The 72089-nt window shown below is 38.0% G+C and overlaps 1 protein-coding gene across 1 annotated transcript; it reads right to left on the bottom strand.

Annotated features, from left to right (window-relative positions):
* Positions 1-13213: 13213 nt before the first annotated feature.
* LOC139731010 (uncharacterized) lies at positions 13214-67631 on the bottom strand. Its single transcript, XM_071641886.1, has 9 exons — positions 67540-67631; positions 30533-30819; positions 24275-24653; positions 21554-21652; positions 20571-20654; positions 18339-18503; positions 17015-17533; positions 16494-16689; positions 13214-16120 (listed from the first exon to the last, which is right to left on the bottom strand). Exons 2-9 carry the CDS (start codon positions 30557-30559, stop codon positions 16015-16017), a joined length of 1575 nt encoding a protein of 524 aa, XP_071497987.1. The 5' UTR covers positions 30560-30819; positions 67540-67631; the 3' UTR covers positions 13214-16014.
* Between the last annotated feature and the right edge of the window lie 4458 nt (positions 67632-72089).

Below are 72089 nucleotides of genomic sequence, written 5' to 3'. Positions count from 1 at the left end.
TGTATCTGAAATCACCTTTCTGTTTTTAAAATAGGCAAACATATTTTCAGCTTCGCAACGAAATTAATTCCTTGAACACTTACGAAGTTTCAGTTTCCTCGAGCAAACCTTTTTGACACAACGTCCAACTTACCAGCAGTAGTCTATCATAGACTAGTGTACTTATTTGTTCACAGTCGTGCATAGTCCTGATGACCACTATGTATGGACATGAGTCATTCTTTTTTTTTTTTGCACTTTGCTCCTTTCAGATCTTGGCAGTGGTTCTTTTTGTCATGTTGAGTGGTCATCAGATTAGAAAAGCTTTTGGTTGCCATGGATTCAATCTGTTGGATGTCAGTCCAAGATATGAAACTTTTAGCAGCGTGACCACTTCCATTCCATGGAGTACTGTTGCTGTCTTCCAGAGCACATTATAGGTTATACGTATACTAATCACACGTAAGGCAACCACAGATTTAGGCTTGAGGCTTTCCTGAGCTATTACAAACAATCTCTTCAGTATTCAATACAGTGAATTTAAATGAAATCGTCTCTGGTGAGGATGGTAGGACAGAAATCTGAAGGATGACGAGGTGAACACAATAACATCATGTTTATCGGTGTTCTCTTTCTCGTCATAGTGCTTTGCTAAAATGATCACTCGATGATTTTATGTAAATTTATCGAAGAAATTGGAAAGACACGAGTTCTTCACAGTTTTCTTGACTCACGTTGGTAACATAACAAAAAGCAGAGAAACTATACTATCAACATACTTACATATTCCCGTCATTAATGGATTTGTGTCTTCGCATTTCTTTCTGATAACTCTGAAAGCTATGCATTTCCATCGTACACCCTGCATGCTGTCAAGAAGGTACTAGCTTAGTATCTCATTGATTCTACAATGCATGGTGAAGATTATTATGTAAGCCCACGTTCACCATGTTCGCACGCTTGTGTGCGCATGAATTAGAATTGTGAATCGCTATGCCATGACGTAACACACTTTGAATTTGACGGAAACTGGCATTTTGACACAGAGTTTGGAATACTGACATTAATAATGATGATAGTTATAGCAATTCAAGATTTTGGAGGAGTTGATTAATGCATACCATGCAATATTTCTTATGGCGTGACTTATCAAGGCTGTGCACTTACAAAGAGATACTTTGTTGAAGCAAAAAGTTAATCCCCAGGGTGTGTTTTGGACGTAGTTCAAAGACATCCCATCACATTACATTCCTTTGGATGGCGGGATCACGAAATACAATTCCAAATCATCAATGCTCGGTATGGTGTGGCACAATGAATTAAGTGCCTAATTGTTCTCTGGAATAGATCCAAACTGATGTACAATGTATGCACCCCCTACAGTCAACTCGTGCATCATACTAGTAATTTACGAGAATTGCAATGTAAGGTAATCACCTAACTTCAACTACTAGATTTCTAATAGAGACACATATCTGACGCCGATAATGATATCGCTCGATTTTCCTCACTGCAAATTGGCCTACAATAAGACGATCAACGCACGATCGAGAAGATCTAGAAACGCTCTAGAAATGCCATCTATAAACCTTGTTGATTTCAAGGATGCTATGGGAAGCCGTTTTCTAGTTCATCATGTGATTGGATTGAAGCACGACATCTCCACTTCCATATGTGCTGTTGTGCTGTATAAACTCATTTTTTTCCCCCCGTTTTAATTGCCGGGATACATGTCTACGTATCTATAGGATCCGCATGGATTGACAGAAATTGTTATGAAAAAGATATCGGAAATCGGCATTCACTTACCCCAGAGATTATTATTTTTTCGTCCCTTTAAACTCGCTGAATCGAATGGGCAAAATGGAAAAAATCACCCAAATCCAAGGCCTCCACGGATGAGCTGGTACGAAATAGACCTGTTGTTTGCTACGACTTGATTTAGCTTGTTCTTTGCTTGGAAGAGTGGGCTGTATAGCAGGGGAAGGTTTATGCAGGCGCAACTCGAGCCAAACGCTGTTTAGCCTGGCTGTAATTTTGCTTTGCTGCCACTAATTACATTCGAGAGCAGACATCGAAGCCTGGCGATGCGATACATCGATACTGAAACAAAGGCGATATTTATCTTAAGAGCTCGACACTCTAGATCTATACATACACACACTCTCAACCACACAAACACGCAAACACACAGTCGTACCTTTTACAATCTACAATTAAAAAGAAGTGATTTGTTTCTCCTATATATCTCAATGTGTGTCATATATCATACACACTGAATGACATAATTTTCTTATAACATGCTTCAATGAGTACATACATAAATTGTTCTGAACAATCAAAGCAATGCATGTATAATGTACACCAAGATTATAATCACCAAGTATACGAGACTGTATGCGACAGGCAATCACGTACCCCAATTGATAGCGAATAGAAATAGTTTGCCTTCAAGACTGTTGGTGATATATCTCTAATCATGATATCTAAAACGTCTGTTATTTTTTGCAGTCTTGGTATCCCAAGCTGTCTTGATTACAACAAACTGGGTCAGGAAGCAGCATGATTCCCATGCAACCTTAATTCATTTGCATGCCTTTTATGAGTTTTCATTTTGTTTCGCCCTGTTTTTGGCAAACGCTTTGTTGTTATCCAAGTAAAATGGCGGTCTTACAGAGACAAAGACTGAGGGGTCTTAAAAGTGTTCTTTTTGACCGGAAGTGCATATTCTTTTAGAATGAAAACTCCATGAACCAAACAACACCAAAGTGGGCAGGCTCTCCAGGGGGAATAACCTATGACGTCATCACCACCAGACCAAGCATGAAAAGGAGACGTTTATTGGTCAAAATCAACTCCATCGGGCTGACGCTGAGAAGGTGTCTTTTCTCCTTCCATTCTCACTTTCTCTCTTGGCTGTGATTAGCAGTGAATGGTGACCGTAAATTATCATCGTCGATATATCACGACTGTTAGCATAGCGTGATAGAGATAACTCTACTGGTACGTAATACTAGGATGTAAGGTGATTTGTAATAAAAGGAACTTCAAGTCTATAGAGTGTTGGCGTCATGCTTATTCTCTTCATATTCTATATGGAACAATCTACATTCTTTGTGATGGCGGCAGAAAAAAGAGAGATTTGTTTGTTTGGGACTAAAAGAAAGAGCGTGATACTATGGCGCTCCACCAATTTCACAGTACAATAGACAAAATAACGATCAGAGCAATTCGATAGCCTACATCATTCTCAAGCTATTCAACCGCATCAAAAGGTGGCTGTCTGAAGGACACCACGGTCCATTCTGTATCCCATAAAACCTTAACGATTGAATGCCCATACAAAACGAGCTCTCATAGTAGATAATTTCTTACAAACAAATTGTCATCGAACATAACATAATATTACCTAATACGTTTATATTTCTGCAAGTATCTACTGAAATAACATCAATATATTATTTATACACTCGTTTTTTCATTAAAGCATTCAATAATGTATATGCCTATATCTTATCTATATTTTTATTGGCTAGTTTATATATTCATGCATTGTAAATACTATGTGCTCATTTGTAGTTTCGTTATTAGCCAATCCCACTCAGTCGTCTCTATCATAGTCTATTCTCAGTAGTATCAGAGGTGATGGCATTTAACCTTAAGAAGACGAAATGGATAGTCTTAATCATCAGCAGAGAGAAAGCTATGAGAAATGACAGCTCCACATCAGAGAGTGCTTTACCTCACATTATCACAGCTACATTGATAATAGAGAAGAGTTAAAGCTGTGCCGGTCTACGAATAACTTAACGTGAGCTGTTCTGTGTCTTTTCTCTCTTTTTTTTTATTCCCTGAAAGTGTGAAAAGAATCTTAACTGAAATAAAGTTAAAGACAAAAAGCCAACGACTGGAGATTGTTGATAACAAACTAATAATTTTAGTTTATGTAGGCCTACCTTCAAACCTTCTTCCATACGTCCTTTGCCAGCGCAAGAAACACCATTAAAGAGAGTGTGACTAAAGAGTTTTGTAATAAAATAAACGCACTTATACAGTGTTTGATTGTTTTGTTCATTCCTAAGCAGCAATGTTTCCTTAACCCGTAATTTCCACTAAAATATTTTATAGAACGCTATTGGTCATACATCAATGTCAAGTTGGTCATGAAGATAACTGCGCATGCCCTAAAAAGGGAAATTGGTGCTCCGTTCTTAGATGAGCAAGACCGCAATATATAGGCATAGGTCATTCCAAGAAGTATGAACACTTCCAAAACTCTGGTAAATAATTTCATTTTCATCACAAGTGCTGGCTCCATTGCAAGCTTTTTAAACGGACACATGTGTCTTAGACACTATGTGTTGGTAGATTTAAGGATATGATTGCTAAAGTAATTTCTGAAAGTTTCGGAATGTTTTAGAAAGTTGTTATGGTTTTATATGCACGGGATTCTGCTTAATAAGCTACTTAATAATTTTTATAATTTCCCTAAATTTAACAGTTTTCACAAAGATCATACTGCATGTATTTGATGCAAATCAAAACATCAACAACAGAGTACTACTATTGAATGGATCTTTGTTTAAATTGTTCCCATAATCATGACTATTATCACTCAATCATGACGAAGCTATTAACTTACCTCTTTTTATGTCTGCTGTGATTAACCATGCATAGGCAGGAAGTTTGAATTGTGTTGACCATTGGACGTACGACTTCTTTGCACAAGTCAGAAAGAGCACTGATGGCAGTGTATGGGAAGTACATGTATTAGATTCTCGATAGGAGGCGCCCTTGCGTTTTTCACCACAGCAAAGTCTGTCCGTGTGCTGGTGTGTGTAGGTAATGTAGGGGTCTATGAGTTTGTTTGGAATGTTGATGAGAGGTGTTTGTGAGGGACGTGTAAAAGTCGTAGGCCAGCTACACCTCCCTTGGCTGGGTATGGAGTGTTATGGGCAAGTATCGTTTCACGTCTTCGATTAAAAACTATTTGATTGAAAAAAAAACCCCATGATTATATATAAGTTTGATTTGTTATGATCATTATGATTTATGAAGGTATCTTGTAAGGTGTTTTTTCCTTGATATTTGAGTGTGAGAGAAATGGAATGTTTTCCAGTATATTTTGTTTTGATATCTTGCCTTTTGGTTTATATAATGTAGCCATTTTGTGGGAAGTGAAATTATTATTTTGTGCATTGTGAATGTATGGCAAGGAAAAGGAAATAAATTGAGATCTGTGTTTAGATCAATGTTTCTTCATGGTTAGCATGTTGCTATGTCGCCTTTTATAAGTGCGTTCATCTCTTTATGCATGGCTAGACACTAATTTTTTTTGTTTGGTGGCCCGATGGGGCCACCAAAATCCTAAATATCAAATTTTTGGGGGCCCAAGAGAAAAATTTGGTGTCCCGAAAAAAAAACAATAAAAAACATTAAAAGTCCTGTTTTTTTTAATGAGTCAAATATTTAAGTTTTATGATAGTAAGAATTAGAAGTTGGACATATCTACTCATAAATTAAACTTCAACAAACTCGCAACACTCACTCTCAGGCAACTCATTCAGTCCTTTTCATCCATCCTTTAAACAAATTTAACTGCTAATTCCCGGCGCAAAAAGTTACAAATTTATTGACATACTTTTCAAAAAATTGTGGTGGCCCGAGGCGGGCCATCAAATTTGTCTTTTTTTTTGAAATTTGGTGGCCCGACTTTCATTTTTGGTGGCCCCGGGCCACCGGGCCACCGTAAGTGTCGAGCCCTGCTTTATGAATTCGCATCCACTGGTGCCTGTAGATTTAATTATGTCATCGAAAGAAATAAACCCCATGATGTCCCATTGAAAGTAAATCGGTAATAAATTATGTGAAAATCTGTCCTTACGATCTTATGTCATTATTATTATTATTATCATTATTATTATTGTTATTATTGTTACTATTATCATTATTATCATCATTATCATTATTACTATTATTATTATTATTATTATCATTGTAATTCGGAAAAATGAAAAAGACAATAACACTTACATAACGTACATTCACATGGAAATGGCACAGTTGACGTATGACACATACAGGAAATCAATACATGTCTTACTTATCTGGACCCTACTGAGTTCTTGTTTGTTTGTTTGTCTGGTGCTTTCAAGGTGGGTACTTTGCATTTTCTATCGTATATTGAGCTGAAACTACCGCTCATCTTGCCGTGCGTTACCAGTACTTACCACCTTCGTTGTGCCCTTCGTTGTGCCCTTTGCACAATTACCCCCCACTCAGTGAGTGGCAAGATTTTCTTTATGTATCTCTTTACCTGGGGCCATCTTCCTCGTCAAGCTTAGCTTATGATGATGGTCCCCTGCATTTCATTTTTATCATTTCCTATTGCTTCCTTTCATATATGATATTCGTTCTTGAAAAAAAAAAGAAAATGTATGTAAGATCCAAACGTTACGAATATTAGCTGTGTAAATGACTATGTAAGTATTTTGTTGATTTGTTGATTTGTATTGATTTTGAAATGCAGAAATAAAAACTGAACTGAACTGAACCTCTCTGGTCTGGCCCTCTGGTACGTTTCACCAGGCTTTCTCATTTTAAAGGGAGCGTAAAGTTTGGGTTGAGACCTAACTTCAGGTTTCTAATATTTTTTGGTGAGATAATGAGAAACCTCTCATGAAATATGAAAGAGCATGTAATTCCAAGAGGGATTCAACGTTTATTTGATGAAAATCGGTTTCAGAATGGCTGAGATATCAAAAAAGAGCATTCCCAGTAAAAAGCGGGACCCACCTTTTATTAGGATCGCTTTGTTTTACTTTGATTTTGGATGTCTCAGTGATTCATCTAATAAACATTGAATTCCTGTTAAAATAGTATGCTCTGTATTATTTCATAAGTGGTTTCTTGATATCTCACAAAAAGTTAAAAGCCCAATTCTCATCTCCACCAATACTATGCAATCCCTTTAAGGCGCTAAATCTACATCACTAAGCCATTCCCTTTTCCCATAAAAACAATCAACACATCCGTTACAAATGATTCTGCATCATTCGTAGAGTCATTACGAAACACCTAGACAATTAGATGATATATCCTGCAATGTCATAAACTTTGAGACAACCTGGGCTACAGATATATGCTGCATATTCAACTGTCATTTTATGCGTGTCATCGGAGTAAGATTTGATTGAATACTTATATGAAATGTCATGTTTACAAAATGAGCAGACACTGCAGAAATTTAGGAGTACTTTCCTTTGTCTGTGATTGTGTGTGTGTGGGTTTACGTGTGTCTGTGTCTTTGTGTGTAAAACATATACCCACATCCAAATAGATTGCACAGTTAAAATACTTAGAAATTTGGCCCAGTCCTGTGACGTAATTTCGCTGACGTCATAAAAAAAATAAAAGGAAGAATCCAGACCCACGAGAAGAAGGAAGCAGTGCCACAAACACTCTCTGCCTTGCTGAGTGGCTAATCTGAGATTACGAGCTAGAACCAGATCATCAAACATGAAAAGACATTCTTTAGCACAGCGAAAAGAATGAATTGATAATGAGAAAGTCTTTACCAACGTCTTTTAGGAGAACCTACCATGATAGCTGCAGTTAGTTAAGTCCCTTGATAGGGCCAGTTTTCATATCTCTTTTTGTTTGAGTCTGCGTGTTTATTATAAGGACATTCCCCCTTGCAAGATTTAGTTATCTCTGTCGAGATGTGTCAGTATACCTGTTGTGAATGTACATTTTAGCGAGATCTCGAATAGGAGCAAGCAACGAGTAGACATGCACTACTTTTGCGGTTTGTTATCATGTCCTTGAAACATGTTTCGGATGACGCCGTGGTGCCGATTTATGTTCCTTCCGCTCACCGTTCATAATACTGTGTGTATATCATAAAAGAAAATACAAAACACATACAAAACCCAAACAAATCCCTAACCAAATCAAAGCAAAACAATCCCCAAAGAAAAAAAAATAACAACATGCACACAAAACAAAATGAAATAGCAAAACTAGTGCTTGAATGAGATGCTTATTCACACTTTCAAAAGACTCGTGTTTTCTCATTTTCTGCACCCTGCATGCAGAGCTCTTTCAAGGAAAGCCAGGAAAAATTAAGAAGAGCAGTGCATAACGATGTGTATCTTCCCACCCAAAGGTTGCTGAAAATGCAAAATCAATCATCTGATTACAAAAGACGAAGCACGACAACAACAAAAAAAGAAAAGAAAGAAAGAAAGAAGAAAGAAAGAGAGAAAGAAAGAAAGAAAGAAAGAAAGAAAGAAAGAAAGAAAGAAAGAAAAGAAGAATGCGCTCATTATGTAAAGGAGTTATCGATCGTTGGATTGTGATTTTTCAAAGATAAACCGTGGTCACCTGACATGGTCACCTGATGATCTTAATCAGGTCTTGGGATGATTCAATCTTCTCTTGAATTTTCTTCAAGGGAGAGAAACATACGAGACCCTCTTGAAAGACAGAGATAAAAAATGCAAAATGGAGAATAAAAATCTCTGCCTAGGCGACCTACATGACTTATCACTTATCTCTAGCTAGAACACCACACCACATTCCATGTAGCTAGCCTTGCCTGTTTTTACAGATAATATTGACAATGAATACAAGCGTTGTTTGGTTAATACTCATTTACATTCTCCTTCTCTGCCAGATATCGAACTGAAAGGAAGACTATCTTCCAGTTTGACTCTTCAGACAAAGTGTTGCATTTTTCAAACTCACTTTGAATGTCTATGGAGTTATGCAAAGATAATCATGTAATGGCATGTCGCGTACATGTAATATGGCCTTCCAATTAAACTAACCAGAAATACACTCACTCCAGCTATTACATGTTTGCTCTGCAAGGCAAAGTGGTCAATGGCTAAAAATGAATCTGCCCCTCATTAAAACAGGTTATTCTTATCTTGATGAGAAAATATGGCAAAATTACTTTGAATCTCTCTGAAGCGCGTCTGCCTTCAGATTCAAAGGACCCGGGTCCGATTCCCTGGCATAACTAAGCAACTCCTTGCGTGAAATCATATCACCCCCTCTAGTAAGAGGTAGAACAATGTGTAGCTCGGATAGGCATAAACTGGAGGTCCCGGGAAAAAAAATCTCGCTTCATTCATTCATCGTAAAGAACTGGACCCCATGGAAGACCAGCTAGTGCAACTGAATGTGGGCTATCCAGCCATCTTCTCAGATGGAAAATGAAACAAACAACAAACAAAAACGCAATGTACTCCAGATGTCCCAATAGAATTCTATCTAATCCAAAACTTTTTGAACAGCTTAACAAATAATTAAACATTCGTATGTGTTTGACACTTCGCTTTCAACACCCCAACCACTTTCTAAATTGTTCCGTTCATCATAGCTTTCAAGTTCACCCTTTATGAATACACACACACACACACACACACACACACACACACACACACACACACACACACACACACACACACACATATATATATATATATATATATATATATATATATATATATATATATTTTTGTTTGAAATAAAAAGAACATACACACAAATAATAAAAGCTGGGAACCACTGTACTTTGAGTAAAAAGTTCTGTATTTTGAGGATAATACTCATAGTTGGGGATAACTATAAATAATGACACATCATATTTTTGAATATATAAGATAAATAAAATGAGGGTGTTTCATGCATCTTTTATCGAAAGATTAATATCATTCAGTAGATCACTTTTCTTGTCTTTTCTGGCGGAAGAGGTAATGGGAAAGAGAGAGAGAGAAAGAGGAAGAGATTGACAGATAATCATTGATAAAACAGTAAATATGTTCACAGAAAAGTAAGGATCGTAAGTATCTCACAGTTCTATTAACAAAGGATTTCTATGAAATTATAGCATCGCTACGAGTAGTTCCTCGCAATTGTTCCGGATGGTATATGCCTCTTTGTCGTACCAGCGATAACCAAGAGTTCCCCGGCCAATTTCGTAAAATTGTCATCCGATTTTGTTTCAGGTTCATTCAAACTTGTGTGTTTGACGCGGTGGCGTGACTTTGATCGAATGATTTCATCTTTAATGATTTTAAATTCCTTTTTAAGGAACCCAAATTAATGGTTACAGAGTTCAGACTCGAGTATGAGTATTCGATTTCGTGTTGGGCCTGAATTTCCACATTAGTGCATTCAACAATAAGTGACATGGGCGGGGTAAGCACTCAAACGCACTTTGAATTTCGCCTTCGAGCGACAGTTTTTTTTTTTCACAATCAACCATTCAATTCGCACATGTATAATCAGTATTAGCCATAGTAATTTTTCCCCATTTTATCATTGAATGTGACTTTGAATTTTTATTTTCAAAGTCATCATAATGAAAATTGTTTGTAATGTGAACATCTTTCTTTCGCTCAATACTGTATTCTATGCAAGTTTCAATATGAATCCTGCTTGCCATCGTGATCTTTATGTTTTGTGATCATTATTTTACATCTTTATTTTCACCATTGTTTCGGTAATCTTCGTTTTGCATATTTATTCTATCATCTATGTGTGATCCAAATAATTCTCAAGTTGATATGAGTTGGCATGTTAAGCACCTTCACAATAGAACCTGGGAATGACAATACCATCGGTCACATTTCTCTGCATGATCTCTATGGGTTTCGAAAGCTTTGTTTACCTTACACTGTCTGTCCGTGTCCTCATTGCTAATGAGCCTGTACCTAACAAGGGGCTCCGCCATGATTCCTAGTATGATGTTATTCACATATGAACATCATAGCAATTTGACAAGACTGTGTTGTCTACATCCCCTAGTTAATTGTGATAATGTTTAAGTACAGAGCAAGTAATATAATTTTCAACAAACACAACTGTGCACTTGCTTGTCCGCTACGTGTGAATGTGGATATATTCAGAATGTGCTGGCGAAAATTGGTACGAAGTTCAATAACGATTGAAACGAAAACGTATGAGCATTTAATGAATCAGAATGCGAAAAGGAAATTCGGTTGTAACATAGGTCAGTTTTTACGACCCCTAAACAAAACAAAACAAAACACTATTTTGCATGACGATATTTCAGAGCATATACTAATACATTGTATCAATGAATGGTTCGAATATGAAAATGAATGACAAAACAATGCGTGTGGCCGGTAAAATCTATAAGGAAAAGAGAGGAATTAAATAGGGCTCGTGGTTGCTTGGGTCAAGGGTCAATGTTGCATCGATTTTCTTGTTTGTTTGTTTTGTTTGATTGTTTCTTTTTTTTAAGCTAAATGTCCCCTCCCCATGCAAGTTCCTCGGTCCCTGATAGGACTGGTGTCTGGTTTAGAGAGATATAGGTGAAAATTGGAACATCCATGTTTACGAACCAAATGGGAAGGGTACAACACTGGGAATATTCAAAGTCCAACATCTTTCTAGTTCAAACTAGTACCTTCCCATTCCACTCGCCGTAAGTGGCACAATGCCTGAATTGCATGTAAGGGCTGACGGCATGCAGTGAAAAGAACTGGTGACGTTGCAATATCAGTGCCTCCTGGAATAAATAACAACCAATTTCACTGGAATTACGCCCGCAATCGGCAATTGTCGTTTATCCGCCTATTGTGAATCGAACAACACAGCGGCATTTAGAGGCCAATTCACAGAATTCAGACACATTGCTACCATAAATGGTCTATTCCACAGGCTGGGTAAGGACATGGTAAAATTCACAGGAAGCTGCCTTCGAAGTAAGCTATGATTACAGTAAAAGCTTTCAACTTCCAAGTATCAGGTTTCAGTACAGTACATTGCACATGGCCATACATCGCGTAGCAAGAAAATATTATTCTAGTTTCTCAACTTGATATACACACTACTAGACATTACCTACATGCAGTTTGAGACCGCATGAATATTGTCAGTCTTGTTGGAAAAAGTCGTCCGTACGTCAGATATCGATAACCTGCATGAATGCGTAAGCGTGTAAGAGGATACCTCTCATTTCCTTTGTTTTACGCCATTCCGACCCAAATCTTTGGAACATGACTCTTTTCTGTTGCCATCATTTATTTTTTTTTTCGATCGTCCAATCTCATTCATTTTCATTCCTGCTGTAGAGGTGTTTCGTTAGTTTACGGGCTATGGTCGTTGGATGACAATGAAAGCGTTGCTATCAAACAATCTTCAAAGGGCTCGTTTTTGTGATTGTTGTGTATGATATTAGCCATGTATAAGTAGATGTAGAGATATCAAGAGATATCCAGTGACATACGCACGGCTTTAACATTCATCTTCAAAATTATTGTTCTGTTACCCTCACCATCGTCATCGTAATCATCATCATCATCATCATTATCATCATCATATTTCCATGACCGCCATTATGACACAATACTTACATCACTCTCAGCATCATCATTATCAACATCATCATCATCATCAACATCATCGGTGTAGTCATCATGTTCATCATCATCATAACCATCATCTTCATCGTTGTTGATGTCGCCGGATTTTACAGAAATTCAAAAGAATGATTGCCATCATCACCATTTGATTCATCTTCGTCATCATCATCGTCATCTTAGTCGTTGTTATCATCAGATGAAACGATTTCGGGAGAGTAATTAAATTTGGACAAATGCTTTATCCCATTTACACGTCGTAATTTTATTACAAACCACCATATACAAATCTCTGGAATGACACTGTGCAGTGTCTTACAACATAAAAAGTGACACATAAATCGAAAAAAAAAACAGATAAAGTCCGTAAATACGTGAACGAGAAGACATGCGCGTCATCTGTAGCATGTAAACATAGTAAAAACTGTCAATTTCTCCTGAACTGTAAGGAAATCTGATAGATTTTTCCGAAAACGAAAAAAATCAATGTAGTTGATGGCATCAGCAGTTCATACCACTGGGTACAATCCTTATCAAGATAATTTACGTGTATTTGTGATACCAACAAGGCATATTGAATGCAGACTACTATGGTGTGTTTTCAAAGAAGCTTAGGCCTACATTATCTTCGTTCCAAATAGCATAATGTACACTGAACTATGGCAACCTCACGGGGGGGGGGGGGGGGGGGGGGGAGCTATATACTTTTGCTGAGTAACAAAAGGAAAATTCCCTTTTGGTAAGAACTGCCTTTTACGCACCAAAAGTGCGTGCGAACCGTTCACTGCGTTCTGGTCCGAGGCTGCCACGCATGATTTTCCAGCTAGCATATATTGAAAGGCACGTTGTTACTCATAACATTCGAGGAAATGGGGTCAAAGACGGACAGAAATTGACATGATTGGGCAAATAATATCTTACTATCATACACGGTATCTAGCCCCGCCTGCAGGGTTCTCTTGCAAAAGGTAATCTGTACAATGATCTGTACAACAATAACATACACTTCTAGGAATAAATAAACATCTAACTTAGTGCCAGTACGTATCGCAGCGACAAGATCGGGTCTTTGGACAACCTTTGGAAAATCGTACTTTTGAAGTTTCTTTAAACCCCAGTCTGACATGGAATGTCTGTTGACAAAACCACGCATCTATATTTATCACACGTTGTTGGCTCTTTAATGGAAGGATGCTTCTTAAAAAGACAGAACATGTACAATAGATTCATGACGTGTTCAGTACAAAGAATTCAATAGAGGGGCACACGTATCATCAAGGTACCCCTTGCATGACATTAATGGGTTCACTGAAGTATTTCGTAAGCATTCATGTACTCGACATTAAGTCAATCTCTATCGAGAGAAAGAAGGAATTAGAAAAATAATAATACAGAAATATAATGTCTGCTCTCCATAATATTCGAATTTAAACAACAGAACGCATCAAATACTCGTTCAACCAGAAGAAATCAATAGTACATTAGATAGAGCAGGAGTACGTAGTGCAGTTGACGTGGAAGATTCCAGTGAAGTACTGCGGCTGATTTGTAGTACGTAATATCTTCAATTTTTAATGACAGTTGTACTTCTTACAGAATTCACCTTCGTGAATTTGTTAGTACTGCAAATACAAGCTTAATATGGCACAAAGGGTGATTGACGTATAGATCTAAAAAGAGATTGTTGCATGTCAAGATGAACTTCTTCCTGGTTTGAATGTCACTTATTAAGAAAGACGTCGGACGAGAAGAAGAATGCAAAATCAAATTAAGGAGGAAGGAAGGCACATTGAAGAGTAATAATGAAACAATTATCCAATTTTTACAAAAAATCAGTTGCTGGTTTGACGGTATCACTTGCAGACGAATAGTAAAAAGCAAAATATATAGAAAGGAACATCTTCGTAAAATACCTCAAGTTCGTGCTACTTAAGAGAGTAGATGTAAACAATTCAACTTAACATGGCTCATATTAACGAAGTGCATAATGTTGCATCGAATATAATAATATCGTGTTGGTGCTACACCATACTAATAGAGGGGAAATCGTCTGTCTTCGAACAGAAAACAACTTGCACGTCATACCCGACGGTTCTGTGCTACTTTCTATTAACAAGTATGAGCTCACCCGTAAAATATGAAACTCTGAAGGGGTTAACGTGGCTGCTGTTAGGATGAAATAAGCTTCGAAGCTTACAAATCGCCTTATTCTCTTGACTCTGGGAAAATACCAACCCAGATGCATGAAAATGATAAAACTGAATTGGTGAATGAACGGCGATGAAAAATTGGGAATCACTCGATCATTTCTAGTTCCGTTAAAACACGAACCAAATATTGAACTCGCAAAGTGAAACCACAGTCAATAGTTGTAAATTTATTATCAGTTCAACACAAGACAACATGGGTGCATTGGCAAATATTATTCAAGATACATAAAAGAGTATAATGAGTAATCTAATAGTAGATTTAAACTCTGTGCACTTTTTAGTTGCATTAATGGAGATAAGATAAGTTGAACTAACTGATTTAAGGATGAAAATCTAAAACGATATTGAACATCGTGACACGTTGAGTGTTAACTGTAGTTTGACACACAAGAGTTCTTTCTCATGGCCTCTCGTTAGAACACATATTATCTTTAACAGGACTTTCTTCAGTTAACTGAACAAGACGTTAGTGTATTGCTTAAACCAGTTTGCATATACATTAGCAACCACGGAAGCCGAATCAAAATGGACACGCTTCAAATATAGTCTTATTTATACTTCAGATTCACAGCGTCAAGGTGAATTAATCATATACACATGTTTGTCATTTCTTAGCGTAGGCACTTGAATTCATATGAAATCGATCAGGCGTGGCTGGTTTGGAAAAAAAAAAAACAATGCCATGTCAATACCATGTCAGTACAATACAAAATCCTCATGACTCCCCAATCTTTTTATCAGTAGCCAAAAATCATGAAAAGTCTTACATTTTGATAGAAAAAACAAACAAAATCACAATACTGCAGTGCCTCAATTGTCTGCGAAGCAGTTAGAAGGGATGTATCGCTGTATATTGTACGCCCATGATGGGTGACTTGATGCATGACAAGAACAAAATGCCTGTCTGGTGTGCTCTTCAGTGAAACAAGACAATGTTTGTCACCCATAAGAGTCTGGTCAATTGATATGGCAGCGGAGAGGAGTTTCTTCATTGTTCTTGGTGTTTATTAGCAGAGGGGCTGTGTCTTCAGAAGAGAATATGACATGTTAAACACAACAGAGATTGACTGGCAGCAGCGATCTTTCTTTTCGCCCACGAGAGAGAAAGAGAGAGAGAGAGTGAGAGAGGGTGCGATTGCCAAACCCACCAAACATCTGACTGTGGTCTTACAGTTTACGAGCAGACTTCAGTTAGGTTGACTCTGAACTTTGACAAAAGAGGGCGTGGCGTTTTATTACGCCTTTGTAGTTATTGTCAAACTTAGTTCCTCCAGGGATCGCCACGTGTGTTTGTATTGCACTCGAGCAGCGCGATGAGAGATCAGTCCCGCAACTTCGATACCTGGCTTCTATCGATCCAAGCCAATATCGTCGGTCACGTGATCACACAAGCGAACACGGTGACCTTCCACCCCTTCACTCAGTCTTCACTGTAAACCCGCGGCCTCTCGCCAACCGTCGGCGTTCTTCCCAAACTTGTAGACCAGTCGCCTTCCGTCCACTCTCTCTAGGATTTCTCGTTTGTAGTAATATCTGCATGGAAAATAAAGGACGAATCGCAAGTAAAGAACTGATGAGTAAATTATTGTTGACAAGAGATGTATTCATATTAATCACTGTAACATTTAACAGAAGAGATCTACGGCAAGGTAATATAAAATATATTGTAGAACTAAAGCAGGCCACTGAATTCTGTAACAAGGCTAACAATTTGTTGCGAACAGGACAGCTGCGGTTTTTATCAAGTAGTGAAATCATGGGATCTGTTCCGCGTAGATCACACAGCTTTTCTAATTGGCTGGTTAGCTCTCTCATGGTAAGCATCAAGCCTCAAATTACCAATCCGTTTTGAACACCACTGACATGCATGTAGTTTAAGACGATGACAGAATTAAGCTCCTCCTACCTCATAGCGCGACTGAGCTTCTCGTACGTCATCTGCGGGTTGTTCTTCTTTCTGCCCCACATCGTGGCGACGGCTTCCGAGTTGACAAATCGGAACACTCCGGACTCGCGATCCTCCCATCGGATGAATTTCGGGCAGTACGACTCAGACTTGAGCAGGTCTCTGATGAATTCCCATAGATGATTGCCTTTCATAGCTACAGAAATGAAGAAAAGAAGGAAGAAATAAATATTGATTGAATGCATTAAAAACCGTTTCCGCGTTCCTCGTTCGGAGATTAGATACAAACAACTTACTGCGGAAACATTAATTGCAATTGTTGCAATATTGCTACTTTAGACTTCGAAATGACAAGCTTAGTAGAAACCGGTAGTTTCTTAAAAGACAGAATTGCAGTTGTAACAAAAACATCCCGAAATACAGCAAATTGATGCAATACAGTTCTTCATTTATCGATAGTTGTTTTCATTAAACTCATTCAATTCGTTAGAATCAAGCAGGGAAAGGTTTTGCATGTTTACCTTCGCGTCTTCCTCGGCCTCTGTTCCTGTTGGGCGTGGTTCTCCCATTGCTAGTGCTGCCGCTTGTTGTCACCTGCTCCTCGTCGCTGCACCCGTCATCGCTCGACGTGACTGACTGTTTGCGCGGACGCGCACGGTATGGCTTTCTGATTGGTCCCGCACAGCTGGTTTGCTGCTGAGGTGCCGACTCCTGCGTGACGATGCCATCCGCGTGCGCGTCCAGCATCTTCAGTGTCGTGTGCAGTGTGCGTCGCTGATAGTTATGCGTGCGATCTGTAGGCGCCGTGACCCCATTGTAAAGATGTTGCTGATATGGTGATTGCTGATATTGTTGCTGCTGGTGTGGTTGGTGGTGGTGGTAGTGGCTGTGAGGCTGCACGTTGTGATGGTGAGAGTGATACATGGGTGGAGGTGGAGTCAGGACGGACGACATGTTTGACGCCATATGGTCAAAGTTGAAAGGATGCCTGCTGTCTTCAAGTGGAAGTGCGTAGCTTGCATCGCTCTCAATGTCCGAATCTATCAAGATATCAAGAAGAAATAGACACGAAAAATGTTATATCATTCCATGCAACTAATATCCTTTCTAAAAACAACACACAACCCTTGTGTGCTTATGATAGCTTTCAGGGGAAAAACAGAATCTATATCAACATCCAAGGTCAATTGTCGCGCGACTTGGCGTGTGGCGACATTTCAATGAAACTAAAGACCACAAGACGGTGACACCCGAGATGACAGTTCTTGTTATCACGGAGGCAATTTAATCTCTGTACCAGGGTACCACGGCTGACTGTCAGCTAAGGGTGCCACGCCTTCTGAGGCCACAGTGTCGAAAATGCAGAACACTGCCGTATTATCATATTTATCACAATATGTATGCACAGCTATCTCCTATGGTACAGTTTCTTGAGCTGTATGTCCGAAAGAAACAAAAGAAAGACGATTTCAGTGTAGCTGAGCAGAACATCCAAGGTGATGCTTCTGAAGAATGCTTGTGACAAATGCTATTGACTGTCTCACGTATCTCGTGACTTACGCAAAACTTACATTATGCATTTTCATGTAATCTTCAATAGCCTGAATGTCATAAATATATGAAGTGTCAATAAGTAGCCTTTGGTCTAAAATCTCATGTTTGCTGATGGACACTGCAGAGGAGAGCTTCAACCATGGGTACCTAGAATACGAGTGATGTGTTTGATTGATGACTCAGTTGGTTAGGCAATGTGTGCAGACTTTGAAGATAACACAGTAAAGCCAAGTTTGTCGTTTGTTGTCTAGTAAATGAACGACACAAGAGAAATTTGTCTGGTAAACTGACCTTCGCCGGCGGAACTGATGCCATACTGGAGAGTGATTGGTTCGGACTCCATCTGAGCGAAGGCACTAACCAGCGAGAGGTCGTCCAGGTTGGGAAGATCTCCTGCAAAGATCTCCTTCTCGTTGATTGGGGACGGCGAAGGAACGGGGCTGGGGATGTTGCAGTCTGCTGGTCGCAAGAGAAAAAGGAATGGAGGAAATAAAGATATCTTCTTACATCGGTTACACACCATACAGTACATTAAACACGTTTCTTAATACGAACCTGAAATGATTCTGGAACCCATACTGTGTAAACAGGAATAGCAATTCAGTCAATTTGGTGCTAGTAAGTACCGAACATGAACTTTGCCAGGGCGTCAGCCAGGGAGATCACTTAACCCTGAATATAGCCATCCTTGAACTAGCTTACTCATCAAAGTGAATTCACAAGAGGTAGATGGAGACAGATTTGGGTAAAAGTGTTTGTGTGAACGTCCTACCATGGATGTGTAGGGGGCGGCGTGCTTGCGCAAGGATACACAAGACAAGGTGCTTTGTACACACAGTCCCGCAGCAAGCCTCGTCAATTGTAAGATCGGTTACGAAAAGAGTGATAGATCTGATTTGACTAAAAGCGTATCCTTCGATATCCTGAGAGTAGGTTACGATCATCTTGAGTATACATAACCTGCATAGGATTTCGAACCGTGGACTAAAACAAACAAGAAAAACGACTAAAACAAGGATGTCGCCTTTATCAAGCCGAACGGTTGTGTAGAATCATCCAGGAGCGCATGATTCACTTGAAATAGGTTGTCTGGACCAGGAACACAATTGTTTCTCTCTCCCCACCATGACATTCTTGTGCTCAAAAGCCGCCATCTATAGCTAGTACAGTGACCACAATCTGACCAGCAGAACAGGCGCCATCTTCCGGGTTAATTAACGTGTCACTTAGTTCTCAGATATTCGCGCTGTCTTACACACTCAATCCACACATCTGTGTCCTAGTGCCATCACACTGAATCAACTAGTAAGACATAGCGGTGATAAATGAAAAACAACATTCACAACGGTTGTTTTACCAATACATAGACCATAGTACCTAGTAAGTGCAAACTACGATTCATACTTGGGTGGTGACGCGATCCAAACATCGGGTACAGCGCTTTTTACAAAACGTGCGATCACACAGGGCACCAACAGTAAAAGTAACACTTGATAGCAAATCAACAAGACAACAACTTGCAAACCACCCTTATGTTTGATGGACATTTAGATCAGACGAGAGAGAGAGAGAGAGAGAGAGAGAGAGTGAAGGAGGCTATTTGATATCTCCACACACAGCTTTCTATACTGAGAATGCACACTTAGAATATGGCACTGCGATAAGCAACCAGTACTTAAGTTCAGGCTTTCAGGAATCGCAGGAAAGAGCGGGAGCATTGGTTTCGATTACAAGCCGTTCTAACCTTCCTCAAACAGTCGTTTCGTCGTAATAGTTTGAAGATTTAGGATTTACTTATACAGCGTACATTGTATTTCACTTTCATGCGACACACTCGTCTCTCAGTAAGGAAAGTAGACTTTAACTTTTTGTTTTGGTTTGGTTTTTTAGCATAGAAAACAAATTCAGAATTGATGTAAGGAGTGGTTCGCCAATTATCGTCTTATCTTTTATTCAATTTAAAGAAAATATAGAGAAGAAAATGCTTCATCTTTCTGAAATAATATGACAGTGCTGTGTGCTAATGGCAAACCATAATTTTTAAACTGCCGCGCGAAGCAAACACTCCCAACAGCAAACGTGTGATGCGTCGAGGAATAAAATTGTTCAAGAAGGTGAGCAGTCTTGAAAAGGAAAATTTGTGGGTAACATCTTAGAAACATCTTGGGCTCCCGCCAAAACTTACTATCATTGAACTTGTCTCATGTGCGTCACGAAATATCCCTGTTTCTTTAAGTCAGTTCCGATATAGCGCGCAAAGTACACATTTGCTTTCCTTATGAAAACAGACGTAGGGATACTTTCCCAGCGGGTATAGGTGTCTATACGTGAAGTGATCTGTGATTATGAAGGGCCATAATACCATAACTATGGATGCTTCAAAAGAAGAAAGGGGAAAGATGTACATAGACAGATCAAACAGGCAGATATGATTATATACAGCTAAATAGATAGATGAATATAGAGAAAGAGACAGACAAGGGAGGGGAGTTGTTCGGCTATTCATGTGGATACATGACTTACCGTCTACGGTTTCGGCAAAACTGCTCCCAAATCCATGGGTAGCCAGGTTCAATGGCAGCTCTGAAGAAAAACTTCCAGGAAGATCTGGTATGATGAGAAATGGGGTCAAAAGAGGAGTAAGAACTCAACTTCGACGTGGACAGAGCCTGAGAAGGGTGATATCTTTTCGCGTCTACACTCGACTTTTTTTTTTAAATCCACCATCATTATTTTGTGTGAGCAATAAGTCATTGTTTTGCCATTGGATTTCAGTACCACATGATATGTTTCTACTTCGTAATTCTCATTTGTCAGTGATAATAATGCTTGTGCAATATTTCATGGTGAACGCAAATGCCGTAAGATTGTATTATCTTCATTTGTCAGTAATATAGTATCATCTACTGGTCATATATTGGAGGCAGCCCTGTCTTCAATGACGATAAAAAATCTCTCGAACTGACATAAACAAAGGAAATTCTGTTGACTGAATAAATACAATGGATTCTTGGTTACATCGAGTAAATTTGTGATGACGAGTATTCAAAACTTTACCAGAATTCTGGTAAAGAGTCGACAGAATCCAGACCAACATAGTTCTTGTTACTGTTCAATAAATTCTCATCAAGCTATTAATTACAGCGGATTCATTATTCTTTCTTATTTTTCAATAACAGACCGTCAAAGAGGTCATGCAAGATAGCAAGCATTGCTAAGAACGCGTCCATTTTTACTGCCCCGGCTAGTTCCTCTCTCATCGTAATGACAAACAACGCGGTGCATCATCAGATAGAGTCACGTAACGAACAGGCTCTTGAGACCAACACATCGCTCGAATAAACGTCTTATGATCATTTTGCTCGCAAGAATTTTGACTGGCTTATCCACGATCCTCCAAACAAGATACTTTTATCGAGTTGTGAAAGAGATGACGCTTCATTGGGCTTACGAAAATCACTATACCATATTTTGGAACCACGATTTACATCATGGAGGGCACTCACCATGTTTGCCGAATGTATCACAGCCATATGGGACTAGATCCGGGTAGGACAGGGGTTCAATCAGATGGTCCATCGGTTCGGATGACCCGTTCGTGCACACTGTAGGCAGACAATAAACAACCAGCATTTTTCAGTAAAAATCAAAGTCTATAAAATCTGAAGAAACGTGTAGCTGGGTATCTGATCACGCAGTCACGCTGCTCTTTTGATTGTGACCAAGGAAAGGATGCGTGTAAAAAGGTCAGCCTTTTCAGTCATATTTTGCAGCCTGAATTTCTTTTAAAATAGTCAGATACCAGTATTGAGAAATGAGATTTCAGCAATAAGGCCTTAAGCGTTATGATGTGAAAAATGAGACGACATCTCGTCTCATCGACGGGATTGAATGAGAGAGAGAGAGAGAGAGAGAGAGAGAGGTGGGAGAGGGAAGAAAAAATTCTTTACCTTGTGAATGACTACAAAATTAACCACAGTAATGCTTTTATTACAAGAGACAAGGATGTTGTGCTTCTGGTGTGACATGGGAATTTGAAATGATGTGATCCAGACAGCAAGGCTATATATCGCCTCGTGAAATATAGTCATATATGACGCATGTACGCATCCAATTTCACTATAGCTGATGATTCAGTGGCACAGATTGGTGATGAACGACAAGCAATACACAGGATGAACTCTCGTTTTCAAAACGGGCGGTCGTTGGTTTAGCAAGTTTTACATAAAAGTCTGACGCTGTGCAGAGGGAGAGAGCGGGGGGGGGGGGGGCAAGTATGAACGGCTGGTGACATTTAAGACTAGCACAAACCACAGAGCTCTCAAAATGAAGATGGAACATTGCAGCTAAAATTGGCACTTCGTCGGTAAATATAATGTATAACGACCTTAATGTACGGCATTCTGCAACGCTGGTTTTACATACGAAACCCACTCAGTATTGGGCATCTTACCATACATAGGTTTAAAAGATAAATTAAAGAAATTACAAACGTTTCAATCTGCGCGTTCCTGCAAGAATTCAGCCATCATGGCGACAATTTTCAAGACATTTATCGCCAGCGAAGTTCCCATCTGCTAGATATCTTCCCTTACATATTTATTTCGATTTCCGTTTCTGTTTTGGGTCTCTCTATAAATCCCCCGCTTTAACTGAAACTCAAAATGCTGGCCGATGACTCCATAACTACCCAAAGATGACTTCGTTGTCATCGCTACACGCACAAATCTGCGGATGACTTACTAGAAGGACATTTACCGCGAAGATAAAGCGAAGTGGACCTAATAAGAAGATTTTTGTAACTGGAATGTCAAGAGACACACCTAAATCACCACTTTCATTGAACAAAAAGTTTACCAAGGGATAACATACACCAACAAAGTAATGGTTCCCATAAGCCATTCACTGTACGAGGTGTCGTGATAGTAACTTTAATCAATCTCAGTTTCAGTTTGGCCTTAAAAATTTATGGGTGAAAGGCAAATCACGTGCTGCAGTGAAAAACCCTCCAAAATGCTGGTACATTCACTTAATATGCTAAACTTTATTCCAGCGTCATCACTGCCCATAGTCAGTTCAGAGAGCTACATTTTGATATATGCTGTTGATGGATTGCTGTTGATCTTGGCGATGGGATGTTTTGATTGCTGAGGGGCAGCGATGTTTGTGTGTCTCTGACAACTTAAATCTGACACTTTAACAAGTCTATTCTCACTCTTACACCCACGCAGTATCTCTGAGTATCACTGCGCATGATTACCTATCGCTTTCAAATGCATGACATGAGGAAGGTGGAGAAGAGTTAAGGTCTTGGCTTGCCAAGTCGAAAGCGCTCCAAAATATGTTTGTTGTCGTTGACATTATTTGTGACAACAACATCAGCTCTTTATGGTGTGGGAACCTAGGATTTCATCTGTATGGTTTGTGTTTAAGTGTGTGTGTGTGTGTGTGTGTGTGTGTGTGTGTGTGTGTGCGTGTGCCTGCGCTTAGGTGGCCTAATATCTTTATGAGTATTCTTGAAACGCTCTTTATAGAAATACATCTCTCAGAGCATGTATACACTAAGATCAGACCAACTACGTTCAGCTTCAGCAGTGGTGGGGAAACAGATGATCATTCGCAGAAAAAAGCGATAACAATCATCCAGCAGGCCTACGTACGGAACGAAATAAGAAACTTCAGTGTTGCCGACATTGTTGCGAAGGATAAAAAAAAGCAACATCAAACACAAAGACCGCACGATACGATTCTTTAGACAAAAGTTCGACGCCACCCCTATGTAAAGACTGATAAAGAGTCTGTGGTATTATTGAATAAAACATGCACAAAAACCACCCACATTCAATATGACAGGCTTACATAGCTTTACCCAAGCGAGGTATGGTATGCCATGTGATCACAAACGAGGTCACATCATGACATTGGTTATACAAGAGAGGATGCGGTACCGTTTTGCCTTTATGTATACTAATCACTGTGAGGGAGAAATTATTGCACGCAGGAAGGAGTACTTCAGGATGCGTACATAGGGAATAAAGCCTGATTTGACCTTTTGACCTCTTTTGTTACATTTTGATATATAAACAAAACAAACACAAATTGATCTTTCATATCAATTCTTTTATAGTTCATGTGCGATTAATCAGTAACGGATGAAATGATATTGCTATCAAGAATGGTCAGTGCGTGTTATTGCTGTAGATGAAACAGTTTCTAGAGGGACTTACGAAGGCTCTCGAGAAGTGCTAGTTCCATCTCCATGGTCTGAGCGCCAAATGCGTGGCCGCCGTGCTGGACCGAATTATCGCTCAGAGAGCTGACGAACCCAGGTGCGCTGTGGGCTACCTGTCCGAACGCGTTCTCGTCGTGAGGTGGCGAGTGGCCGACCACAGGCCGGGCCTTGTCCGATGAGTGTTGCTCCTCTTTCGCTTGCCGGTAGTTCGGCGTCGTGAGTTCGGCAAGGACGGGCGAGTCCGGTGGAGTTGGGAAGGACTGGAACTGTCTCTCGCAATCGCTGCCGCTGTAGGACCCAACACGGAACACCTTTGTAGAGGGAAACTCTGCCGTCATTCCAGGAACATGATCGTGATAGTCTTCGGAGAAAAACTGTTTGATGAAAAGGAGATAAAAAGGCGTAAAATGTTGTAACGAAGCGTCTTCAACAAAGCAAATCATGCCTTTAAAAAAGGAAGTATTACACAGAAAAATGTAACGGCTTTCAATATACACCGGGATGAATTTGCGTTGAAAGTTAAGGCACTGAATTGTCAGGAGTTCATTCAAAGAAACATTGACAGCCAATAAGAAATAACTTTAAACGCTTACATTTTTTTTCTCCTCCATATGTTGTAACATTCCTTTACCTTGTTCAAATCTATTGGTTTCAGTACATTGTTCCTTCTTTGAACATGTGTATGTATAGAGCCCCTGATAAACAGGGATATAAATGTTTACGCTGTTTCCCCTTCACTCTTGAAAAGCGGGATTGAACTTGTGTAAAACAAGTGCTTACATCTTTGACGTTGCTGTGTTTGTTATTATTGTTCTTTCTAAAAAGACATAGAGCGTTGGAAAGTGTGCTAGGAAGTGACAGGAAATATTAGGATCATTGACTCTAATACTCATTTCCAGTCTCGGTGCCTCTTGGAGATAAAAATAAACAGTGCCCTTTGAAATGTCATGACAATGTCACGGTTCTAGGGAAGGTAGACAAAAAGAGGCCCGGGAAAATGGCAAGATATCAAATATTTTCGCCGTGATGTCCAGAACAAATAGAGGATAAGAGGAAGAAGACGAAGAAAAAGACGCAGAGAGAACCAACAGACAGAAAAAGAAGGAAGAGAAGAACGAAAAGAAGAGGAGGGACGGAAAGGAATAGCAGGAGAAGAACAAGACGATAACCAATAAAATGTAATGTAATCAAAACAAGAGTTTGACATCTTAACCGTCATTAGTTGATGAGAGCTATGCCAACTCTATGTTATTGTAATGTGCGTTAATTGCTGCATTGTCACATTCTATCATTTTCTTTGCACGGACCACCTGAAGCCACAAGGTGTGCTGGCTCTGAAGATTGTGAAAAATTTTCTTCATTCACCAGAAAGGTCAGTTGCCTATCCCGAGGATGAGGTCCACACATTCCCCTCCAACTCCATTGATTACCGTGATTTGCGAACATGTTTGTTACGGTTTGTCCATGACTACAACAAAAAGTGTCCATTCTGAGTGCATAATGCGTTTTCCCTTTTCTGTAGTTTTGGTTCTTTATCTTTATTCCCTCTTGTCATTCTTTAAAATGTGTGACCTACGAAACTAGACTTAACAGTCTATACTTCGACGTCTCGGCTTTGTTGCCCAATAATTATCGAAGCCAAGGTTATTCGTGTACTTATTATGCCATGACGCATTCTCCAACCATGCCCATTAAAAGCCAATTAAGACGGATACACTCAAACGCTATCGTGCCGGGGCAATTCATTAGCACTTCAAAATCACGCCATAAACGACCTCGAGACTTTGCATCACTTAAATGTCTACGACTGTAAGCCCCACTTAGCTCATCTTAGAAGTGATGATTCTATCATGATGGCAGTTTGTTCGAGGTTCTCAATGAGAAAGCAAATATTATTTTGATGCGCAGTGTTTATCTTAGCCATGCCAGGAAAATATCAAGTTGTTATACATTCTGTAACGTGAGATTCGCTGTGACTACAGCAAGCGGGTTGTGGTCTGCTATGGTTTTTGTCGATGACTATATGGCCAGAAGAAATGTATGTCTGACAAGAAAATGGATGCTTGTCATGATACGAGCAATCGTTTTCCAGTCCCTCGGAATACCTCGTTATGTTGTGTGCACTGCCGATGACTCATGGCTCTATAGTCTGGGCGGAGGTTCGAGGGACGTCGAAAAAAAAAAGTGATTACGATATTCATCTTTCGAAAACTTCTTTCAAAAGTCCACTGCGGAAAATGACGAATCTTAATATTTTCGGAAAATTCGATAACAATTCTCGCACACAACATCTACAAAATCGGGGAAAACCATTCTTCTGTTCTTGGATTATTGAAGGGCAAATTAAGTTTGACGGCATTATCTGCTATTCATTGTCCACTTAGTGTTACTTGTAATCTATTTCCAACGCCAATTTCTATTTTACTCACGAAAGTCTAGCGCGTTGCTCAATGTATGCGAGAAATCAATTACTTCCACTACAGATTATCTTACACTCAATGCTTTTGTCTTTAATCATTCAACTTGAAATATGCTGCACAAATTTGGAATATTACCTCAAACTTAGCATTCTTTTCTTTACATGATCGGATTATAAAAAGCACGCAACAAAAAGAACAAAACAAGAAACAAACCCGCCACAAAAGGTCTGGTCAAAGGGTCAAGATGCCGTGAGACTGTAGAATCGTACCCATGTATTTCACCGCATTGGTAAACAACACTGATATAGTTGGCTCCTGAATTTGTTATTCAATACGATTGAGCTGTAAGCGAAGTATACCCCGCGACTCGAGCACAGATATCTAGCATCGCTTTTCCAGAAATGTGCTGGGTGTAAACTACGATGCATATCGGATTTCATGGTGTCACTAAATCATTCATTTGTGTGTGTTTTTTTTTTATCTAAAGAATGTTGTTGACTTGATTAGCCAGACGTGATATACATAATGTGTGTAGCTCCTCTGATACATGTGATATGTCTATTGATTTTATTTGCTTATCTTCATAACTTGTAAGTAGTCTATTTGGTTCAAGAAAATAGCCTCTCCTGAGAGTAAGCGATGCAGCTGATGATAGAAATATAAATACACACGTATTATGTGTGTGTTCTTTAGTCATTTATTCAGTTATGTAATCGGTTAAGTTTAAATTCGTTCGATATATTTGTTTACATAGGGCAGGGAGGTGGAAGTGGTTTACCTCCCTGCATAGGGTAATATATTTAGTGATCAAAGGAATCTCGTTACGAGTGAAAATGCAAATTTGATCAAATGTTATCTGTGAAAGAGGTCTCGAGAAAGACAGTGTTTCATTATCAAATCACAACATGTTATCTTAAATGAAGTGGTTCACATCACAGACGGCGCAATAAGAGTGGTGAACATACGGCAGAGGAAATGTGTTCTTCCTTGGCTCTGTGCGAGGAGAGCTATTTCACGGCTGGTCGTCTATATCGCCTTTGTCAGGCTTTCTGATTGTTAGATGATGTGTTCTGCATCGTGTTTTTGTAGCTGAACCAATGTTATCTCTGTTCCTACGTACCAGCAAGAAAGGGTAACGTTCGCTCAAAGGCAAAAGTGATGAGTCGGGTGGCTTTGTGAAATGCCGACTCGTAAATATGTCGCTTCCAGCACAAGATTTTAGGCCAATCCCAGTATTTCATGGTAGTATTAGTAGTGTGAATCTTCCAGGGTCAGGTTTCAATGAGACATTTGTCGTTGATTTCTTTGTTAACAATGCGACCGGTACAGATACGTGGACAATGATTGATGAATTACTTGCGTTCATCTATTTTTCATATTAATGTGTCGGAAAGACACAAAAAAATGTGCTTCTATGAAATTTGTAACAGTGGTGACGGTGACAACGACGAGTATGACGCAATACGTAAGTTAATGGTTTGTTTAATTAAGATTTAAGTAGCTGTTGTCGTTGCCATGTTATATAGTTATAGTATCATGGTGTAATGGTGGTAAAATGAAAAAAAGTTTTTTTTATGAAGTTAACACTAATCAAAGCAACAATATCGACCGCAGGAAAAGAAGGATCACAAGAATGGATTTAATGAAATAAGAACTAATCAGAAATTAGGAGACTTTGGATGAGCAAATATTGGTAATAAACCATGTGCACTGTAAAAATTAATGTGTCTATGACATGCAAGGGTTCGAATTTTGACTACATGACTAAGGAGAAATCCGTTTTCGTCCTTTTATTTGGCGCCATCTACGGCAAGATTCATTGGCTAGTGCAAGTTTCCCCGTGTAGTCTGTGGCTGGTATGAAAGCACACTTTGACAGGCACGTTGAGTTGTGTTAGACGTCACACGAACGAGTGCCCAGACAAACGCGTTTATCATTTCGAAGTGTCAGAACAAGTGTTACTTCAACCAAGGAGGTATGATACCTCTTGGCTTCCACCACATTTCAATGTAAGTCTGCGGCATCAGCTGTAACACACTCACACAAACACTAATGTCACGAGCTCACACCAAGGAGGTATATATTACACACCATGGATGTATTGGGAAAGCTCCCTGTAGTATTGTACCTCCTTCTCAAACCAAGGAGGTACTTTGAAGTACAGATACATGTAGGCAGTAAACTGGTAGGATGATGGTTATCGAACCAACAGTGTTCTCCACCAACAATATCTGCAATGCTAGCATGTCTTTCACCACGCAATTTGCTTATTTGTTTCTACACCCAATATTAGAATTGGAATTAGTCTAGCATTTGGACGTTGATCCATGTATTTTATGTGTACTATGACAATCTGAAGATTCGAAGTCTTGCAACGACCTCGAAAAGAGAAGATATTTAAATATCTGACATCTCCTTGATTACAAAGCACGTGGATTTTAATGTACAAGGATGAAGACAAACCAAAAATCCTATCCACAAGATTTAGCAAATGCCAAGAAAAACTGTTTTGATGTGTTTCTACATGTATACAACAGACACTGCGCCTTTGTAGTGCGATTCAACAGTGTAATCCACAGATTTGTCGTCACGGTACAATGTTTACGATTGAAATAAGCTGTTAAACCATCATGTCTTATGTCAACATTCATCCAACTATGAAAGCGTTGTCTGCCTTGACTGACAAATACAAGGAATTCTAGTCCTAGAACACCCAAAAACAGTTGTACATGGACAAATAGTTAAACACAAAAAGATCATTCATGCTCTTAATTCATGCATCTGCTTACATCCTGTCTCAAAAAAGAAGAAGAAGAAAAAAAAAAAAGAGAGAAGGTGCCGTTACAAACTTTGAGCTTTGTGTCACAAATTCTGAAATAACTGTTGTTTTTCATGCAGCAATAATGCATGACTTTCCAAAATGTGACACGCCTTTCGCTCCTCTAAATGATAAAGGAGTTTGGCGGCAGGGGTAAAAATTTGGACCCAAAAATCACGCGATTAGCAATGTAACGAATGGATGCATTCTTTTCATTATATTCCATGAAACAAATGATGTACAGTGTAGGGTGTCTTTTATCTCCTTCAAGAGAAAAGGTTGATCGCTTATGACATGGAAGCTATGACAAAACAGTATGATCTACCTTCAGGCAGGGATACTTTTTATCATATTGAAAAATAACTGAAGACAAAGGCAATCTTTTTGTACTCATGCCTCGAAAAAACAGAGATACCGTGCACACACGAAGCGACACCAAAGTGTAAAAAAAAAAAAAATGTATATATATATATAGTGTTAAAGTGAGATGAAGAGATGGGCAGACAATTAATATATTTTCAAACGAATATATATACATAAATTGCACCCCCTTATATGTGAATATGTGAAGTATATACCATAAAAGGAAAACAAAACTACAGAATGTGTTTTGGACGCGAAAAGAAGAAATAACGATAAATAGACCAAATGATCGATGATGATGAAACTATAATCATTTAGAAAGAGAAAAGATGAGAGACCGATATGGAGATGGTGGTGATGGTGGTGGTGATGGTGGTGGTGATGGTATTGGTGATGGTATTGGCGATGGTGGTGGTGGTGGTGATGGTGATGGTGGTGGTGATGATGGTGATGGTGATGGTGGTGATGATGGTGATGGTGGTGGTGATGGTGATGGTGATGGTGGTGGCGATGGTGGTGATGGTGATGGTGGTGATGGTGATGTGGTGATGGTGGTGATGATGTAGTGGTGAGTGGTGATGTGATGGTGATGGTGGTGATGATGGTGGTGTGGTGGTGGTGGTATTAAATCTAAGGATGCGGATTGACTTACCATGTTATCTTCTCGAGAAAAATCCATAATATGACTGATAATGGTAGAGAAGAAACCAAGTCACTGAAGAATGGACCAGTGAGTGAGTAGATATCACTAGTCAGACTCTACAAGAGATGAGCTGGAGCGATTGAGAAAAGTTGTTATCACACTGACTGTCCAAATCAAGTTTCGCTCTCGAAGAAAACTAAACTGATGAAGGGTTGGCGTGCGAGAGAAGAGCACAGACAAGGTCTCCCAAAGTGACAGGTCTATAGTAAGTCCAGGACCTGATAAGGTTCCGAGACCTGCGAGTAAGGGAGAGATGTAATAGTGAGAACCGATAGAATGTCTGCGGAGCTTTGGTCTTCAGTTGAGTAAAGTTGAGTAATGACAAGTTGTTGGAAGGACCCAGAGGTAATATATTTATATATAATATACCATTAACAAGCGAATGGTATTCCACATTCACTCTCGGCTTCTTTTTGTGATCCACACACATGAAAGACCTGCACAGCCCGAGGTGTCACCACTGGGTCTCTCACTCTACGCTCCAGTAATACCGTACCAATCATTTGTGTCATAGCTTGACTGACACACTAGAGTGAAAGCTGATACGTGTGTGTATGACTGAATACATTACGCGTGCCAGTGGGGCGGAGTCAACGTCGCTGATTGGTCAATCACTTTGAAGACGGATTTCTCGCGGATGCGCATGCTCTGCCTCGATCATTTGTCTGTCAACAGAACAGGTAGCCCTCGGTACAGTAGTTCGTGGAGTGACAGATTAACCTGGGAAAGTTATGAATGAGTTCATAGCCAAGTCGAATAAAAGAGAGCGAGACAGATAGAGAGAGAGAGAGAGAGAGAGAGAGAGAGAGAGAGAGAGAGAGAGAGAGAGAGTTGGGGGGGGGGGGGGACTTCAATAATATGGCTAATCTTGGACATCAAGGAGTACTACAGCAACACGACCGAGTTATCTGGTGCTAACCAGCAGTATTTCCTTGAGTCGTATGCTTGTTTGTTTCTCCAGAACTAAGACACTTCTTTCCACAATGATGTTGCATGTGCATTGACGCTGTTAGATGACGTTGAATTGAAAATTCACGTTCTACCAGCACACGTGATTGGCACGTGACAGGGGGCACATACGATACCATTATGCTGTAACAGGTGCGCGTATCATCAGGGAGGTGGTGGAGAGACTTCTTTTCCACATCCCTGGTATGAAGTCATAAGAGGGCATGCTAGAAAGAACTTCAGAGTGAACCGGTGAGGTAAAAAAAAAAAAAAAAAAAAAAAAAATCGGTGTCTCTATTTCAACACGTGGTAATGCGTGTACATATAGATAGGTCTATCCTATACCTTTCTCTGTTTCTCTGATTGTGATACTGGTATGAATCTGATAAGATACAGTTGGCTTTAATGGTGATATCTTTAAATCACAGAATCTGTTTACCATTGGGAGCAGTGATTAAAAAAAAATGTTCGAGTTATCATATGACTATTGTGAGGCATATGTGTAGATCAGTTGTATTACAAAACATCCCACCGCATAAAAATTTTGCAATAAAGCTTAAAATATAAGGACATATTACTATTCTTCTCACTTACCCATAACTGTATATTGTTTAGTCTAGAGACAATTTTATCATAACTGTCGTTCACATCTTGCATATTTAAGACTATACTGATTAACCTTTTTTTTTACACTGGTTGTTTCTATCACTAACTCACATTTTAGAACTATTTTGAAGCACAAAAGCTGGGTGTTCGTTTCATCTGAAAAATAGTAAATTATGCCTTCAAAGGTGTGATAACTTGTCTACTTAACTCTCCTTTATCGTTTTGTAGTCGTCAAATATGTTTAAAAGGGTATTTAAAATCATGTCCATTCTAATTATGTTCATTCTATATACTCCATAGTTTATGTTCGATATTTCCATTCCATACACTTCCGTTTATGTTTATTACTTTATTACCACATCTGCACGTACAGACAAACGTGTCCAAAGGTCAAAGATCTGGCCTTCTGCGACATCCTTTGTCATAACTATATATATATATATATATATATATATATATATATATATATATATACACCTGCTGGCGAGACAACACAACTCTCATCCTGAATGTATTGTTAATGGTCACTTCTGCGGAGTCGCTTGTTCTAATCCTGCCAAGATCAGCTTAATACTGTATCCTTTACATGCTTCACCCGGCCAGTCATTGACCAAATCTGTTCGATTTACTCCCTAAATCCTCTGCTTTATGTTAGCACCTCGTTCATTTCCAAAGCCTGCCTTTAATCCGCTGCATGGTGGTGAGAGGGGAAATGTACAGGATATTGACAACAGAATGTCTCCCTGCGATGGCCACAGTGACTGAACTTGACAACCAAAGTTAGCATAGAAATATGCATGATATACTAGTATCAAGAATTACAATTACAGCGGAGCTTAAAACGTAAAAATGGATTTAGTGCGTAAGCTATAGGCTTTGGCGTGATTAGAACTTTTTGCACTCACAGGTATTGGAGTCTAAACCACAGAACGCATGTGCATTCGGGCAGGACCCTTGTTGTGTTATGACGTGACTGCTTTGGAATGTTTATTTTGTTAAACTATACGACTGAGTATATATCTCGGGGAAAGAAGTATTTACATCTATATGTCATGGCGAACGAGGGGTTCATATTGGGGAACGCATTATGCTACCAGGCGTCGGGTGGGCGAGTTGGTATATCCATGAAGCTATAGCTCCATGGTGTGTATCTATGGTGCTAACAACTTTGGGCTTGTCCAAAGAGTCAATTAACGAAGATCGTTTGAAACTATAGGCAACAAAATCATTTGTTTCCATAAACTTGTTGGTTGATCAAGGTGCCCAAATTCGGCGTTCAAAATGCCAAGCTTTCCGCAGCTTTTCACAATCTGTATGATTGATGATTAGAACTTGCGAAGCCAATAATAGCAGTGATTCCATCGTGTTTTCGGCGACACGCGCGTCTGCATCGACAAGAAAATGAAACAAGAGTATGATGTTATTTGAAATAATGATGATGTATTATGTGTACAGATGAAAGAGAATAATAGATATCCCAGTGAGGGGGAAAAAAGAATGAAACAAAATATACGGGTTTATGCATTGGGGTTTATGAAACTTTTCCCACCTCCCTGGTTCTAGTCTTGTTGTTCTGATACGTCCCTACTACTTTCACTATTCCCCTCGGGTGTGTTGCTGAAGCTCTCCTCAACGCTTTTGGATCTTCAAACAACAACAACAACAACAACAACAACAACAACAACAACAACAACAACAACAACAACACACACACGCACATTCACACACAAAACAAAACAAAACAAAACAAACCCCATGACCTGCCGACGGTTCCGCCCGAGGGGATTACAGCTGACCTCCCCCCAGCAACTGCTTCTACTACTACTACTACTATTACTACTACTACTACTACTACTACTACTACCGCTGCTGCTGCTGCTGCTGCTACTTCTACTACTATAACTACTACTTCTCAACTATTCTACCACTGCCACCACCAGCATCACTGCTTCTACTACTACTACTTCTTCTGCTACTACTACCACCACTAACTACTTCCACTACTACTTCAGCTGCTGTTACCACAACTAACCCTTGTAAGTTGAAGCACAGCGACTCATAATACTAGAATAACGACAACTCTTGTTGTCGCTGCTGCCTACGACTTCCACAGATCAATAGATCAATAGATATATTTACACCAAACCATTTCCACTCCTGGAACAGATTATGAAGCAATCCAGTTTAGAGGCACAGAAAGCTCGATACTTAAAATCGCATTTCAGTGTCATGTTACTCCATTATACACTGGTATAAGATTGTGACACATCCAATCTGCAAGTGTAACTAAAATTCATATTTTGGCGACCATCTTCGTTGAAAATGTCTGAGTCGTCAAATTTCTCAGTTCGATGATATCAACGGAGTGTACGATTTCCAAGAAAAAGATAAATCAAAACAGATCTTTGATTTCTGCAATTTATACACGAATGATGCTAATGAGGAAACTATGCAAATTCGTATGAAAGACACAACTGGGTATGCTAGCTATCAGAACCTACAGCATTGTAGCCTAAATATCAATTGGCACCATGTTTGGGATTGACTTCCGGTGCGTCGATCATTTTGGAACGTTACCTGTAATCCTGATTGTGTATCGTCGGATTTGCACCATAAGCTCGGAATCTGGATTTTTGGAACTGTCTAAAGTCGACATAAATACTGCCTCCTCCTAATTCAGTAAACACGTTTAAGTACCGCCACCATTCTTCTTTTGTGTTGGTGTGAGTGCTTGTGTTGTTTGATTGCTTTGCATTTATTGTCTGTATGCTTATTTTTGTTGACGTGTCAGCTTATATCGTCATCATGTGATGAGCTGGGAGCAAATCAACAGACATAATAATTATGGTAACTATTGACAGCCAGTGAGGTGTGAGGTATGTACACCGCGAACTCCACAGGAGGCTTAGGCCGGAGAGTCACGGTGCCCCTCGGAGCTCTCCTCGGAGCTCGCTCACGTGGAGCAGAGCTCTTCCGGTGTGAACTTGGCGAAAACCTTAGCGATAAGCTGCCGTAAAACTTCTCTGTCAAATACCACTAATCGACACCTACAATGTGCAGGACTTACGGACTGACTGAACACTGCACCCTCAATCAGACGTACGGCAATGGATTAGAGAAATGTGAGATTGAATTCTTTATGACGAGGCTTTGAACGGAGAGATGTGCGATTAGTACTTCTCAGCTCTTTTCATTCCCCCTTCTGCCCTTATTGTTATTTACGGACCCGAGCTCTGCGTTGGATCATCCCACCAAATAGCGGAACACGGCACATTCAAACCTAATTTCATGGCAAGATGCGACCAGTGATGCATGGGATTCACAAGCTGACTCTTCAATAGTTTACCAATGAATATATGTTAAGGCTAATATGTCTTCTGTACAGAAAACCCTTGAACCTCTTGAATCTTTTGCAAAATTATATTTTACATAGCAGCCTTCACATTTATTCTTATATCTGTGCAACATGAACTTAAATTCATACGTGGCATTTCCTTCGTTTTTAATATATTTTGAATGTCAAACGTAAATTTTTATGACAGTCTGTTTAGAATAGTCTTTATAATTTCACAGTATTTACGATATTCATTATAAATCATACATCAAGAGAATCAACAGATACTTTAATCAGTAATGTAGATAGAATGATCGGGCAAAGCAATGCAGAATCATACGTCACAATTGGAGAAACATGCAGGTCAGCAATGCAGAATGCTGTTACACATTTGTTCCACTCTACGCTCAGGACACACAACGCCTCATCATCTGTCGAGAATGTTTTTTTTTTCTTCTTTTTTGTCTGTTGTTTCGTGGGTTTTTTTTTTCAATGTTGTTCAGCGTATCGGGTCAATGGTTTTCAATGACTCGTTATATAACTACTCGAACTCTGTGAACCGAAGCTTCTAGTATGCCTTGTTGTAGAATGGCCAGTGATTGTTGCGGTATGTAATAATCTGGCTTGTCCTGTCTTTGTGATGCCAGGGATTTGGAGGGATTAAAGCATTTCTTCTCGGTATTTTGATTTTGCTTGAAATATCTTTCAGTCTTACATCGTTTTTGGTTTGCTTGATGTGTACTCCTGTACATTAGATAAACCATCTTTATTTCGTCATATATGACGACTTCTAACGGTATTTCGGTTTCTGACAAACCCGGTAAGCATGATGACGAATAAAATTATACGAATAAAGTACAGTAAAGAACAAACAAACAACCAAACAAAAAAAAACCCACACTATAAAACATGAAGGAACAATGAACTTCGTCGAAAAATAAAGGAGAAAGAAATTGATTTTTATAAGTTTCGGATGCTTATCTGAAACATCTGATAATTATTGGTCACAACCACAAATGTTAGACAAGGTAGCATTGTCATCGCTCCATTAGCTGTAAACTCTTTTTTGTTCTTTTTTTTTCGAAAGAAGTAAAACAGAAAACAAATAACTCGCGTTAAATACTCTAATAGTGTTATGATTCATCAATTCTGACTTTTGTAAGTTACAAGTTTCTGAACTAATATTCTCCAAGGGTCTTAAATGATATGAGCAATGCATGCAGGGATCACTACTGAGGCTATCTGAATGTGAAAATTAACACCATTTTTAGGAGTCCTGAAATATTACTGATGAGATAAATATTCAGACGCATTTGCAATCCGTATACCATATGTCCGGAAAAAAAAATACAACGGGATCCTCCGCGATGATAGCTTTAAAAAATAGTGAAGCAATCCAAATACAATTTCAGGGTATGAAACTATAACTCATTGCCCACACATCTAACAGAAAACTCCATCTGATTTGCTTCAGTGGTCAAAGAGAAATGAGGAATTTTGTAGAGCATGTCAGGAATCCCTTCCCCCTTAAGTCCTGTCTATTGTGTTCACACATTAATATGCAGTTCCAAGAGCATCCAAGTGCTAAACTTGGAAGAATCAGACTCATGACATGCTTTACAATAATCCACATTTCTCCGTGACCTCTTAACCAAACTGAATAGGGTTTTCTGCAAAATAGAGGTAAGATGTTGTATTTTAAGACTCTGAAGTAGCATTTAGACAGTTTAATCATATTGTGAGTTATCAAGGTTTGTTGTGTGTTTATATGCACGTGGCTCAAGAAATTACTTGTACGTCATATGGGAATAAATATCTCTTTGCCACTTACTCATTAGAACATCAAATATTGAGTAAAGTGATGCAAAGCTAATGAATGAAAACTGATGTAGTTATTTTTATTCTAATTGTTACTATCACTATTGTTACTATTTTTTCACTGTTATCATTGTCTTCGTTATTGCAACTACTTCCTCCAACCATGTCATCGTCATTTTCATTCAGGTTCAACAGTAATCAACTCCTGGAATGCAGTCTCTTTAGATATACTGTATGTTCCTGAACATGTACAGATTTCATATCATCAAGATGCTTCTTAATCATTATTTCATACTTGGATGTACGGCATACACGTTAGGCGCCACTTTGGAATCTTTTTTTTTTCGAAAAATGATTGGAAATGGGACTCTCTTGCTGAGATTTGATAAAGTTTGATGAGACGATCGCGTTATATCAGCGCATTGTATGTTATCTGAACAACTTCAACTCCCATTGCTTCTATTGCTACTTTTGATCTCTCCCTCTCTCTCTCTCCATTACACTAGAACTTAGTATGATGATATGTATTTCTAGGACCTACATGCTGAAAATTGCTGTCATTGTACATGGTAAACATGGCCACTTTTTCGGTTGTTTGTTTGTTTGCTTTTGTTGGTTCTCCTTTGGTTTGGTTTTGATTTTTTTTTTAAAGGAGGGAGGGGAATGTTTTCGTTTATACAAAAGAAGCCAATGGAACGAGCCCCTTGTCCTTCCAGAATACTTTTAGCCCAGTTTTATCGGTCCCATTGTGCGAGCAGAGTAGGGCTAAAGTCGGGAGAAATGGAGCGTTTCGTTTAAGGATTTCATCGTTTTACAAATTTTGCTTTTCTTTTGTCAACTAGTCCTATCACGAGACATCTGTAATCTGTACGGTTTATGAGAAGGGAAGGGTGACGAAGATGATGTATTTACTTCTGAGAGAATTAATGTGACCAGGTGCGCTGATCCACATGAGACTGCATAGCTTGACTAACTGGTACTCTTCCAATATTTAACGAATTTACAAAATCGCGCTAGTTTCATAACAGTCTATCGTTTAGCTCGGAAATATGCATGAGAGAAAAGATATGAACACCAGTACGTTTGACAAAATGCAATTTCAAAAATGGATGATTCTAAACATTTCAAGAATATTGCATTTTTGTAACTTGTCTTCTAAACCGGTTATACTTACTCTCATCTTCCAGCAAGTCGCTGATTTACGCAGTAGCATTCCTTCGAGAGAACCTCTTGTTGTAAGAGTTTCGTGGTATCTTGCTGATACACTTTTCACTGCTTTCCTTGCAGCCGCGTAACACTATAATCTTGAGTCAGTTCAATAACCACTGCCATATATTCGCGGAAGATTCCAATGCAGTTATTATTATAAGCAGGCATATAAGTACAATTTTTCGTATGCAATTTGAAAGGGCCTATATTCCTCGCACGTCATTCATTTAACGAATTCAACATTATTCACGACATATTATAACTTCACTGGAATCAATTATAAAGACATTGTCAATATAGGCGACCTGCTTAATCGAGAAATCACTCTTATGCTTTGGATAACGGTATGGAAGGTAGTTTAATTAACGAAGTTTAGACATGCTAAAGTTATGCAAAGATAATATCTTACAGATCAGGACTTCGAAAAGCACAGCAAAAACACATCACAACACACATACACACGCAAGCAAAAAACAAATTAACGAAAAACAAAGGCAAAGAGTGTTCGACCAGGAAGGAATGTATCTTTCACCTACCTGGTTCGACACATAACCATCGCAGTCAAAGAAATTAGAACTTACCTAACTCAGCAAATAGTCGTGCGCCTAAAACTCCGTGTCACGTCCTATGTCCTAATGCCAGTCGTTCCTCTGTTGATTTGACTTCTGGTCTCGGAGGAGTGACCTTACTACTGTTAATTCTCTCTCCAAGAAAATGAAAACTGGAGACCTTTGGCGGATTAAATGCAAAAAGACAGCTCTCCCCGTTTTTAACCTTGTCGAGATTTGTTTACGATGGAGACTGATACAAGCTGAATCGCTTCGCTTCATCGACTTCGACTTCAGCGTGATGGAGTGACGTCTCGGTTCACGAGAGCTCAGAAGGGGGGGGGGCATTCATGACAGGGTTCATTAAGAGCGTCAACGAAACAATAGCATCGAGAGGGGGTGGGATTAGGAGCGAAAGACAGAACGATTTGAAGAAAAAAGAAGAGGATGAATGGATTGTAACGATTCATGCTACGGACGACTGACAGTGTCTTGAATAGACTGACGGTGAGATTAACTCATCAGATTGAGAATAGTGAGCCCAGATTGCGTCTATAAGAAGTCACTGAAAAAGAGTTTGACAGGATACAGTAGCAACTTTAACAGGCTGGCAGTTGATGTTATACCTCTTATTTTTAGTTTTTATTTGTTTGTTGTTGTTGTTGCTGTTTTCCCTAAATTCCTTCGGGCATAAGGGGTATAAGGATAAAACTAAATGCATTGCCCTATAGACTGGAGTCAAATTGACTGTGAGAATCTCATCCAAACGACTAGGTCTGGCGACGGAACAATACAAATAGAAAACAGAAAGAAAGGTCGCTATTTATGGCCAATTTTGGTGGGTACTTAGCTTGTTGATGATTTACTTTGATTGAATCGAATATCTCCCCGTTAGTACGGAGACAACGACCCAAATTGGTCGCATTTTCGGGTTTGTCTGATACGATGCAACTGAAGTTTTAATGGAAATGCGTACTACCGCACGTAATGGAGATATGCCTGGTCCTCAGCTTCGCATGCAGTGAAATTTCCTTCGCCTGACAGCTTCCAGGTTTTCTCTGTTCGCCATGGCTTTTCATGTTCACATGCCAAAATGCAAATTACAGTTTTATTTCAAAGATTATTATGAGAAATGTGACATTTATGGAAAACAATGTGCTAATCTCAATATTCTTCATATAATTGAAATTACAATGTCAAAGCGAGAAACTAGTTTGAATATGCTTTTTTTTTCTGTATACGTCAAAAGTAACAAACGAACCAACATGGAAGTTGTTGTACGATGCAGCTGTATGTTTATAGGGCAGCTAAGTAGTTATTTCTTTCTGCAACCAACTTTTCTTGTAACTTTCGATTTCTATGTATTTTCTTGTATTTGTGTTGCCTTTGTACAAAGAAAAAATAAAACAAAATCACCCATCAAAATAATGGCTGATTCGAGAGCTATATTTCATGGAATATTCCATACATGAAAAACATGGATCACAAGATTGATGTATAAATTGAAACTTTTCTTTTTCCGATTTCTGATCGTCGTGAACTTTCATGATTCCATTCTTTGCCCCCACCCCCACCCCAATCACCCTGAAGGATCGAGTGTGTCTCAGGCAAATTTAGCATCCAGCAGCGAAGGAGTATAAACTGACGACTCATACAGACACACATACAGTTAAGAAATCAAAGAGCATTGTCACCTCTCTTTATTTTCTACACAGGTTTATATACTTCACTTGAGCATTGTTGAGTTTCCACTTTGTACTTTCGTTTTGTATGAACATTATACAGGATACTTTTTCTTTTTCTTTTTTTAAAGCGGGTCCTTGTGCACTGAAAAGACAACCCCGTTTTGAGATAAGACGGAAAGATGAATGAATAAACAGATCTTTATGACATTGCTTTCATGATCCAGAGTCTTCACAATAAATCCAGGTTATGTCACTTTGGCCGTCTCGTTCCTTTTCTTTTATTTTTGCATGATTTCCATTTGTCTAATGTTTATGTCTTGATAAAACACACAATATCTCATACCGCTGTACAGAATGACACAAACTGAGTAGCTTTTCACAGCATACGAATTGCTGTGAATATAACAATACGGATTTTCGGCATCCCTCCCCCAAATAAACATAAACAGATGACTAAAATAAAGTTCGTAAATGGAACTTTACAAGTCTTTTGATATTTTAGGTTTGCTTTCAAAACTTAAGCATTTGAAAAACTGAGATTTATGAAAAAAAAAACCACAAAGTACCCTTCCATTTATCTCTCATCTCTATACTTTAAAATGACAAATGGGAACAAATTATGAAAAATGATAATGTTGGCAAACATCCGCTTGGAAACTGAAATCCAAAGTGCCGATAGAGACAATTCGGGCGTGCCTTGGTCTGTTTAATCCCGTTTTCCTCGAAGTTTTAGGGTTCTTTCGAAATTTAATATTTCTTGCAGCGCCAAACCTATCACGGCTACATACGTCTTGAACATAATCATTTATTGTACAACGAATCATAATATTTCTATGAGCTCCTTCACTCTGCCATTTAATACACTGAATAATTAATTCTCTTGCATTGCCTTATCTTATGACACCATTCTTGACTTGTTGATTACGGTTAAAAGGCCACGTGTTAATTTAATATATCAAAATGGAATATAAAGAATACATATCCAGATTTATTGTAAATGGATGACACTTTCTGTTCAGTTTATTAAAAAAAGAAATTACAATAAGTAAAAAAAAGTGGTATAGGCTTCTTAAAAGTAAAACTCAAATGAATCTCATGAATAGCTGCCCTTTTTTTTTCAATGTTTTGACAAACCTATCACATCCATAGATATAGGATTATCTGAGCCGAAGGTGATGAGTCATAGGAAATGTAATACTTAGCAGTAAAACAAACAAAAATGAAATGCAGGTCAGTGGAAGAATATGGTAGCGATTGTATATCATCACCACGGCATCTAGTTTGCGTAATGATGTGATTATAGTGTTAATGATTATCATGTCTTCATTAAAAGCTCATAAGCACCAAAATTGAGAAACTTTCCTTACGAAATGTCAGCACAGTCTGGGACTAAGGCTAAGGTAGCGGGATTTAAGAATAATTTCCCCTTTCAGCCTATGACGTTAACGGTGCGTCGCACCCACTATTCTCTGCTCCACGATTAATGAAGCCTTTTGAAGTTAATTGGCTCCAATTCAGAACAGCAGTGACGTTAGCACTTTTGGCCTCTTTTTGTACCTGATCTGATTTTCAGCCAAGTTCAAATCCCTATAAGAAATCCAACCAGGTGGAACGGCTTTTTTTTTTGGGGGGGGGGGGGGGACTGAAAGATATCACACTTTCCTGGAGGTCAGAAAAGAGTTTTCATGACTAAATTAGGAGTTAGAAGGCTGAGTGGTGCTCCGTGCCCTCTCCAGGCACGCTCATTGCTTATTGGGTGTATGACGCGCGTTTCACTGTACTACAAGCTATAAAAGCATTACATCATAATACTGCAATTCACGCGGCGCCATCATTGTTCATATAATTGCCACTCACCTACGTGTATTACGTGCGCGCACACACACCCAGGCACACACGCACATATACATACGTGATATACAACACCGTATACTAGTATATCATAATTATGTATGTATGTATGTATATATATATATATATATATATATATATATATGTTGATAAGGTAGTCCACGTGTTGGCAAGATAAAAAGATAAGTAACAAAGCTGCAACAAAGTTCATGCTGTATTCACCAACGGTTTATTTCTTCACACAAATTTTCGGGCGTCTCGCCGAATAATTTCAGATTATGTAAAGATTATCTATACACTAGAATTAAAGTTAATTTATGTGTATGTTGAATTTTGAAAGAAATAATGCACTGCTTTTACATTACCACCGCAGCTGCGTATTCAGAGGAATTACTTCTGTATCAGTCGTGCCAAGTTTTTTCACGTATGCTTTATACTCATTGTAATTTCATTATGACGTAACATTGTACTGTTGCCAGGATGCGCGCTGGGTGTTAGGATGCCTAGCATGGATGCGTTAAAGCGCGCATCCTTAGTAACACGGTTGCAATATATTGTTATGGCTTAATTTTGTTATTGTTCTCTCAGTATCAACACTTGAGAAAGGGCGGCGAGACGCCCGAAAATTTGTGTGAAGAAATAAACCGTTGGTGAATACAGCATGAACTTTGTTGCAGCTTTGTTACTTATCTATATATATATATATATATATATATATATATATATATATATATATATAGATAGATATGTGTGATTTCAAATCACTGAATGAAGTTTCCCAACTTATGATAAAAATATATCAGAAATTATAGGCCTGTATTGCTATTCTTGGTCGTTGTGTGTTTAGTTTTTAGCAAGTATCGAGGGTTGTGATTGAAAGTAAAATTGATCCTTCAGTGATCCCTCAGCGACAGTGGTGCCACTGCCTCAAAATGACCACTCAGGTAACTGTATGTAATTGAATCATATATCTCATCATACAATACTTATCATGATGATAGTTATTGATAATTAAATCCACTTCAACTTTTTGTAATAGCTTGATAAACAGAGTAACATTAAATACACATCACGGTGTAATAAGATAGTCATGAACTCTTAAGTTCAATGTGTTTCCACGAAATAGTGATTTCAGTCACAGCCACCAACAAAACATTCCCTCGCTTTGACCTACACGTAATTCTTTGCTTACATTTTTTTTTTCTAATAGAATCTATAAGAAAGATCTTTGGCATAAAGATTATTGACTTGTGATAATAGTTTTTTAGAGGAAATGGGCTTTAGTTTGTAATAATTGTCATCATACCCAATACACATAATATTTTAATGACATTTTCATACACAAGATAATGTGAGACGTGTTATAGACGGTGATAGTCTTGCTTTTATTTGATTTGCATACTTATCCAGCTGCTTTCAATTATCAATGTCAATTAAAGGACGCAAAGCTTGATGATAGCTTTCTTAACTTCTGTTCGATTCTGATGAATCTTCTTTCATTCTCTGTGTTTGCTTTTTACTCTGCTATATGAAAGTTAACATGGATATGGAGTGGCCTTATATTTACTTTAATTGATGATAATTATTATTAGTATAATCATTGTCAAAGTTGACACAACATGTATTAGTTTTGCCATCACCAATATTCATAATAACAGCTACATGTATACAAATCATCAACTATTTGTGATTGATAAATCATAACAATTGATGCAATTCGTAGCAATTATTCATTGTTACTATTATGCTAAGTTTTTAGTCGCAGCAATGGTGGTATATAATGATCAGCTGATATAATTTCATTGGAGGAGGCCTATGTACATGAAGAAGAGTACGAATGGATCGATTTCAGTCGACACGCCCACCGTCCAAATTGTACCTTGTTTTCACAGCTACTGTCAAAGTGACTGTATGTACAGGTAGTGTACGCCATGACTTATGGAATGAATGCAAAAAGAAAGAGTATCCATTAACATTTTTTGCCAGGTATTTGGAGCGTGACTGGTTACGTTGGCCTAGTTCTCGTAATAAACAATCCCACGCGAAAGAATGGCGACAATGATTGTGTTTTGCTTTGGGTCTTTGTGAATCCAGACCTTTCTCAATACACTACCCCTCCCCCCCCAGAAAAAAAATAACAGCCCCACCCCCCCCCCAAAAAAAGTAAATCTCTATTTGAAAGCCTTTAGCCTCATTTGCCTAACGTACAGTACTCAGTACTTCAAAGTGGTACGTGTTTGGCAGTGATAAAGGGCATGTTATACTTTTGCTGTTTACCATGTGGTTATGGATTAATAGTTAGGTAACTATATTTCTCAACAGAAGAAGTCCAACAACTCTTCATGTGTGTTAGAGATTACTCACGAGTATACGCGCACATTAGTAATGACCACTTAACTGAACTTGTTTTTGTTGTTAATTTACTTTGATTGATTTGTTAAGTGTAGTGTTGTTTTTGTTGTTGCTGTAACACTGTATTCACAGTCTCTCTGAAAGACAGCCTCACCTGGCTGATCGAGGGCATTTTATCCCGTGATAAAATAAAATAAAATGAAATAAAACAAACAAACAAACTCGATCAGTTTACTAACATAATCACATATTGTTCATTTATTTACACCTAAAGGTTATTTCTCATAGAATGCTTGCCCGAGACTTGTCAAACACAGCAACAACCAATGCAGGCAACCTAAACTCCAGGTAATGAAATTTACAGTCAGTACATCATGTAGATGAAGGAACTGACTTGTCAGGTGATTCTCAGAGGGGGTAAAAGTATTTTTATATTTGGGAATATATCCTAGTAAATGGGTAGATTAAAAATCGTGGCAGGAGTAATTCTTCTTCGATTGTTATAACTTAATGAAGACTTAGTAACATGCTTAGCACTTTGAAATAGATGTAACTATGTAAATCAGGGGATTCCCGCAATGACAAAACAAAACAAAACTAAACTAAAGTAAACTAAACAAAACTAAACATATCATTCTCTCAACCATTGTTAAGTTTTTATCCACGATAGGTATCACTGCAGAGACTGCCTTAATTGTCCCATTCCAATTATCTTACGGAAGGCATTAATACCACAAGTGCGGAACCTATTGCGAGAGAGAATTTGTTGAAGTATGTGAGAAATAGCAACATGGACCTTCTATTACAATGACACTGATTTCGAAATCATAAAAATTAACTTGAAACAATAAATGCGATATCATCCTGAAGATCATTGACTAAATGATTAGATTAGGATATTTTGAAAGTACATTGTATTTACTTGTGGGATAAAATGCACAGGCGGTCCGAAAACTAAGCCATAATGATAATATTAGGTTTTTAAAAGCAATGAAATGACACAGAGCTGTACTGCTATCTACGAATTGACATTTTCATGTTTGCTTGTGTTTTTCCTCATCCGGCCCTGCAGAATCATTGCTATCATCGCTTCTATACGGAAAGTGAGAGCAAGGTCCGTGGATCCTACAGCAGAACTGGGTATACGGCATGATGGAGGTTGAGGAAAACTTTCGATGCTATACAACTGCTACCCTATCGAACACTTTCCATCATCTTTGAAACTCTATGGGGTACCAAACCAGATTAAACCAAGGCGTCGTGACAAAGGCGAGAAAGAATACCAGAAATCAAAGGGGCGGGTTATATGCAATGAAGGAGCGTCGATGTAGCTCTTTCTCAACCGTACTTTCATCCACTCGAGTTCTATAGCTGAGTGCCATTCCAACCGGGTCGTCTTGGCAAGAGAGCACTTCAGAAATAAGGAGCAGAACTTGAGATTGCTTTCTATTCACGGTCTAAGTCGATTAACGGACATGCTTTAGTGAGAGTAGAGAAGTGAACAAGTTCATAAGATTAGGCTTAATTGGGATAAGCATGCAGCTCCGAATATCTCTCACACTCCTTTCAAGTAAATCCGTAAACCCTCCCATGGGCCATATATGCAAGATCCCTTCTTTGTCATGGTAGACCTGATGGGGACCCAGGGAAGACACAAAGTAAAGCATAACAAAATCGTTCTTTCATTTTTTTTTTTTTGGGGGGGGGGGGGGTAGGGGTTGAGGTGACGTGTGTTTAATTGGGACGGGTTGAAAGCAACAGAACAAAATGCAGCAAAGAATTAAAAAAAAAACCACTGAAGCCAATGTGGATTGATTCGAAACCTAATTACGTAAACTTGTTCCTTTCAAAACAGTGATTTCTTGGCATAAGGCACATATCTGTGATAATTCATGAGTCGTGATTGTATTCCGCTGAAAGATGTTTTGTCTCATAACAGTCATGGCAACATCAATGATGCTTGTGCTGATAACACTTGTCAGTTAAAATACCTGACGCAAAATTTCCAAGATGAATCACTCTATAACAGCATAAAGTCTTTTCCATGACCTTGCTGGTTAGTTTAGCCTCCAATAGTCAGCACGAGTGTGTTATCATGATCATAGGAAAAATGAGTAGATTTGCTCCCTGTACAAGCTTGTGGGAAATCTTTACTGACTGTGCAATAGACTCAACAGGCTCTCTTAGATAATCTGTTACAAAGCAATTTTCCAAACCATGTCCACGTTGGCTCTAATAAAGAGTATTATATCAAACGAATAGGAGCTAAGATGAAAAAGATGTGGAATTTAGGAAAGTTTTATTTAATTATCTCCACGAGGGAAAAAGGAAGATGCCACAACCTCACGAGTCTTCCACACATCTATGATAAAATTTCACTTCTGGACATGACATCAGTAATAGGATTAAGTTGTACATTTCGCTGCAAATTATGGTAGCCTTAACAACCTAACGACAGTTTTCATTTCTTCTAATTTGCGTGTGTGGTTGAGTTGCGACCAATCCCACTAATCGTTGATACAATCGAAACTAACAAATTCGGTAACTTTTTACTCCATGATCAATTTTTAATAAAACTTCCACTTCTTTCTTCCTTTGATCTTACTCATTTGTCAAACCTATAATGGTGTAGGATTTTACTGTCAGTTATGTAAAACAGCAACAGCAACAAAAAATAGTTGTATCTCCTCGACACTCTACACATGGGCTGCAGTCACATGGAAGTGAATTCTTGCATAGGAATGTATCTAAAGGCACCATCAAGAAGAAGAATGAGTTGTGATCTGTAGGTGAGAATCACACCTCACGATTGTCATAGCAAATGATTGCAATAATGATGATTATGAATTCGATTCGCGTGATGACATATCTCGGGAAGGATTCAAACTCGAAATTAACATCGAAAACGGGTCAGACACAACAGTAGTTTGCCGATCAACACTTTTCTATAATCATCGATTTGCTTTGCTCTTTATTCTAGACACCACGTAAATTACTACAAGCATACTTTTAAAATGTTCGTGCGTTTAACTTCGCCAGGAGATCATATAATCCGATTTTAGACTATAGTAGGCCTATATCAAACAATTGTCACCACAGCAACCAAGGGTTTTTCTATTCTGATTCAAGTCAATAAAAAAAAAACTTAATGACAGAATTAATTGAATCACTTTTGAATCGCTTGTTTATTGAGTCAATCTCTGCTAACACATTTGTGATGTTTGCGATGATATAATTGTCACCAAACATACAGCTTATTTTGTTGTTTGTTTCTGGTTTTCCAGCACGGATGCGGTTTCAATGCGTACAGTCACGATATACACAGACTGTTGACCAGGAAACCCAAATGAATTCATTTTTCGTTGCTGATAAGCGTGTGAGAAACTACCGCGTGCAAAAGGGGATTTTCTTTCCCAGAATTATCAAATATAACTTGTGGTCACAAAATTATCTAGCACTGTTTTCCGGGATAAATGTCAGTGGTATATATGCTTAGACCGAATTACTTCTTTTTACCACCCACGTATTTCAACAATAGCTAGAAACAAGCCCGAAAGTGTTAGAAGATGACACTAGATGAGATAATTAAATAACCCATACCAAATTCTTGTCACTTGATCTTCAAAAACAAAACATTTGTCATGACAAATGAAAATCCATAATATCATACATTTGCATGAATAAAGTAACAACAACTTTGATTCTTCCCTACTTTTTCTGATGAGCTCGTTTTAATTTAAAACACCGGACACAGTCAATCACGTCAATAATCAATTATCCCTTCCGAATGATAAAGCATACGCTTGATAAATGACCCGTTATCAGACTGTAATTGGTTTGATGGTATTGGTTTTTAAATTGTGCATTACACGAAGTCAGCATAGGGACACTGCAGGACATAGGCTCCAGGAGTACTAGACACAAACACAAGTGAAATTCGTGCCCATTGACTGCAATACCATATTCACTTGGGCTTTAGCAGATATATTGCTTACATTTTTTTTGTGAATGCTTTTTAGTTTTAAACTATAATTGTACTATACAATCCATGTTTTTTTTTTTGTTTTTGTATTTTGGCGTTTGATTGCCATTCCCAAGGCTCCGAATGATCTGAACTGATGGTGCTTGAGTATGAAAGAGACATAAGAACCCTCTAAAACAATGGAAAGAAAGACATCGATTTTCTTTTTTTTTTGAAAGGCATGAAAAACTGGAAATGTTCATACTACACGGAAATATTGATAAGCAATCCCGAATATCACAAGTCTTCAATCATTATGAAAAGTATTAATTTCCTCTTATGTATCAAGACGTTGGTTTTTGTGGCTATTTTACTAGAAACACAGACGTAAACTTTGACCATTATTTTGTAAATACTAACTTTCATTTCGTAAAGTCAACAAATCAGTATAAACAGATAGTATATCCCCTTTCAGAGCGTGATTGCGCAATTTTTACGGAAGCTGTGGGAAAAGTACTAAAATTTATTTGTAGACAATATGAACTTTGCAAACAGTTAGGGGGGCAATTGGTAGCATGAAAACTTACTCATAGCTCCACTTACACTGACTTAGGACAGCACTCAGCTCAGCATTACATCACTTTGTCTCCAAATGATTATGTTACACTATCAACTGGAATTCACTCAGCGCTCTGTCATTCGATGTTTTTGCTCAGTAGGGTTGAGCTGACGGCACGTACCTTGGATTACGCTGAATTAGGGATCATCGAAAGACTCGAGGGTGGGGTTGGGAGGGAACACTACGATCTATCAAGCCTTGACGCTTTGGTCTACAGCTTCAAGTTCCCGAAAAGAAGTTAAGACTGTATTCATTAGTCTCTTCTGCGCTGCTCGTCCTCTTGGGAGAGTCAAATGCAGACCCAGGAGGATGACAAATTCTGATTTGGGTTTTACCTCATCGCAACCACACATCAAAATTAAGCTTTCACGAACTTCAAAACATCCACTCTAGTGAATTGCCTGGGTTAAATACGTCGTTATGTACGCATCAGGTTCACCTGAAATGCTGCCATACAATAGAGGGAATGACAAGAAGGATAAAATGTCCAGCAGTAGTATTTCATGCGGGGAAAGATTAAAAGTATTGTCTTGTAGCCATGAGCTTAGAAGCAGCTGGATAGGGTTAGAATCAGGAATGCTGATGAATAACAAAGAGTCACAAGGCCACATCAGACGTAGTAAATTTGTTTGTCAAACTCAGCAATAATGAATTTTTTCCATCGTAGCAATGAATGAATCAGGCACAAATGTGTGGGGATTTTTTTCGGGAGCTCAAAGTGACGTTTGAATAGGGCATGGCTGTGTGCGTGATTACTTATGTGTTTGTTTTTCTGTGGCGGCGAGCCGAAATCAGTATAAATACCCTTGAGTTTGCAGCCTATGGAAGTGAGTATGTAAAATACGAAGGACCCTCATTTCTGTGATTGATGAATGAATTCCGTTAAAGAAAAAGAAACAAAAGTCATACACATGCAAACATTATATTTAGTCCAAAAATGAATGTGCAATGTAATGCGGTGAACTATATAATATACGCGATATGGTCCTGGCTTGATTTTCAGATGCTGGGCTTATTGTGAGACCCAGGTGTAATGTGACAAAATGTGTTCTTCTCTTTCTTATCTGAGGGGAAAAAAGGGTTAGCAGTCTGTTAGACACACCTTCGCCACCATTTGATCTACTGAAACCCCTTCATCGCTGAGATTCAAGATATTGGAGACACCATGCGTTCTCAGGTCTCGGGAAGTTGCGAGCTCTGGCTCCACGGCCCTGGGGCTGGGTCGGGTTTGTTGTGTTCGTCGAGAGATAAGTCTCTGTTTACATGTGACATCGCTATGAAGAAGAAAAAAAAAATCTTTCGACGATAGGTGACATTTATATTTTGTATGGAATATTTGGTACACTGATAACGAAAGTAGTGAGTGGGTACATCCTAGGGCAGGGCTGTTAATCTTCTCCGCGCTACCAGATGAGGTCAGTTTGAGGTCATTATTCTGGAAATCTACGACTTACAGCTGGTCTTGGGACGTCATTTTCCTGGACCCTGGAGTCAACAATTCAACTCTATACCAATTGCGGCAAAAATGCGATAGGTTAGGAAGTGTCTGCCCAGAACACGCTCCTCAACAATTGACAGACATTGAGAATTTCTCACAAGTGAGCTTACACAGTAAGCACACTGTTTCAGGACCTCTGCAGGGTCATTTATCAAATATATGAATATAAATATACTTACGTACAATACAAGCTCCTATTCACTTTCTCCACATTCTGCTTGACTAGTACAAAATTATCCGAGTTTTGCCTGCACAAATGAACAAAAGAAAGGAAGAAAGAAAGAATCAGACAGACAGATAGACAGACAAACAAACAAACGAACAAAATGACAGCAAAACTACAAGGCATGAACTCTTATTGGAGCACGCTTCAAAGTTTATTAGTAACAAACAATAAATCATAATGATATGTATACAGTCGTGTCTATAAGCATGAATCGATACAATATGAGGTTACTACCCATAAGCGTAATTTTATACGGATGTGCACTGGACATCTCTAAAGTCGTTGGTTACAAGGTGATGATATGGAAACATCACACTTTACCGAAATATCTGATAGGTATCAGAACACGGAAGATACTTCCTACTTCCCATGTTTACAATAGAAAGAATTATTTCTAGCTATCACGCTGTACTTAATCTCTGTGCGTGACACCGTGCTTGCTCTCTTTGCGTGCATAAAAGTTGATTCAAATGTGTTCGTTTTTTTTATAATTAGGGGTTTTCAGAAATGACGAATTAGCGACCTGATAACGAAGAAAAAAGAGGGGCGGAGGAGAGTGTGCGTGTGTGTGTGTGCGTGTCAAAGAGAAACAGGGGAGACAGACTCCTCTTAGATGCTTACACGTCAATTATGACGATTTTTTTTTCTCATGTTTGCACTGCCTCCTTTGAAGCTCCGATATAACTAAACTGAATATTAACTAGGAGTCATCGGAGCTCAGGAAGGATACTGACGTAGATTGGAATAATGCGAACACACACAGCAGTAAATTGCAGTTGTCATTGTCTTTGCCACTCTGATGGAGAATAACACAAATGTCGTATTCTCCGACGTCATCCTTTTCTAATACAGCATAAAACTCGACAACGAGCTGTTTGCACGTGATTGCACTGTACAGCGATTATGCAATAGGACCGCAATATATCGCTACTTCGTCACTCATTGTGACTGTGGAAACTTGCAAAGAATGTATCTAGACCTGTATAAGAATGTTGATTCATGCATGAAATTATGTGGGAAGAAAATAAATCAATCAATCAAACAAACAAACAAACAAACAAACAATTATCTTTACTTAAATGAACACACAAATACAATACATGAATTCAAGCATGTATGTATGTATGTATGTATGTATGTATGTATGAATACATGTAAGATGAAGTAGGGCCTATCCACGTCTCTCTCTCTCTCTCTCTCTCTCTACCTCTCTCTTTATGTAATATGCAAGATGTATGGACAAATTACCTGGAATGTTTAGGATTTATAAGGTAGTTAATTGGAGTAATGTTATACAGTCTTTTACACAATAGTAGCGAAAACAAATTGAACAACCTGATCATCTCTGAGATGTAGGGCTACCGGTCTGACTTTTGTTTGCACACCATGTATTTAGATGAACCCCAGTGAGCTTTGCTTGGTTTACTCAGTGGGTCGTAAAGAAGGCGCTCATATCGTAATTCGAGACCTCTCGCGTGCCGAGCTGTCTGGCGTGCGAACGGAGATAAGGGGCCAAGGAGATCGCAGAAATGTTTTACCGGGAAAATGGCAGACACGAGTGACCGAGGGGTAATCCCGACTCAGTCCACGATGTTATTCTTTGCTGTTCCTCGGCTTTTATCGTTGTACTCTGACAAGAATAAGACTTGTCGTGATCATTCCTTATCGAAAAAAATTCTGCGTAACTTTGCAGAGAGTTACCCAGCCACGTGCAATTCAGAGAAAAATTAGAGCGCCTTGATTTGTTTTGATTGCATGAGTGAAAGTGGAAGAGGAGATTGTGCACTGGCAGAGAGAGAGAGAGAGAAAAATATTGTGCGATAAATTAAATTGATAGATGGACAATTAGATTGATAGATAGAAAGAGAGAGTGTGAAAGAGGAGAGACAAAAGGAGGGAGAGAGAGGGAAGATGGTGGGGGGGGATAGGGATAGGGTAGGTGGGGAGTGGGAGACATCTCGTCCTGCAGTCAGACTTTCAGGCACTTGTTGCCTTGCTTCGGACTCTCTTGTTTAAAGGGATGATAGTTTTTGTTGAGATGGAGGACTCAGATTTTAACTTTTTGCGAGATAATTAGAAACCAGTTATGAAATATTAAAGAGCATACAATTCTAGAACGACTTCAAGGTTCATTTGATGAAAGTTGGTTTTGAAATGGCTGAGATATCAAAAATTAAAGGGATTGTACAGTTATGGTTGAGACCTAATTTCAAGTTTCTAACATTTTTGGTGAGATAATGAGAAACCTCTTATAAAATGTGAAAGACCATGTAGTTCTATGAGGAATTCAACGTTTATTTGATGAAAATTGGTTTTGAAATGGCTGAGATATCAAAAAGAGCGATTCTAATAAAGTGTGGGACCCACACTTTATTACGATCGCTTTGTTTTACTTTGTTTTTGGATGTTTCAGTCATTCCAAACCCGATTTTCGTCAAATAAACTTTGAATTCCTCTTAAAATGGCATATTCTGTACTATATCATTAGTGTTTTCTTGGTATCTCGCAAAAAGTTAAAAACCCAATTCTCATCTCTACCAAAACTGTACTATCCCTTTAAAGTAGATCAAAGTGGTCCAAATAAAAGGTGTGTCCCACCTTTTATTACAACCTCTTTTTTTTTACATTAAATTCCTAAAAGAATTGTATGCTCTTTCACGCTATTTCATGAGAGGTTCTCATTATTTCACAAAAAAAGGTTGAAAATCTGAAGCCCCACCTTGCCAAAACTATACTAGTACCATCTCTTTGAGCCTGAGTTTTAACGATGGACCATCCACACCACTTGATGCTGCAGTCGGTGCTAGAGCTCCGTGATGCAGCTGGGTCCGGCTTATAACGACTTAACGACTTAAGAGAATGCAGGTGTGTTCACTCCTTTCATTGAATAACAATAGTTGATATTTTAGAGCGCCTTTTCCACTGGATACAAAAACATTTGTTCATCGATAAGGCATAAGTATAAAGAAAGCCTTCAAAACACACAAGGAAACACAAGTTGATGATACAATTTGCCAAGTGCTGATGTCACCATACGCATTTAAATCATGTTGAATGACCTACTGGTCATGTTACACAGCGCTAGCTAATAATGCAATTCAGTCTATCATGTCAGGGTTATCGCATCGACGGATATAAAAACACCATTACCCTTTCTCCATAAATGCCAGACTTGAGGTCCTATCATAGAATGCTAATTCTAATGTTAGTGAAGACCTTCAACAAAATTGAACAGGTGGACCTGGTCTTCCAACCAGTAATCACGTGCTCCAAGATAGCTCTCCGTCATATTTTGAAGAGAAATTCACAAAAGAAACGAGCGTTTGCCAACAAATAAATATGATAGTTTACCTCCACCCTCATCAACGGAAGCATCCTCCGGCCTCCCGCTGAACGGCTGGCGACAAGTTACGGTAGCAGGGGGTCAATGGCTTCTCGCTCAGTATATACACAACGTAATGAAAATAGTATCATATCTGAGAGTTAGTAATGATAAATGGTAAGTTTACTAACCAGTGCTTCTTCGGGCATATCAATGTAACTGTGGTAGACCTTGTGTCATACCAATCATTGTTTTGAGAGTGAATGTCTCTAAGTCACCATATGATTTCTAAGATATTGATATTTTCCCATCTCTAAAGATGAATAAAAATCGCGCATTTCTCACACATTTACTATACTGTATATTGCTATGTTTTTGGTGAGATAAATGACAAAATAACACTTTGTCTTTTTGATATAAGGTAATCATTTCAGACATAAAGGGCCATGTTCGGTATGTCACATTACTCGAGTACTCCTTTATTCGAGTCTTCCATGAAAGTGGACAAATCTGCCAAAGTGTTGAAATGTATGGTAGATTTTGAAAGTGAAACAGAAATCATGAGTTATCAAACACACTTGTATGGCGAAATTCGCTCGAATGAACGCTTGATGAGAGTAAACTAGTTGTCCTGATCATGTGACTAAAACGTCACTTGTACCTTACATCTTGTTCCGTTCGTTCACAAAAAGCCTGCATTAATTTTTTTTTATATGAAGATACAGCGATTTGCTACTATGTTTCACTATATACTTAGATTAGAGCGATTCACTTCCTTTTATGATTTTTCTTCAGAACTCTTTTCCCATCGTGTTTAAGACATCTACTCTTTCCATACGGGTTAATGAATATTGCATAGCTAAGGAAAAACATAGAAGGATAAGATTGTATTTCAGAGTAAGTGCTGTTGATACTATCAAAATGGCTTGATGATCGATAATGCGCTGATGTCCCATATGCCAAGTTGTTTTTGATAGTATGTTGGATTCTGGGCCCGTTGTGTATGTTAATGTGCTGTCTTCTGATTGTATCATAAATCAAAGATACTGGTCCACGTATCTTTTGACCCAATGTTCCTATATGAGTGGAGAAAAGTACGCAGCACACTCCACACCCTAAACTTTGAAAGCGACTCAATCCAAAATGAGGCAAGTTGTCCACCAATCATAATTCACACCAACTGTCATCCCTGAACAGAGAGATATTGAAGTAAGTGCCATATTTCTGTTCTATTTCTTTTATTATTGCAGCGAACAGTGAGGAAAACAAGAAGGGGGTAAACTTGCGACAAGCTAGCCGTGATATCTCTTTTGTGATTAAGTTTCAGGTCGCACCACAGCGTGGCCACAATAATGATAATTTTCTCGTAAAGGACTTTTGTGGTAAGCGGGACATTGTTTGCATTGTATTACTTGTTTTCTATGTAGCCGATTTCAATTTTCTGATCCATTGTTCGCAACGAAACGCCTTGACACCTTTGATTCTAGTCTCTCATTCCAGCCGTTTTTGCATGTTTCTTTCCCTTCGCCCTTCATTTTCTCTCTCTCTTCTTTATTCCACTTTGCTCTCAACTGAATTCAATCAAAATTTGTACTTTGATTACCAGTAGAGGATATGTTCTTGATTTCTTGATCTTTTCCTGTTCTATTGAAACACTGCTATGTTTTTATGCACACATACACCACGTAGGTTATACAGGCATATTTACATGTATGTGCAAAATATTTTCCAGGATGAGATAACACACACCTTACATAAGCTCTCTTTATTTTCTGTCTTCTCATGTTGATGCATTGTAATCTGAGGATGATTCATCAAAACAGAGGAATCGTCAAACTTTTTTAAATAGAAACAAATCCAATGTACGTTGAAATTTTATCGAATGCATTCCTTTTCCCCTTCTTTCATAAGATGAATTGTCAGGAGATAATGATATCTCAAGAACAATTTATGATTTTGAATATCTCTTGAAAATATTGATCAACAAATATGCATTTTCGTATATAAAATCTTTATATCAGACTAGCATACAAAAAAGTTATTAAACTTATTACTCAGTGTGTTATGCAGTCAGAGTATCTCTTCTTCCTTGCTTTTTTCAAAAAATTATCATTAGTGAACATGAATATAGCATTGACTTATAACATTGTTTCAGACAGATTACAGAGATATATGTTCTATTCCTGTACGTATAACATTGTTTTGTTACTGTAACTGTAAATTTTACAAATATGATCTGATTTGATTTGATTTGCTTTCTGCAAATAATAAGCCGGTTCGTAGTTCCACTTTGCACATTAGCAATAGAAGGTCAGTAATCCTTTTTGTACCAATACGCATGTTGGTCTTAAATTCACTGACCTAAGCATCTGTGATATAATGAGTCATTTAAACCTTATACTAAGTAAATGGTGCATGCCAAGGCATCCATCTGACAGCAAGCCTTAATTGAATTTGGTAATATTAACACACACACACAAAATAGGGTTGTCCCTTTACTCAGTACTACGCTTTATTTTGTTCGTATATGTCACTCTGTTGAAAATGAAACTGAGTATACTTGAAATTAATCTTGAACACGAGTGATACTGCGGTATGTGGGTTAAACTCAACAACAACAACAACAACAACAACAACAACAACAACAACAACAACAACAACAAACAAACAACAATTTTAAACCAGAAAAAAAGTTAGTTCCTTCACTATAATGGGAAGATTTCCTCATGTAATGATCTAGCGTCGTTTTGACTTCTCGACCAAGAGGTGATTCATTAAGGTAGTTCAAAATCTGGTTAAAATGATTCACGACATTTTCATCTAGGGAATTTTCATAAGTCTTGTCCGATTTCTCTTCATTGTAAATGACGGCTACGTTGTTCGTTGTGAATTGTATTCAAACCCATTTCCCATTACTGTTAATGCTGTCTTGAATGATAATGTAAACCTCTAAGGGCTAATTACAAGTCTGAATGAGAGACGTCTTCTCTTGATTTGATCATACATGTTAGCGCCTTCCATGTCTTAATTAATGGCTTGGACTGATAACCTTTTATCTGCCCGCTAATATTTTAAGTGATAATAATCAAATAGTAATGTGCTTACCTTTTTGTGCTTTGTGTGTTTCTCACTGCTCATAGCGCTTTGGTCTCCATATATGAATTGCTCTTACGATTGAGCGAAACAGATTTGAGTTCACATCAGGGCCTTTGCTTGCCAAGGCTCAAGGTCGAAACCGCACACATGTAGTTGTTGAGAGGCAAGGAGAAAACCGATAAGTATTGGAAGAAGCACTCAATCAAGGGTTTTTTTTTTACTGACAGCAGTTTTCAGAGGTATGACGGATACCATGGAAGTGGTTTATAGTGAAATTAGCAAGACATGGTTTAAGAAGAGAGACGTCAAATTGATTAATGGATAATTTCGCACATTGCTATCAATTTCCTTTTTGCGGCGTATGAGCGGAGCTATCGTATTTCAACGGACAGGCTTAAATTCTCTGCATTTCATGGTTGGTCTACATTTCCAAAAGTGACTCTTCTTCTCGGTACACTGTATTACACTTTCCAAGGGCGATAGCCGAAATAGATGCATTAAAATGGAATTAAACGCGACGTGTTCAGTTTAATTTCTTAGAATTAGAGTATAAATCAGACAAACGGAATGGTTAAAGTTTCATAAAAAGTAGAATCTGAGTTCAAAGAAGTTAAGTAATTTGGAGAGTGTCCTATGATTTCAATAAAACAGTGCTAGTAGTGGTGAAAGGATGAGCGAACCAGTGTGGTTACTATAACACCTATCAGCTCCTCGGTTGGTTTGAGCACGTGTCTATTCACACCTTAACTCCCCGATTTTGACATGAAATCATTGGTATAATAACATCATATAAACCTGGATTTTGGTTGATAATTTGGCATTCTTATCTCTTCACACACATATACACACACACGCACACACACACACGCGCGCGCATATATATATATATATATATATATATATGATATAGGCCTATATATGTATATAATATACACATACATGTATAAAGTAGTGTAGGCCTATTTAGAAAATAAGAAAAAAAAGAAGACGATGAAGAAGAAGAAAATATATACTGATACATTTATGGGTCAAATCAGGGAGGTAGGGCTATCTTCCCACCTCCCTGGTCAAATCCTCCTCACGTTCAGAAATAAACAAGAAAGCTGGTAAATATTATTGTAGATAATACAAAGATATAAGGAACAAAGAAAATGTAAAAGTGTGGAAAATTAAACCCTTTGACGTTACTTTAAAAGAAACCTAAAGGACTTTGTAAGGTTATGATCAGAGTGAAAGTATCAAACTCATGCACACAAGCACTCTCGACTATTTAAAGTTGTAAAACTGAAAGCAAATCTGACTGCGAAACTATTTGAGCACCAGGCGTTTTGGTGATATGAACAAGGGTGTAAAATGAAAGTAATATTTAATCTCGCTTCTATGCAATCTCGGTTTCCTTTTTCTGGGCGCACAAAGAAGTTAGCGCAAACAGATACTCCGAACCCGTTAATCATTAAAAAGAGAAGCACGTTTGATCAGGACGTACGCTGTAAATGTTTGCACCTCACAGCACTGCACACCTTCTGCACTGTTGGTTACACAGTGAGAGGCGACATTTATGATGTAGTTGATGATAATTTATCTTATGTCGTAAGTTTACTCGGGCCATCTTCCTCGTCAATTAAATTAAATTTTCAAATGAAATTTGATTTCCAATAGCACATTTTTTTTTGTCGATACAAGGCCAAGGAGAGCAAGAGTCAAGCTCTACTGGTGAAGATGGTTCCCTTTATTTCCTACCTATATTTACATGATATATTCCTCTCTCAAAACTTATACTTTGAAGTACATGTATGTATTCCATCTCGTATTAGTGTTCAATTTTGCATTGCTTTATATGTTTTACTTCATCAAGATGATTGTACTCCATAATGTGTTTTGATGAATAGGAACAATTTGTACAATTCATGACATTTTGTTAACCTCTGGTATATATTGTATAGCAAACGGAATGCAGAAATAACTGAATTGAACAGAACTGAACTGATGCATCCGCACGTGCAATAGCATAAAAAAAATCCAGTGGTGCGTGGATGTTGCTGCTCGCAAAATGCACTGCCGGTGAATGCCCTCTGACGAAAATACTGACGAAAACAAAACTTTTCTAAGCCCCCCCCCCAAAAAAAAAAAACAATAACAAAAAAAAAAACCAAAACAAAGCAAAAACAACAAATACTCAAAAAGCGAAACGTAAGCAAAACAATAAACAGCTACAGATCAAATTGACTATAATCGAAACCGACCAAAAAAAAAAAAAAAGACGAAACAAAGCAAGGAGCGTCTGTTTTATGAGTTTACAGACGGATGTAAACAGGTTAAGCAGAGATGTAGATAGCGCTTTCCCCTCTCCTTTGACTCCCCTCCCACATTTATCAATATGCAGGATACTTTCCTGTACATCTTTACCCTTACTCGTACCTTCTATATTACTGCACATAACAATTTCCACGATGGCTGTGTTAGGTCCAGTTTGTTTTAAAGATGGCGATCATGTTTACATAATTTTTAATCGTTTTCTGAAGCGCTAAAAGAGCACTTGACTGGGGAAATGATATAATTTGCCTTTACTTGTCTCAGCTATAACATGTATAAGTACTGTACCAGATCAATTGAAGGTAATGACATGTGTACTTTTCATGAAGCATGAACATCACAGCAAAAATTCTTGTTAAAGTGCAATTCCCCCGTGCTCAAATCGTCTCTGTAATCATTATGAGGGAAACACACAGAAATGTAATGCGAAGAACGCAAGATATCAATGTTTATATTCTAAAGGAAACACAGATTTCTGTAATTGATATGTTCAGCGTAATGGAACAGTTTATCACTCATTAACAGCATCCCTTCTCGTGTTAGTGTGAGAATTTGGTAACGTCCCATATTACTGTTTCTGAATAGTTAACGAGAAACTTCAAAATGAATTTCCATAACTCAATTAATCTAGATTCAATTTGAATTAATCTTTTATCGCACTGTTAGATATTATCATATTAACGAAAGTCAACTTGAAAATTACGCATCTTTCCGCTCCTACATGTCCTACAGGGCATATTCACTGAAATGAATAATATTTTACTCGGGGCTAAGATTTCATATTGCTCTCATCCCCCCTCCCCCCATTACGAGTAATCAAGTTTCCCACAGAGTCTATTATGGAATACACGATGCATATGATGCTCATGTTTGTTACCTTATTAGATAACAATGTTATATTAAACAACAATAACAATGTGTGAATATTTGATGAACTTTGGGCCCATGCAATTACGTTGTGTTTATAGTTGTGTGAAATTATTTGTTGGAAATGAAAACATATGAAAATAAATGAAACGAAATCAAATGAAAAGAAATGAAACGAAATCAAATGAAAAGAGCTGTTCTGAAATGAGGATACCATGAATCAAAAACAAATACTAAATGCTTCGATGATAACCTTTTGCTGGAAGTCGCCCCATAATGACAGCAAGACTGTTTAACAATGATTTAACCCATTACTCGCCAAGCTTTGGTGGTTCTCGGACCTAAGACTGAATGAGCTGCATTTATGTGTGCCCATTCATATTTCTTCTACTTTTAAAAATTGTAGTAAAATACTACATAAAAGAGACCATTAGGTTTCTTTCATATCGAGACAGTTGTACATTCAAGTGAAGGTTTCACATAATCTGTAGGTCAACCTACATTATAATTTTTGTATTGTATAATTGTATTTTTTGGACGAAAATCTTTTGAGAAATATGAATAGAAATTAAGATTGAAATTGAAAAAACGTGTGATGCATCCTGCTCACACCGTTATTTTCTGTCCGTCTATGGTTGTGTTATGTTAAATCTCACATGGAAACATATGAATATAATTGTGAAAAAAAGATACGTGATTTGAAATTGACATAAACATTATTCAAGAAGCGTAATAATGGGAACAATTTCACCTAATGCTTTAAAAACATCCTTGTATCACTAAAAGCATGTGAAACCTTTAAAACTCCATAACTTTCTCATTTCATTTAATATTTTCTAAAACACTTCTGCCATTCTATTTGTCCGATTTTACTCGAGATATATTAAACCAAGCTGAATAAGATATTGTGTAAAATTACATTTTGAATAAAGTTTGAAAGCCTTCCAGCAGCATGACCCCTCCCCCTTCTCCTTTCTTCTCTGACCGTAAAAAAACCCAAAAAACAAAAACAAAGACAAAAAAGCATTCATAAATTCTCGATGCACTTGACTTCCTCGTAAATGAAACGTTGGCATAGTGGTTTATCCTAACTTCCTTGTACATCGCGATGATATGGTTAGTACTGTAATCTCCCTAAATCTTCTCGATGGGACGGCCAAGGATGGAAAAAAAGTCAGTGATAGGCAGGTAAGCTAACAAATGTTTCGATTAGATTAGAAACCCAGACCAAGCAATTAAGGTGTCAAACAGCGATTACTTAATCCGTGGCACGCGTTGGTGCTCGTTTAGAAGAACAGAAGATTATTACCATTTCATCCTAATGTCCTAGTCTAATCTTTCAGAAACTCACTCCGGTAATAAACTCGTCATTTTGGAGAACTTTAACTGGATTCTTGCCAACGAGTCCTTTTCACAAGAAAGCACGACTCGCCCTTCTTCTCTTTCTACTTCTTGTTCCAAGAAATTGTGGTGTGTAAATGAGCATGAAAGATTTTGCTTGTTTGTTGTTGTTGTTGTTGTGCGAGAGAAGTAAGCGTATACCTCTGTTTTTCTGTACGTGCGTGTTTGTACGTGAGGGTTTGCTCAAATCCACGTGTACGCAGGACTGCATGCTCTAAATCAATAAAAATAGTAAATGTAAAACAATCACTAAATTTACACTTCAGTACATTGGATTCAAGGTAGTACAGTGCTTATGATCACAATCTTTATAAAGTAGTTGTTTTCGAAAAATGGGAGCAAAACATGACGCTATTTCATTTGTGATATGTTCAATGCAGAAAACCCTGAATGAATTTTAATTCGAAAAAAAGGTAAACTTGATAGTCTGGCTGTGTGTTTCCTCTCCCTAACAAACAAACAAACAAACAAACAAACAAACAAACAAACAAACATAAAACAAAGACGACTGCAATGAGTAGATCTTCTGCATCCAACAGGTCTTTGTGATTTCATCACTGATGACTACAAAGCAAACACAGATTCTGGTTGTTGTTAGACCGTTTTATAGGACAATTTAACTCTTACATTTAAAAAGAAAACATTTGCTATCCATAGGGAAATTCAGCCAACGTGCATTACTGATGAAGTGTTCTATGCCAAATGGCTAGTATAAAGAGGATGTCTTGGAAATGATCCAGATTTTCTTGGAAAGATCACGAACATGACGAAGTTACTTGTTATGTTCTCCGACAATGAATGGCATAACTCTTACATCGCTCGTATGATATAACCAAAACAAAGTCAGGATGAATTCATCTGCAAAAGACAGAAAAATAGTTGTGTTTATTTATTTATTTTTTCTATTTTTCACTTTGGTAAAACATTTTTTTTTTAATTCCACAAAGAACTGATTCAATAGGAAAATACAAGCATTGCACAAACTGGCACATACGATATATTTCAATAAACAAACAATTTTAGAAAAGGAAAGAAATATGTTAAATCTATCGATTACATCTGTCGATGTCACCAACCGAATTACCCAGTGCGCCAGTGGTTCACGCATAGCATGATAATGAATGATAATCATAAGAACACCAAAGGCTCTTAAAATTGCCCTGATTTCGGCCGGCTTCGACTCAATTCGCTCGTAATTGCCGGAACAAGTACATGAGAGCTCTTTGGTGCTAAACGAATTTCAATTTCCATTTCATTTTTTTTTTTTAATTTCCTTTTTCGACAAAAGTTTTTAGAAATGTCTTTCTTTGGTAGGCAAGTAAAACCATGTGAAATGAAAAGAGTGTACAATAATAATGGAATTTTGTGATTCTGGTCTGCTCAGAATATTATACTCTGTCCTTATACAGGCATTCTTTATCAGCATTCCTAGTTGATACATGATATGAACTGTAAGTCAAATATGCTTTCGACGCCTCTGCGTTTGTTCGTTTTTTGTTTGTTTGTTTGTTTGTTTGGTTGGTTGGTTGGTTTTGTGTGTGTGTGTGTGGGGGGGGGGGTGGGTGATAATCACGGTGTGAAGTTGAAAATGAGTTCTGTCATGTGCTCTCACAAGTTCATCCCTCCAGTGACCATATTTGCCATTTCCTCAATTTTGCCTATACAAACGGTCTTGAATTTATATCATTCGGAAGTGGCTAACCAGCATGTTTAGATTGTCTTTACAGAATCTGATGTCTTGAGAGTGACAATGTCATTTTCAGCACTTTAATTTTACATGCGTGAATTTTTCTTCAAATATTCTAACTTCTTTATACAGCTCTTTTAAAGCAAAGTTCGACAAGTTTTTTTTTTTTCACATAATGGCAGAATTATTGTTTCATCACAATAAGACATTAAATCAAGTTATGGGATTTCAAAGTATAACATTTGCCCTTTTATACAGAATAGCGATTTTGGTTGTAACCACACGTATAGATTAGCATAGATGACTATATAGATAAGGTGACAACGTTACTAGCTTCATTATTTTTTTCAGGGAGTTCGAACAAAAATATCAATATATTTTGGGCTTTAATTTAGGAACTAAAACACATTCTTCCTTTATTCTTCTTTGCACAGATGTCAGATGTCCGGTCTCCCCTTTGCTATTTCATTTTTTCTACTTCTCCTCCTCCTCTTCTTCTTCTTCTTGTCCAATTGTACCACGTCAAAGCTTTAATGCGAGCTATCCACAAGGTTTATTCTTTTTGATTTCATATAGAAGAGGAAAATAGACAAAAACTACTCTTTAGGTTTATATGAGATTTTGAGGCCTTACGTCATTACATATTTATTTGTAATTATTGTTCTAGCTACTATCATCATTATTTGGTGAAAACATTTTGAAGATTCTAATGAAACTCTTGGCATTATATGTTTGTCCGTTTGTTTTCCTTCTTGTTTTTGTCATCACCGTGAAAAGGGTGGATTTCACTTTCAACGTGTTCAAGCTGACCTCATGTACAGGGAACGGTCTCAGAATGATGCACAGTCCTACTTCCGCATTTCTTGGAACAGACAAAAGTGTGCAGGTGATAAGTCATTGGTGGAATCGTTCCTTTTCTCCTGTGATATCCCGATTAAATTTTGTACGAGGGTAGCTTTGACCTCTATCTGATCAGCAACGTCCCTGCCCTATCTATAATTGCGACTAAATTTTGTGCAAGATATCCCTACTTTTTTCGAGGCTCTATGCAAGGGGGTGTTTTTCATATTTTGGGTCGGCCAATGTGTTAAACAGATAACTAGAGTTAAAGGTGAAGGACATACGAACAAACGCGATGCACATCAGAGACAGCCACGACCGGGTGCGATGACTCTTTGATATCGTTTTGATATCACTTTAACCATAGCAGCTATCTGTTTGGGCAAATGATTGATGTAAACCGCTGTCACGTGACTGAGTGTAAGCATGTGTCTACATACGAGGGTGCTTATGCTTGATAAGTAGGCTGCAAGCATTCAGTTACGAATGTTTACTTCTTAGTGTATGATTAGTCCCATGCACATTAATTTCCACGCAAGTGAATCTATACGGAGAACTTATCCTTCAGTGGGGAAAATAATCTTACGTATTTACAGTATACCACAGTTGATGTCATTGTCATTAATTTGCATGATGGTGCAGTGTGTTTCTTATCGATTTCACTATTTTGCAATAACGTGTTTTGTTCTATATCAACGCAATTTCTGTTCTTCTTTTAGTGTGGTTTGCTGTTGTTTTTTAAACCAACTTGAAGACAGGGTTGACAGTGGTTGACACTTTATATAAATACAATACTATCAATTGTTTATTTATCTTGTTACAGTTATAATCAATAACTTCCTTTCTAAACAAACGAGAATAGTGTGTTTGTATATCCTTTACATGTAATGTTTTCATTTATATATATATATATATATATATATATATATATATATATATATATATATATGTATATAATTATATTGAAGCAAAGAAAGGGAAGGGACCAGAAACAAATGATAAATAGTGCTTTGCTCAAAATTTTCACTATACATATATATATATTCATAAACTTTGGACAGAAAGTTATTATAATGCCATCCGATAACATGTCAAAACCTATATACTCTACACCATTTTCTCATTCCACGCCAGTTTAAACACCTATTTTGCTTTTATCATACAATGTAAGCCGTTGAGTCAAATAAAACAAAAGAAGATATCCCATGGCGAAATAAAAGTAGAAAGAAATAGACAAATACTTTGATAAGGTCATCTCTATCGGAAATAATACATGTCTACATGTCCGCAGGTAAACCGATGAGATCATTCGTGTTAGATGTACGGTCTCCCCCTAGCTCTTTCCTCCTCTCTCCTTCTCTCTCACTCTTTTCCTTACTTTTTTTCTATGTCATATATCCGTAAGGATAGTTTGCGTTTGCTACCTGTACCAGAAAGAAGAGTCAAAGACGAGAAAAACATCTGTCACGTTTCTGCTTTGTTTCTGGGTATCGCATCCTCTGCAGTAATATATTTATAAGCAGATTAACTCCCGATCAATGAACGTCACAACATCGACATAACATGCCCACAAATATGATGTAAAAAACATGCAACTCGGTGAAAGGGCTTACCTCGTCCGAAAGATCGAAGTAATATAATTCTGATAAACAGACAAACTATAATCTAACCAACAACCAACAAGGACAAGAAAATGTAGTATCGAGACGGTTGGGGTTGGTACACTGGGAACATGCTCGACCATTCTAGGAAACTTTTCAAATGACTTCGTTCGAAATAAAAACTGGTTCATTAAATAGTGATTTTTTGTGGTTAATGATATATGTTCTGGAACCACTGACATATACGAAGGCTATAAAAGATGTTTATTTTTTCAAAAGAAGACATTTAGGGAAACTTTGTGTACAAAAAGGTGTTTACAGAATTTCTGTTTTCAAACCAATAAACAATAAATCAAAACTTCCAAATAAAATAAATGCAAAGAGCTTTAGCTCTCTTAGCTCTTACAATGAAAGAAAACAGATGTGATACAAAATGCAGATACATGTAGTTGCGAGAGTACATAAATATTCTTGCTGTTTGACTTGCCTTAAGAGAATATGAAATTTAGAGCTTATCATGTGAAGTAGATTTTAATATGGGAATGAGAACAATAAATCAATCGAAAATCTTTTGATTGTAGTACTACTCAATCGAAGTTGACACTAATGACTATGGTGTTACTATACTTGGTTTGTTCCAAAAAGTCAGAAGAGACTTCTTGACTTGCCAGGGTGGAATAGCACCAAACTGTTAATTTATATTTGCTATCTTCACTTGTGCCGACTTATGAAGAAATCGATTGTATGGAAGCTTTGAAATAATCTTTGTTTCTGTGTAACGAAAATGATAAGTATTGTGCAACGTATTGAAGTTTTAAGTTATTCAGAGTCCCCCCCCCCGAAACCGATTTCGACTTCACAAATTTCATACTTTCGTTTTAAATCTTTTGCTTTAAAAATGACCTCATAATATATTTCTTCAGGGTGATTTAACCCTCTTTAATCTGATAGCTATGTACTACAGCTGTTCTCCTTTATTTTTCAAGTGTAAATTTTGTTGTTGTTGGGAGGGGGGCGTGATTGCGTAAGAAAGTGTCATTCATGTTCTTGGGAAATGGCAGGGTTGAACAACCATGCGAACAGGATCTTATCGTCTCTTCGACCTGCCGAACTCCAACCTCTTCGTATACTAAGTCCCTCCTTCCTCCCTCCTTCCTGTGCGCATCCCACTTACCACGGATTTCCTGACAAGAATTCCGACTTTCTACGCCAACAAACTGTCTTTGAGTGACCTACTCATGATGACTCCGAGGCAGGGGAAAAAGTGGGTCATATCTGGTAGGCACTGCGTGCTCTTGCGTCTTCACAGTGTTTCCCGCGTTTTCTCGATCGAAAGCCTTCGTCTTCGCTTCTGTTTTTAGGAGAGTAACGATGTTCTTTGGTGGATATCTGTGGAAGATGCGGGTAAAATGGTGATGTTTTTGGTGATAATGAAAATAATGACAGTGATGCTGGTGATGGTGATATAGCAATCTAGCCACGAGAGCTCATTAAACCTCTTCTTAGATTTTTTGCCTCAAGATATCTACCAACAATTAAATGAGAAATATCCGCGGTGACAGCCAATACAAAATTTGATGAAATTCGGCTTTTATCAAAAAACGTTATATGTAGTATTGCAAAAAATATATGATATGGGTGAATTTTCCATTTCTTTAGACTATCCTTAACCGTGTCGACGGGACTGTCAACCAAGTCAAGCTCTGCCGTATATACTTTGTGGCCAACTGTACGAATATTATGCATCTATGTACATTTCGGCTTTATACCATCATGAGGTGTCAATTTTTGTTGTTGTAAAGTATGGCATCACTTTATGAGAAAAAATGACTTCTGTCGTCTCAATCAGCAGTGTCTTTCAAACAATTCCAGACAAAAAAGGAATAGTTTAATTTCTTGTTTCTTTATATATATATATATATATATATATATATATATATGTATAATATATACATATATATCGTTACTGATATTTGGTTTTGCATTGTCCTAAGCTTATTTTCTAGTTTTCTTGTATGAATAGCACCAGTGCGCTTAGAAACACCCGTATAAACCGCCATATAAATGCATTATTATTATTATTATTATCAATTCTATTTTATATTAACATTAATAGAATTATAGTTTACTCTGACTGACGCTAATAATGTACTTTTTACATAGCATGTTCTCATTACTTAGTGGAAGAGAATACTGGAAAAATCATAACCATTTAAAACAGCGACATGTATGTAAAGGAAAGGAACATCTCAACTTCCCATATTTAATTAAAGTGCATTCCGTATACCAAAACGTACAATTCGAATCCTTAGAATCACTAGCTAAAAATGCACATAATTTTCCCCCTATCCTTTCAGTATAGGGGAATCTAATCTATTTCCACAACTCTTCTTCAATGGTTTGTAAACTTTTGGGTGCAATATGTTAACACAATTACCAACATTCATCGTCTTGCGACATTGACTCGGAGAAAAGTTGATGACATTACCATATGTTGGTTAGATAGGATAATGTTCTTAGCGCGTTGCACCACATGTCCGTGAGAGAGCACATGAAGTGCCCAACTTTTCTTAATGAAACTGAAAGCCTCAAGTGAATAATAGATTTGATTTCATTCGATTTGGGTAAGTTACTCTCTCTCTTTCTCTTTCCCATGCACGCTTAAAATATAAAATGGAGTGAAGTCTATCGAATAGAAAAGAGATTCTTTGACTTTCGACAAAACCCAAAATTATAATTATCTCAACCTTTTTGTGTCTAACTTTGACAAATGAGATCCCTTAATTCTCCTTTTCTGAGTCAGTATTACTAGATTTTTGTAACTCTCAGACAATAACACGCTGAGGCTGAACAGTAAGGCTTTCACCAATATGTGTCAAAAAGATAGTCAAGATTTGGTACAAGAGAATGAGTGACATGTGAGAGCGCGGTAACACCAAGTCATCTAATTTGCATAATTACTTCACTATGACTGATATCTCTCTCTTCCTAGAACATGTGTATTCTAAATCCCCATAACTTTTTTGTTGGGTGTTTTTGTTCTATTTTTTATTTTGTTCAAATAGGATAAAACTCAATCTTCTGATATGTTTGTTTGGCAACTTCATTCATTATGATCAAATCAATTTAAGGGGTGCATATCTATTTGACGGCGTGATTCATGATGCTCGCTAATTATGACTATAATAGACTGAAAACTTGCTAATGTCCCTGTGCAGAATTTTGAAAATAATTTGAAATAATATCAAATATGTTTTGTCGTTCTTTTAGATATGTGATAGAAAAGACGGTATGGCACTTTTGCGAATAAAACCTATAGAAAGTGAGAGAAAAGAAAGAATAAAATGCTGAAAGATTACAAAAGAAGACTTTCAAAATTGTGATGTTGTCGTTTTCCCTCAACTACATCTTACTAATCAATTAATGTTTTTGCCTGTATTGGTATGATTGGGTAACTTTTGTGACGCAATGTCTTCAGGTTTGGAAAAGCAATTATTCTGCTATCAAACTGTCTAAAGTTAGTTTAGCTTGTTTTAGCTCCCAAGTTCGTATTCATCACAAAGAGAGGTGATACGCGAACAGGTGATCTGGATCTAATGGTGGGTGGAATTTCTTTCTCCGTTCCAACGCGAAGTCTTGCCCTCAATCATAAACCATTAGATTTTTTTCATATTTTGTAAAGAACCGATGCAATGCACGCAAGAAAAGGTTATTTCCTTGAAACTTTTGATTGTTGATGAATGTTAACTCATGCGAGCACCGCGTTCTGCCATTCAGCGACAAAGTTAGACCTGGCGTAGCTTTTATTCAGAAGTGTGCTTTGTACGTATCTTTGTAGTCATTACAACACCCTGTCGACAGTGCGAGAGCACGGATTGGACTATTTATCTTTTGACTCATCTCCTTAACTCCCATCTCATAGTGTCCTCGCTCCAATACCCCCACTATTTGATCAACAAAGTCTTTCAAGAATAAAATTTGTCTTGAAGAAGGTGTCAAAAGTTGCCGGACACCCGTAAAGAGCATTAAAAGAACTCCTCCCGCGTGTCAACAATCTTTCTTTTTTTCTCCCACTAAACAAATTGTTGTCAAAGGCCTTGGATGGCCTAACACTAAAATAACGAGCAAATACATCAAGACGATTCACCCCTTTTTAGTGTCATAAAAAGGGAAATGTAGAGTCTTTTATTTCAGGGAGAAAATGGAGATACGAGCGCACGTTTTTGCTGTTCGCGCTCCATGTCTGTTTGCCGCTGATCGGAACAGAAGGGATTGTGCAAGGGGGAGCAGCGGCCGTGGGAAAATCTTGACCAAGACGATTGGTGTGGACGTCACATCAGTGTGATTCTGTTCTCTCTCACAAAAGAATTTAACGCGACTTGTATTCGTCGTATGTTGAGTCCATGAAAGACTGTGCAAAGTAACAATTTGCAGATATTTGGAAGCAGGTTGTGACTTGATTGTCTGTGAGATGTTCGTGAGTTCAGGTGGATGCGTGTTTGGATTGGGCGTGACTCATGTTGGTAGGGATGACACCGTTATCCACGAAGTTGCTCATTTTAGTCAGTGCCAAACTGTACTCTTTCGCTTCCTCGAGACACAGGTAGCAGGCACAGACATCTGCACGAAATGTATCGGAAACCTCTGATGACCCTCATGTTATTGGATTTCATATGAATATTTGATCAGAAATATGTTTGTCGTTTCCTATGATTTGAGCAATTTACTTAAAAACTGGTAATGATGTCTAATTTATATGTTATGATTATGAATTTATAAGAATCAACATAGATACAAGCAAGGACTAAAACGATAAAAAAAACCAAATAAAACAACAAGTTTTAAAATTCTCATGTCAATTATTCAGTGTGTATATAGGGATAGACGCAAAGAGTTATCGAGATTCAGAATCAAAGACTATGCTGGTTTGTCGATGGTTTAAATGCTGGAGGACACATGTGAGTATACATCAAGTTCATTTACTTCCTGCATCCATTTTTATCGTCGCTAGAAGATGTTTTGAGATGTTTTCTTCAGATTTTACGATGATACTTGTATCTTGAATGCTCGTTTGTTAATGACTCTTTTATCAGGCTAAACTGCGACATTTTCTTCTAGTTTTATGAGATTTTAAAGCGATACTTCCTTAGAGACTTAAGAGGCTTTAAATGTTTGCCAATCTAGCACGCGCGAAGTGTTTACCACGAGTTCCTTTATATTCGTACTCCAGCGGGCTATCGGTAATCTTTATCTTTACCTTTCAACATTGTACTGGTAGCTGGCTCAATTAAAAAGAAGTACAAATGTGGTTGAAATTTCCTGAATGAGCTGTATGACGATATTCAAATCGATGAAGAAATGTGCACTGAAAATACGTAATGTTTGAAATTACGCTGTCCTTATCACTATTTAATGTATATTGAACAATGTACTTTTTCATGCTAATGAAACGTTTCAGAGATGTTTTATTTCAACAACACGTATATGTGTATGTACCTGTGTATATGGGAAAAAATGGAGTAAAGGGAATCCGATCATTTGAAAGATTTTTTTCTTAGTGAGTTGATTCCTCTTATAATTTTCAATCTCAGTTTTTTTTTTTTTCAGAGCTTCATTTCACCCAATATCAAAGACACTTGCAGAATGTGTGGGTATGCAGCTACCTCACGGTTTTTACACTGGAAACACTGCTGAACTGCTTCTGTCATTAATATGAAACAAGAC

Source organism: Diadema antillarum, unplaced genomic scaffold (assembly GCF_040938485.1).
Source record: "Diadema antillarum isolate AM-2024a unplaced genomic scaffold, OU_Dant_1.0 seq00000348_RagTag, whole genome shotgun sequence".
Classification (NCBI taxonomy): Eukaryota; Metazoa; Echinodermata; class Echinoidea; order Diadematoida; family Diadematidae; genus Diadema; species Diadema antillarum.
Note: the sequence above shows the minus strand (reverse complement) of the source record. Positions and strands in the feature narration are given on the sequence as shown.

Excerpts from the sequence above, each read along its gene's own strand:
- LOC139731010 (XM_071641886.1), bottom strand. The coding sequence starts at position 30,559 with ATGGATTTTTCTCGAGAAGATAACATG. Across the intron at positions 18,504-20,570 it reads TTTTGCCGAAACCGTAGACG|ACTGCAACATCCCCAGCCCC; the intron begins GTAAGTCATGTA and ends TGCGACCAGCAG. Across the intron at positions 16,690-17,014 it reads AGGCCGAGGAAGACGCGAAG|CTATGAAAGGCAATCATCTA; the intron begins GTAAACATGCAA and ends TCATTTCTGTAG.